General features: G+C 47.5%; 1 long non-coding RNA gene and 1 pseudogene across 3 annotated transcripts; both read left to right on the top strand.

Annotated features, from left to right (window-relative positions):
- The first annotated feature begins 18,131 nt into the window (after positions 1-18,131).
- LOC103669595 lies at positions 18,132-23,518 on the top strand. 3 transcript variants are annotated; one of them, XR_570345.2, is made up of 4 exons: positions 18,132-18,503; positions 18,764-19,082; positions 22,505-22,641; positions 22,822-23,518. It is a non-coding gene; the product is annotated as an uncharacterized LOC103669595 (long non-coding RNA). The 3 variants fall into 3 exon arrangements; XR_005834527.1 differs by having other exon boundaries at positions 18,132-19,188; XR_570344.2 differs by having other exon boundaries at positions 18,133-19,082.
- Positions 23,519-38,468: 14,950 nt separating this feature from the next.
- On the top strand, positions 38,469-61,375 carry LOC103669653 (annotated as a pseudogene).
- The last annotated feature ends 10,342 nt before the right edge of the window (positions 61,376-71,717 follow it).

The raw sequence follows: 71,717 nt of genomic DNA, 5'->3' as shown, positions 1-71,717 counted from the left end.
CAAAGAGACAGAATGTGTCGAGTTCCCAAGTGCTCTCATATAACGACTACGTGTTAACAGGACCGGCGTGTTCTCCTGAGACCCAGAATTCCCAGAGGTGCCACGTGGCATGGAGGGCGGGGAGGCTCTGGGCTTCTCACTGCCTTTTCAGCTGAGGCAGCTTCCTTTTTCCTTTTTCTCTGTCTTATGTGGTGTAATGATTTGTTTGAACAAGAGTTCTACTGCTAAAAACATCCCACACATGTTTGGAAGGCACTGGAACGATAGCCCCTTCCTCAGGCATGGCCTTCACATCCCCTGCCTCTTTCTCTAGGATCCCGAGGGAGGCTGAGGCCACTCAAAGCCACCTCCACCCCCCAACCCAGCACCACCCCCCTGTTTATCCCAAGCCATCTGTTTGGCCCGACTACCACAGCGGAACATGAGCCGGGCGAAGCCTCTCCCATTGGCTATGGAAGCCACTGACACGCTTGTCTCGCGGCTGGGCCATCCAGTCTTGTGATGGGGCTGGATTGGGGCCCAGAAGGTTTCTTCTGCTATAGATGGGACCCTCCCTTCCCGGAGCAATCTTAGTAAAGACATTGAGGTGGGAGATCAGGGAATGAATCACCAGGCTGCTAGGTAGTGGGGTCAGCCCCAGGCTGAGACCAAAGTGATGGGGACAGCCAGGCTCCGTTCCTCCAAAGTCCCAGCCCTGCTCATCTTTGAGAAGGAGAAAGGGAAGAAATGTGCTTATTTATTTGTTTGAAGGGCAAATGCTTTTTTTGAAATCGCATTATGAATGGCATATGGAGATTGGGATTATGCAAGGGTCTCTGGGGAAATCAAGTGGGGGGGGTGAGAGGAGGAGGGAAAAGTACTCTCTCTCCAGAAAATTAAAAAAAAAAAAAGTAAGTGTTCCTTGAAGTTTTAAATACAGAAATACAATATCTAATATTTTTATATCTTTTTTCTTACTATGGAGAATTTAAAACATATATAAAAGTAGACAGAAACAACAAAAAGAAAAATGACCCAATTTAAAAATAGGCAGAGGACGCGAATAGACATTCCTCTAAAGAAGATATACAAATGGCCAAGAAGCACATGAAAAGATGCTCAACATCATTAGTCATCAGGGAAATGCAAATCAAAACCACAGTGAGATATCACTTCACACCCACTAGGACGGCTGTAATGAAGAAAAAACAAAACGGAAAATAACAAGTGTTGTCGAGGACGTGGAGAAATTGGAAACTTCATCCATTGCCAGTGGGAATGTAGAATGGTCCGGCTGCTTGGGAACATTGAAGTGGCTCCTCAAAAAGTTAAATATAGAATCACCATAGAACCCTGCAATCCCACATCTAGGTATATGCCCCAAAGAGCTGAAAGCAGGTACTCCAGCAAGTATACGTGCATGCATGTTTACAACAGCTAAACGATGGAAACCGCTCGAGTGTTCATCAGTGGACGAGTAGATACATAAAATGTGCTGTTTGTAGATATACACACACACATATATATTAGATTAAAAAGCGATGAAGTGTTGATGTATCTTCCAATATGGATGACCCTCAAAAACGTTACACTCCGTAAATAAGCCGGACACAAAAAGTTCCGTACTGTGTGATTCCATTTATATGAAATATTGAGAATAGATAAATGCACGCTGACCGAACACAGATTGGTGGTCTCCAGGGACTGGAGGCAGGAAGAAATGGGGGGAAAGTACTTGATGGGTACTGTGCTTTCAGTTTGAAGTGATGGAACTATTTTGCAGCCAGATACAGGTGGAAGCTGCGTAAGTTTATCAACGTGCTCAGTGCCACTGAATTGTTCACTTTAAATGGTTAATTTTGAGGGACACCTGGGTGGCTCAGTCAGTTAAGCATCTGCCTTAGTGATCCCGGGATCCTGAGATCGAGTCCCGGGTCTGGCTCCTTGCTCGGTGGGGAATCTGCTTGTCCCTCCGCCTGCCACTTGCCCTGCTTGTGCTCTCTCTCTCTGATAAATAGATACATAAAATCTTTCATAAATAAATAAATCAGTTAATTTGGGGGTGCCTGGGTGGCTCAGTTTGTCAAGCATCTGCCTTTGGCTCAGGTCATGATCCCAGGGTCCTGGGATATTGAGACCCCCATAGGGCTCCCTGCTCAGTGGGGAGCCTGCTTCTCCCTCTTTCTCTCTATTGTCTCCCCCCCCCACCCCCACGCCACCACTTGTGCTCTCTGGCTCTCTCTCTGTCAAATACGTAAACAAAACCTTAAAAAATAAAATAAAATGGTTAATTTGGGGGCTCCAGGGTGGCTTAATCGGTTAAACATCTGACTCTCCGTCTTGGCTCAAGTCTTTTTTTTTTTTTTTTTTTTAACAGAGGGAGAATGAGAGGGAGAAGCAGACTCCCCGTTGAGCAGAGAGCCGGATGCTGGGCTCAATCCCACAACCGTGAGATCATAATCCTGAGCCAAAGGCAGACACTTAACTGACCGAGCCACGCAGGTGCCCTCAGCTCAGGTTTTGATCTCAACGTTGTGAGTTCAAGCCCTGCGTTGCTTTAAAAAAAAAAAAAAAAAAAAGTTAATTTTATGTGAATCTCACCTCGATAAATTAAAAAAAAAATACATAACATAGGATAATGAACCCTCTTTGTGCCAATCACGGGTTTAACAATCATCAATTCATGCTCAGTTTCATCTGTAATATCTATACTGATCTGCTTCCCCTGCTCATATATCATTTAGAAGCAAATCTGGACATCATATAATTTCATTTATAGATATCTTAATATATATCTCTAAAAGGTAAGGAATCTTTAAAAATTACAATAACATTATCACACCTAAAACAATCTAACAATACTGGAAGACAATTTTCATTTATTTTTATTTTTTTATAAAATTCTATTAAAAAAATAGTGTTTCAAACTGTACAGTCACCAGAAGTACACAGTTACCAAAAATGCACACATTTCGCTTGCCGTCTCCTGGAACGCAACTTTTAAAGACTAATTTCCTGAGTACAAGCACAGAATGGTTTTAAAATCTAAAAGCATGAAAAACGATCAGTGAAAAAAATTTTTCTCCTCTCCTGATTCATCCTCTTTCATCCAGTCCCTCTCCTCAGCAAAGTCACCTACAAGTAGGGGGCGAGGCCCTATTTTCATTTATTTAGGGCTTATTTATATTTATGTGTGGGAAGAGGAATGTTCACTATCATTTGTAGTCTTTTCTCATACAAAAATAACATACTATTTCCACCATTCTGCACTTACTTTTCACTTACCGTATCTTGGCAGCTATTCCCATGAATACATAGAAAGGCTTTTAATTCTTTTTCACAACTCTCTAGTATATTATTACATATACTATCATTTATTTGACCAGTTCCTTATAATGGACATTTGGGTTATTTCTGATCTTTTGCAATTATCAACTGCAGTGGCTGATTTTACACATGCACCATCTTGCATGTGCACAACAATACTTTTGGGGTAAACCCCCAGAAGTGGTATTGCTGGGTCTGTAACACGAGTGTCTCTCATTACGATGGGTATTACCAAAGCTGTCTTCCATGGGGCTGTGACAGTTCATATTCCTTTAGCAACCAGCAGAGTTGCCTGTCTGGGAAGTAGTTTGCAAGAGCTATTGGAAGCCTTGGATGTGTACATCTTCAGACCAAGAGATTCTACTTTTAGGAGTTATTCTAAGGGAGTTGTGAATCAGTTTTCAAAGATTTAGCTACAAGGATGAACATCTCTGTGTCATAGTAAAAAAAAAAAATAAGAAGAAAAATGACCTACAGAAGACTGGTTGAGTAACTGAGTAATTTATGGGATGTGTAAATGTTGGAATACTACATAGTCATGAAAAAGTATGTGGGGGAAAGTATACTTATTATTATTTATTTCTTATTAAGGGGGTAAAAGTAGGTCACAGAATGATCCCGTTTTTAAAATAAAGAATAGCATCTATATTTTTAAATGTTCTTTTTCTCTTTCTCGATTTCCACTCTTATAAAATGAGGGCAATAATAATCTGCTCACTGAGTTGCTGTAAGGATTAAATCAGTTAAAATGTCTAAGATGGGGATGCCTGGGTGGCTCAGTTGGTTAAGCCTCTGCCTTCGTCTCAGGTCATGATCCCAGGGTCCCAGGATTGACCCCCACGTCGGGCTCCTTGCTCAGCAGAGAGCCTGCTTATCCCTCTGCCTGCCTCTCTCTCTGTCTCTCTCTCTGACAAATAAAGAAAGAAAGTCTTTTTTAAAAAATAATAAAGCATCTTCCCCTTTAAAAAACTTTTTAAAAAATTAAATGTCTAAGATGCTTAGAACAGTATCTGGCACAGAGGAAGTTCTGTGTTGGGGTTAGTGAAAATTAGTGAAAATCACCATTATTTTTATCATTATTAATTGTATTATAATTGCATAAGAGGAAGGTCTGGCAGATAATATAACAAAATGTTAACCATTTGGCAGGACTTAGAGTGATTATTACTTTAAGAATTTTGCTTTTCTGTATTTTCTTTTTTTTTTAATAACGAACGTGTGTCATTTCTGTAATACTTATCATGAAGTGCAAAAGAAAAAAAAAAGAGAGAGAGAGAGGACAAGAATGGAATTCTTCTGAGATAGTCTAGCCCCAGAATGATGTGGAAAGAAAAGGCAGGAGGTTTTTTTGGTTTGTCAGCTCAGCCCTGGGCAGGGCCCGTTCTGCACAGTAAGAAGAAGGCAACTCCCTCTGACGGTCAATTGGGAGGAAGGGGAAGGCTCTCTCTGCCCACATGCACAAGTTCTGAATGGGACTTTAACCATCAGAGCGATGACAAGAGGTACAAATACACACAGTGGCCCATCAGAGTCTTAAGATAGGGGTCCCACTCCTTCACTACTGTGTCCCTCGTACCTCTCCTGAAAGGGAGCAAAAATTCAGCCAATGTTTCCTGAATGAGCAAGTGAACCCAGGCTCTGCTGTGGGACTTTGGGAACATTCTTTCACCTTCGTGAGACTCAGTCTCCTCCACCACCAAATGGGGATATTAGCGATCTTGTAGAAACCATTGTGAGGAGGAAAGAAAAATCTGTACATAGACTAAGTAGCACCTGGCTCAGATCAGGTACATGGCAGGTGCACAAGCGTTTGTTGGATAAATGAATGAAAAGAACAATGGCACTGATAGGAGTTTATTCACACTAAAGTGCAAATGGCTGATAACATTCTTTCCTGAGAGAGCTTTGTAGGGGATCAAGGGAGAAGCTGGGAGACATCTAGCCTGTACCCCAGACTCTGTGCTAAGTACTGTACCAGGCGCTACGCATGCACCACCTTGTGTAATTTCCACTTTGCATGTACAGAAATTGAGACTCAGTGAGATCAAATGACTTACACAAGGTCACATGGCAGGCAGATGGCACAGCCAGGATTTAAGCCAACATATGACTCAAAAGTCCTTGCCAAAGAGCCTTGGATGGCAACATGGATGATGTCCTGAGGAGTGAAGAGGTTCTGGGGCACCCACCAGAGACAAGCTGCACTCTGTGCATGACGCCGAATTACCCAAAAGGCAGGTGCACTAAGGGCCCTGGGAAAGCAGCCCCCAGCTCCTGTCCATGGCCCCCAATACTGGAAAATAATTTCTTTTTGATATTTCTGAAGAAACCATTGAGATAATCTCATGAAGCAAATCAAGACCTTATTGGGTTTTTCTACATTTATCTTGTTCAGTGTTGTTTTCTGTTTGAATTTTCTATGGGGAGGGAGCACCATGACATTTATGCCTCAGGATATTAGGGCTTAATTCCCCCTGAGGTCTTAGGACCTCTCCAGACCTTTCCCAGCACGTGCTATGCTCCCCCTCCAAGAGTTCGCGGGGGTCAGAGGGACCCCGCCACCCTGCTTCCCCTGGGGATCCTGAGACCCTGTTCGGGTGTTTCTCAGGGCAGTGGCCTGGGCTCCCCTGACCCGTGGCTTTTCATGGACCAGCCCTTCAGACAAGGCGCTCACTGTCCAGGCATGTTCCAAGCCACCGGCTCGAGTCTGAGCCAGCCCGGGCCTGTTGCAATGAGTCAGCCTTTCACTGGGGAAAAACGTGGTGACGGGCCGGCAAGTCACTTTTTCCAGCTTGGCCCTGGTTCTGGGCTGGGTTTTGGGAGGGCTTCTTTTTTCCCTTTGGGATTCTACTGCGTATGGCATGCTCCCGGGGGGTCCTGGGAAGCATGGGGGCTGGAATGCTGGCGCTGGGGTAGGTCAAGTTGCTTCGATTGAGCAGGATGAAGGTGTCCCTCCCCTACAAGAGAGAACGTAGAGGCCACAAAGATTGTATCTGCATCTCCTACGCAGGGGAGCCCAGAATGGCCGCCGGGGAAGGGGTGTACACAGCCAAGTCCACCTTGCCACCCTTTGCAGGCCATGGTGGCACAGCAACCCCAGGGACCCAGAGCTGGGGGCATACCTCGCCCCTTACCAACTAGAATGCTTTCCGGAAAGATGCCGCTGCCTAGGGCCCCTGGAGTCTTAAAGCAAGCACCGTTACCTTCCATGAACCTGCCCCCACCCCCAGCTCAATGCCAGGGGTTGGGTTTCAGAGCTGTTCACTTTACCATCCCTTCTGACTCACCTCCAGCTTCCCTGAGGTTTGCACAGCTCTGCTGACACGGATTCTCCCAGTGTAACTGGGGGAGGGAGAGGCGATGACCATTAGTCAAAGGTGGGAAGGGTGTGTGCGGGTGGGGTTTTCTCCCTCAGTGGCTCGTGGAGCAAATTCTTTCTCTCTGGAGGAAAGATTACCCTCTCTGCCTCTGAGGCTCTGGCTTACACCTCCTCATAGGTTTTGCGATTAGCAAAGACTAACCTCTCTCGCTAGATCGTTCATTCAGGCTACAGATATTTACTGATACCCTTTACTGATAGCCCAGATTCTGGGCTTTCAGGGTGTAGCAGTGCACAGACAGTCGTGCTCCTGTCTTTGTGAAGTGGAGAGTCTGAGGGGGGACACAGGTACTCGCCAGACAATCACATAAGCAAATACCAAAACTCCATGACAAGTATGAAGGAAGAGTATGCAAGAGAAGGCATCAGGGCCTGGTGTCAGAGAAGGCTCGCCTGAGATAGATACGGAGGAGCTGTCTGGTTGGAGTGGGGAAGAAAGAGGGTGAGAATGGTGCTTGCTATGGGTTGAACTATGTCCCCCCCAAAAAAGATGTTGGAGTTCTAACACCCCAATATCTCAGAGCGTGACCTTACTTGAAAACAAGGTCTTTACAGAGGTAAGCAAGTCAACCTTGCTTGAGGTCATTAGGGTGGGCCTTCATCCAACAAGGTGTCCTTATACAAAGGGGCAATTTGGACCCTGAGACAGACAGGATACGGGGAGGAGGCCGTGTGAGGATGCAGGCAGAGATAGAGTGAAGCGTCTATTAGCCAAGGGACGCCAAAGATGGCCAGCAATTCACCAGAAGCTGGGGAGAGACCAGGAACAGATTCTCCCTCAAAGCCCACCCCTGCCAACGACACCTTGATTCTGGACTTTCTGGCCCCCACGACTTGAGCACAACAATTTCTGCTGTTGAAGCCACCTAATCTGGGGTCCTCTGTCACAGCAGCCCCCGCAAACCAATACAGCGTTCCACGCAGAGGAAGCCACAAGTGCGAAAATCTCGAAGGGGAGGGGGGTGAGGCCAACTGCAGAAAGCAAGCCACCCTGGCTGGAATGCAGAGTCACAAATCCCTTTATCTCTAATGAGAGGAAAATGGGTCGGCGAGGGTGCCTCAGGCAACTATAAAAATAAGAAAAATAATAACCACCTTGAAGATGGATAAAGTGTACGAGATAAGCCCGGGGAGGCAGGAAGTGACTGGGCTAGGTGGCGGTTTCCTTGTGGGAATGAGGACTGGCGCCTTAACCCTGGTAGAGAGAGAAATCTATCAGAAATCACAGGGCAGGAGACCTGGAGGCTAGTTGGAGCTGTGTGACCTTGGGCAAATTGCTGTCTCTGTGTCTTAGTTCTTCAATCTCTTTCCTTATCTGGGACATTCCATGACCATGTGACTAGCAGTGTGCTTGATGTTGCCACCCTGTGTGTGACGAGCAGAGTGAGAGGGAAGAGAGAAGAATGAAAATAGGATCCAACATCATTTTTGTTCTTATGGAGCTTATAGTCTACATGGGGAAATGAGATTTGCTCTGGCCAGTACTCAATAAAAGTGTGAAGTGTGACAAGAAGACAGCATCAGATATTCTCAGGGGCTGAAGCAGGGGTTTCCTCCATGGGGGAGGGGGAGGGGGAGGGTCCTGATACCTGGGTAAAGGCCCCCTGGTGGCTAGATCTGTGCTGTGCAACTCCATCTCTCCCTCCTCCTGCCTCCATAGTTGATTGATCCAAGGACTAAACACATGACCTAAGGTGGACCAATCGGAGTCTTTCCCTGGGATTTTGGGAGGAGAGGGGGAAGGCCTTGGATCTAGGGAAGAAAATTCAGTTTCTCTTTAAGGAAATAGGGTGCTTTGGTGGCAGCCATGTTTCCTGCCACAGAGAAGGGGCTGGTTTGAGGGAATGAAGCTGACAGGCGAAGACAAGATGGGAGAGACAGAAAGACAGAGAGAGACAGAGAGAGAGAGAGAGCAAGAGAAAGCCCTTCTGTTGTCCCAAAGGCTGGCTGCACTTCTGTTTTTCCTGCGCTTACATGGGTTACTCCCAGATTCATCGTCACACATTTCTCCTTTTAGCCTCGGCTTTTAGAGAATAAGAACAGTATGTATCTTATTTATTGAGAGCTTACTATATGCCAGGTGCTCTTCTAATGTTTTGTGGGTATTCATTTAGCTGACTGTCACCCATGAGGTTGGTAGTATTATGCCCATTTTAGAGATGAGAGGGCTGAGGCTGAGAGAGTAAGTGGGTAAGTTAAGTTACCACTTACCTGGAAGTGGGTAGGCTAGCAACTGTCACAGCGACCTCCAGCCCTCTGGCTCCCAGGTGCACTCCTAACCATTGGACCTTACTGCCTATTTTTGAACGAATGAGTGAAAGCACACCAGCTAGCTACAGACACACACACTCCCCTGTGTTTCAGGGGAGCTTGCAGTGGAGAGGAGCAGATGGGGAGGAAAGCTGCCAAGAAGTAGTGAGCCCTGAGAAACTTAATCTCCAGAAAGATCCCCAAAAAGTGAGGTGTGAGTGAGCCTCCAATGTGGGTCGGACTTCTGAATGTCACAAGGATAGGGACACTTAGGTCCGGAATCTCCTTCTTTTTTGGAAGATTTTATTTATTTATTTGAGAGTGAGAGAGAGCGCAAGTGGGGGCACGGAGAGGGACAAGCAAACTCTGCACTGAGTGTAGCGCCCAATGTGGGGCTCATCTCAGGACCCCGAGATCCTGACCTGAGCCAAAAGCAAGAGTCAGACGCTTAACCAACTGAGCCACCCAGGTGCCCCTGGAATCCCCTTCTTCTTAAATCAACAGAATAATTGTTTTCATGAATTGAGAGCGTTCTCTGTGGCCTGCACCCTTCCTTCCCACCTTATCTTCTGAATCGTCTCATCCTCTGGTGTCAGAGGCCTGTCTAATCACCCTTCGGACGCTCCCCCCACCTTGCAGTCGACAGCAAGGTCAGCCTCATTGGCTATTCTTTGCAAAGCCATGCCATCTTCCTTGATAATGACCAGTGTTTCTAAGGCAAAAATGGACAAATATTTATGACACCCACAGGCTTCCCAAGCCACGGCCAAGAAGCCCAGAACTCCGACCTGTGAGCTGGACTAAACTCATCCATGAAGGTGGATGAGCTGCGGTGGGAAAGGCAGAGCCCAGGGCGGTCACTTTACCTGCTGGCCGCCTTCGCTGGGCACTAGATTTCACTCCCTATCTCCACTGGTGATCTCTCGAGCACCCACTTCACCCTGGTGTGGGAACGCGCTGCTTGTTAGCTTTGAGGCCAGGCCAACCAGACAAGAAAAGGCACATCCCAATTTCAAAGGGCTGCTGCAGACCGGGGCGCTGGGCAGAGGCTGGCGCCCCCACGGTGAATCCGGCTGCATCGGGTTGGAGCTGGTGCGAGACAGGACGGGGTGCTGCCCTGTGCGCTCAAGGGGTTTCTAAGCTGCCAACAGGAGATTTGATGGAAATTCATTTTCCAGGCAGCCTCATCTTTCAGGAGAGCAACCTCTGGAGTCTTTTTGGGGAGTGTCAGGGATGAAAGTCCTTTTGGAGAAAAATGGCCCTTAAAAAAATGCACCCTTCCTCTTAGACGCATGAACTCTTAAATAACTTTGGAGCATTTTCTTTGTTCCTGGTCCTATGCTAAGCACTCTATACTCAGGACCTCTCTTAACCCTCAGGACACCTCATGCAGAGAAGATGACTCCCTTCATCACGTGTCCTGGGGAAAACTGAGGTTCAGATTTTGGGAGGTCATATAGCTAATAAATGACAGAGCCAGGGGTCAAACTCAGGTCTGACTCCAAATTCCTTGCTCTTAACCATAGGGCTATGCTGGGACCTATTAGGCACACATTCACTGAAACCTAGATGTTTCCCTCTTGTCCCTTCACCCAACGCGTAGTTCTTAAGGACCTACTGTGCGATGGATACTGTTTTAGATGCTGGGGACAGAGCAGTACTTAAATAAAACAGACACAAACCCCCACCCTCATGCAGCATAAAATACATCAACAAAATTGAAAAGCAGCATTAAAAGTCAGGGATCATGGTCTCCACTTGGTAGATGAAGTAACTGAGACAGCAGGTGTCCATTATTGTCTGTGTAACCCCCAAATCCATTCCTTTATGCTTTGTTGTCCAACAGATATCCCTTGACAACCTACTAGGGGTCAGGCGCTGTGCTAGGCACTGGGGCCCCCCAGGGTCACCGAAGCGGATGTGGTCCCTGCTCTCATGGCATCTACATTCTTGTCAGATTGCTCACATCTTCCTCACCAGGATCTCTACTGGCTTCTGCCCCGAGGCTGTTTCTCAGAAAAACCTGAAGCAGAAGGGGCAAGGCCAGCCCTGTATGAACTAACCAAGTCACTACAAGTGCTGGGGATCACAGTTGCCCTTTGTGCTCCCTCTCTGAATGGTGACCCCTGACCCAAGGTTTGTTGGAAGAAACTCTAGGGGAGAAGTCATAGCCCTGGGTCTTAACCAGTCATCTAAGCTCTCCAAGGCTCATCCCTCATCTATAAAAAGGAAAGAAGTCCTTGACCTATCAGCAGATTTGCAAGATTGTGATGAATTCAAATGAAATAATGGCTCCAAGAGCATTTTTTAAAAATATTTTATTTATTTATTTATTTATTTATTTATTTATTTATTTGAGAGAAAGAGCAGGAGTGGGCAAGTGGAGGGGGGTGGGGAGCAGAAGGAGTAGCAGGCTCCCTACAGAGCAGGACCCTGAGATCATGACCTGAGCTGAAGGCAGACACTTCACCAACTGAGCCACCCAGGCTCCCCTCCATGAGCATTTTTTGGATTTTTCCTCTGAGTCCTACATTCTACGCTAGTGTCTTCCAGTTCTTCACTTCCTGTTACCACAACGCTTCAGAAAGGATCTTAGGATCTCTATCCCCAGCATGTAAATCCTTAAAAAGGATTCACATGAAGCCTCTCATGGTTCATTCCAGGGGACTGGGGTAGGCCGGTGATGGGTAGTAAGGAGGGCACATATTGCGTGGAGCACTGGGTGTTATATGCAAGTAATGAATCATGGAACACTACATCAAAAACTAAGCATGTACTGTATGGAGACTAACATAACATAATAAAAAAATTTAAAAAAAAAAGAAAAAGAAATTAAAAAAAAAAAAAGAAAGGATTCACATGAAGGTATAAATAACTAATGGGCTTTCAAGTCTTACCTCTCCCAGGCCTAGAGTCTTTCTCGTTAAAGAAAAACATCAGGACAAAACAGAGTAACAGGAGCCAGATTTACTCTCCCACCTGAAACAATTAAAAAGTGCCTTCACCGTGTCCTGACAAAACTCGGTAATATCTATAAGAGTGAAAAAGTACCCAGCACCCAACAAGGTAGAATTCCCAACTGTCCTGCATTCAACAGAATTTCCAGTGGCAATATCTTGGACAAGAAGATAAGCCCCCTGAGAGCAGGGGTTTTTGCCTCTTTTATTCCCCAGGTCCTAGGAAAGTGTCTGGCGCATCGTAGGCACGCCATAAGTCCGTGCTGAATAGTGAATGACCGACAGGGGATGTCAGGCATCAGGGAGCATAGCGCCAAGTCTGGGCAGGGGTCTCCTCCGGAGTCCTAGAACCCCCCGCAGCTTACAGCCTGCCTGGCTGATACAGTCCTCAGACCAGCCCACGCGTGGGAGGGGAGACCCTCGGAACGGTGACAGCCTTTAGAGGGAGGGAACCTCTGCCCCAGGAGCCCCGTCGTCACGTCATCACGTAGGGAGGAAAAGGAAAGCTTTTACTCAGTGATAACCATCGCGGTGAACGCCTCCCCACGGCACCCCCTCCCTGCAAGCCCCCGCCTGTTTACTGGAAGACTCGACCCTGTGTTCTACATTCTGAGCACTGAGAGGTTTCATCACTGGCTCAAGGCAAGACAGAGAAGCTGGGTGTCGAGGTGATAAACCGTGTCAGACTTGGGATGGTTGGGGTGCTGTGGGGGGTGGCGCATATGTCCAATGAATCTGCTCATTCGTGTGTTAAAACTCTCGTGCTGCACAAAGTGATTTGGGTCGTGCCTCACGTGTGCATGGGGGCTCCAGAGACAAAAATGAACACGGTGGCGGTGAAAATAATTATAAAAGTCGTATTTTCTAAATGATTACTTCAAAAGGCAATGTGCTGGCGTGGCCAGGAGCGTGGCCCTAAGCCAGTCTACTTGGGTTCCTAATTTCTGCCCTGTGTCTTGCCAGCACTGTGACTCTGGGCAAGTTACTTAACCTCTCTGAGACTCCATCTCCTTGTCTCTAAAATGGGGTTGTTGTCACTACATGAGTTAATACATTTAAAGCTCTTCGAACTGTATTTGCTATTTCTTTGCCTGGCATCCTGTTACGCACTTTTCAGCCGTATGCTGGGGCGGTGGTGTGGTGGTGGGCGGGCGGCCGGGGAGGGGGGGTGTTGGTATTGTGGTCACGAGCTCTGAGTTGCAAGCTGGGCACCCTCTTTCTCTCTGTGTGACCTTGGGCAGGCACTTACCTTCTCTGAACCTCCGTTCTCTCATCTGGCAGGTGATGCAAAGTAAATTCCACGAGGGTGGAGAATTCTGTTTGTTCACTCCTATCTCCTCAGGGCCTTCAACCATGCCTGACTTAATAAACACCTCTTGAATATTGGGATGAATATATCATAATCAGGTTCAGCTGCATCATTTGTAGAGCCCAGGGTAAAATGAAAATGTGGGGCCCCTCATTGAAAAATTAAGACTTTCAGGATGGCAATGGCTGAGTATAAAACCAAGCTCAGGGCCCTTTGAAGTGTGGGGTGGCCCTGTGTGACTGCACGGGCCACACTCCCACGAAGCTGGCTCTGACAACAGCTCTCCCATGTTGTTGCTACGAGGATAAATTGGGTTAAAGCCCCTAAACAATGAGCATATGCTTGACCCAGGGCAGCTCTCCATATGCGCCGCGATATTCCTCCTATCCTGATTTGTGTTCAGCCACATCCCTACGAGAGCACACAGCTATTATCCCACTTCACAGGGGAGGGAAGGGGGGCTTGGAGAGGAGCACTTGCCCACTGTCCCACTGGTGGGGAGGGTAGGATTTGAATCCAGGTCAAGCCAATGCTGACTCTATTGTGAGGGAATGGAGAGTGGAGGCAGGAGAAGACCCAGAAGTCTGTGGGGAGCCAGGAAGGCAAAGTCTTGGGTTGGAATGGCTTCCTTAGGCCTGATTGTCTGAGAGCCCGAGTTTGTTCCTGTTGTTCAGTGGGGAACCCACAGGCCTGAGAGGCTCCTGAGCTGGGCAAACGAGAGTGGCTCTGCCTCGCCCATGACACTCTGCGAGTGGAGGGGGTCGTGGCCAGCAGGGACCCAGGGGAGTCAGGACTGAGGCCTGGGCCAAAGGGGCAGAGCCTGGGTTGGCCGTGGAGGCCTGAATTTATGCATGAAGATCCAGCCTCTGCTACTGACAGCCCCTGACAAAACTGTCCCTTTGCCATGGTCTGGAAGGCCACTGTGACTCAGGCCTTGCTGCCCCACCTCCCCTCTTCCCATGCTTCTCCTTGCTCACCTCAGTCCCTCCTTGGATCTCCTAGAAACCCACCAGATTCTTTCCCACCCCAGGGCCTTGGCTCTTACTGTTAGTCCTGCTAAGAACAACCTTGCCCATGTTTCTTCCCACCCATCCAACCGTAGCTCATATGGCACCTCTGAAAAAAAGTCTTCCTGACCATTTTTGCTAAAACACCACCATACTCACAATCTATATTTGCTCGCCTCGCTTGCTCCCTATCCCCATCTACAACTGCTTTCCTTGCTGATTTGCTTCTTTGTTCGCCCTTCACTGGAACATGCACAAATAAACTTGACAACAGGAGCTGTGCTCTAGTCCTCTCATCTAGGACAGTGGCCACCTCATGGGAGGGACCGATACACGTTTGTTGAGTCCGCGGACAAATGAATAGCTGTAGGATGGTGGGGAAATGATTTATGCTCTTTGAGCCTTAGTTATCCCATCTATAAAATGGGATTGATACCTTCTTCTTAGGTGGACATGTGGATGAAAACAAGGCTGCCGTTTATCGAGGGCTCCCTGTGTGTCAGGCACTGTAGTAGGTACACAAAGCCTGGCATCTAGAAAGTGTTTGATTGACGACAACTATTACTCACATCACTCCCATGCCACTACAGCCAGGGCCCATAGGTCGGGCTCCCTGAATTGAGAAGCTGCACCCTGGAACCTGAGATGTCCCTCAAGAGCTTCCATGGAGTCCCAAGGTAGGGAGACAAACCCGGGACCCAGAAGTGAAGGAAAACCAGTCTGAAATTCTCTAGGGTTCCTTCTTTTTGGATTTCTCTTTTCTCTCCTGACTATCCCATCCCACTCCACCCCTGCTCAGCCCCGCCCTTCCCAACCACACACCAAGAATAAACCTCACACCCTGCGTGCCTCCGTGTCACAGTTTCCTGCCTTTATGGTCACGGGCTGCTCGGGCTCTGAGGGATTTTCCAGCTCAGGGCAACGTTAGTGGGACCCGAGGCAACGTGACATAAGAGGAGCTGTGATACAGACCCAGAACCAGGAAAACCCCAAGCAGGCACCGACAGAGAACTGGAGCGGGGCCCCTCGGAGAGCGCCTGTGGCCGAGGCCCCCAGGAAGGGGAACCAGGCCTTCTCTCCGCCTTCACCCTCTGCCCTCACAGCAGGCCGTCGGAGGCTTGCTGGCAGCGAAGGCTGTCCTGGCGCGCGGCCAAGGGTCTCCAGACGGACCAGGCCCAGAACCAGAAATTGCGCTTCGTGTCTGAAAACTTCATGGCAGGGCTGGATCCAGATGGATTCCAGTTTAGAGACCCACCCATTCCTTGAGGAAGTCCTGTTTTTTCTGCCTTCTCTTCCCCTTTAGATAGTCTCCAAGGACTCTCCCGTGTCGGTGTCCTGCGCTAACCCCGGGCAGCCTGGCAGATAACCATCGCGGTCAGATACCATCTCGAGAGAGCTATTTCCCCCCTTGGTCTTTCTCTTCTAATCTCCACTGCTGATATCTGTCTACTTCTTCCAAACCTGTCAAGGGACCTGGTTTCTAGTCCTGCTCTGTCTCTGACTTACTCAGCAACTTCGAGCAATTTCCAGCCTTCTCTGGGCCTCGGCGGCCCATCTGTAAAATGAGGCCTCCCATGGTCTATTTCAGCTCTGACATTCTAGGGTTCAAAGTTTAGAGATTCAACCACAAGGTATGCTGCTCCCTACCCCCTCTCCACGCCCTTAGGACTTGAGAGATTCACACACAGTATGACCTGCTGCCTGCCCACCTTCTTGGCTATGTGACCATGGCCACGGTCACTGTCAAATGGATAGAGGACAAGATATTTGGAAGACTTAAAAGGCAAAATGTCTCACACAGTGCTTCCTAACACCTAACAGGTGTACATTAAAAGGAAGCCATTATGAATTAAGTAGAAAAGAACAAGAGGACAGAAAGTCTAAAGGGGAAAAAAGTGGCCAAAGAATAATTCATTCAGCAACCATTTGGAGCATGTGTTATGTGCACTAGGGTTACAAAAATGAATATGGAACTCAAGAACTCAGAATTCAAGGTACTGAAAGTGGAAGAGGCAGATTTGTCAACAGACGTTCTATAGCATTCTGATTTCTCTATTTCCCAGGATCCAAGTGCACTGTGTACAGTTGTACCCGTTGTTCACTGCACAAGGGTATGGGCTCAGAGTTAATGGGTGCTGAAGTTCAGGCAAGGTTCCATTTCCTAAGCATGGGTCTAGAGGACTGTCTTCCTAGAAGGGTGCTTTCTCCTATTTCTCATAAATGTGCCATATGAGCTAGCTAGCCCAGGTCCCGCAGTATCCACACTTGCCCTGTTCGGAGCCATTCAAGCTCCCATAACCAGAGTGATCATTTTAGGTTTAAAAGAACAATGTTAACACACACACACACGTCACACACAACCTCATGAGTACCTCATCATCCTTAACTTGGCCTTCAAGCTCCTTTGCTATCTGCCGCTAGCTCCTTCTCACCCAGCTCTACAATCTCCTTCCCACTCATACTCCTTAAGACTCCGTAATCTTTCACCTCCTTCCACTAAGCCAGAAGGCCTCTGCACGTGCTGTTTCCTCCGTCAGGAATTACCTCTTTTCACCGTTTGACCAGTGAATGCCTCAAATCTCCAGATCCCAGTTTAGACACTATCCTGTCCAAGAAGCCTACTTTGAACCCTCTGCACGGCCCACCCCATCAGACCTCATTCTTCCTTATGTGCCCTCAAGGTTCCCACGCTCCTCTAATGCCCTTGTCAGACTCGTAATTCAATGATTAATAGTATTAATAGCTGATTGTTGCCTTTCTCCCCTAAGAAATTAGAAGCCCTTGGAGCGTAGGTACCATGTCCGTTCCATGCTGTGTATGTCATCTAGGCCCCCATCATCTGTCTATCTATCTGTTTGCTATGTGCTATAACCCCAGTGCATACAGCTGGTGCTCAATACATAATCATTGAATAAGTGCCCGACTACAGCTTAATAGAATGAAGGCCAGTAGAGAGCTGAGTTTCACTTGTCTGCGGAAGGAGCAGTTGCAGACAAGGAAGGTTGCAGACAGGAGGTGTCCTTGTTTTGGGGACGTCTGGAGGGACCCGTGGAGCTGCCGGGGCACACTGAGTGAAGGCACGGGCAGAGGGCACTAGGCCTTTGGGGGCCGGTGGAGAGGGGCCGCTCCGGACAACTTAGCCATCGTGTGGAAGTCAGAGATCTCGTCTCCCCCCAATTTTCTGGGTGCCCCAGGATATGTACTGCCGCTGTGCCTTTGCTGGCACATTGGGTAGAGACTCCCCAGATGTCCCGACTGGGTGAACATGAATCCTGTATAACTCCAAACTCCGTCACAAAACCACAGTGTGGCTTAGGTTAGGAACCCTAACACGCATCGCCACTTGGCTGGCAGTTTGGGGGCAGACTGTTCTCTTGGATGCAGAGAGGGCCCTTGTGGTCCAGGGAGAGCAGAACCCAGAGGCCATAATGAATGCCTTCTCGAGGTGCCCTTCGAGGGCTTTCAGCTGCGGGGCGGGGTGACGCCCCCCCACCATCCCCGGGACAGGGCCTTTCCCGGGGCCACTTCGTTTCTCCTGAATTAATTACTTTTTACATGCTAAATGTAAATTACGGTTTTAAATGATCAGGGACACTTTCAAACATGTTCGCAATGGGAGAGAACGGTATAAAGAACCTCACACCCAATACCCAGCTTCAAGAAATACCCATTCCTGCACAGTTTTGCTTTGTTTATATTTCCCTCCAAACTGGATTCTTTTAAATCAAATTCCAGACAACACATCATGCTATCTGGAAAAGCTTCGATTGGTCTCTCCCTATTATTTATTTATTTATTTTAAAAAGATTTTATTTATTTATGTGACAGAGAGACAGCCAGCGAGAGAGGGAACACAGCAGGGGGAGTGGGAGAGGAAGAAGCAGGCTCCCAGCGGAGGAGCCCGATGTGGGACTCGATCCCTGGAACGCTGGGATCACGCCCTGAGCCAAAGGCGGACGCTCAACGACTGTGCCACGCAGGCGCCCCGGTTTCTCCCTTTTAAAATGCAAGTAATCCGTGTTCTTGACAAGGGGGGAAATGTTTTTAATTAAAAGAGGAAGAAGATGACACATATCCCAATCACCTGGTGTTGATTTACATGGGGTGGCTCCGGCAGAGGGAGTCACTCAGGTTGGGTTCGAACCTCTGCTTTGTCGCCTGCAGTTACGTGACCTGGGCAAGGTGCCCCTGAGGGCCTCGGCTTCCATGGGTATAAAATGCACACGGAAAGTGTGCGTGTCCCACCTAGGGTTGTTGTGAGCAGGAAAGACATGGTTGCCATCGGCTCGCGCTCGGTAAGTGCTCGGGACAGACGGAGCATCCTGCCTGGTCTAAGACCTATGACGTGCTTGGCATCAGAGCTCCACAGAAGGCGCAGCTGCTTCACCCACAGAATGGGAGCAGAACTGCTCAGGAAGGGAGGTGGCCCAGTGTGGGAGGGAACACTTCTGCTTGCCTGTGGGGTTTGGAATCTCAGATCCCTGGGCCATCTTAAATTGCTTCCAGAGGCTGACCTCAGTGCTGGGTTATTAACTAATCCACACCATCTGATCAGGGTGACTTTTGCCTTGGAATTCCACACCCTCTGGAGGGAAAGGAAGAGGAAGGCCTGAAAGGAAGATGTGGTCTAAACACGTCCGCTTTGCAGATGGGAAAACTGAGGCCCGACAAATGAAGCCACCAGGACCCCAGAGCTGGCTAATGGCAGAGCGAGGACCAGAGAGGCCCGGTTCCAGCCTCGGTCTTCACCTGTGAAATGGATAGGCTGAAAGCCTGGGAAATGTCAACTCTCCTGAGAGACTGAAGGTGCCGCAGGCGGAAGGCCCACCCCTTGGAGCCGGTCAAAGAGCTGCGGAGACGTTTATGAAGCTGGGGTGAGGGCAGCTTCTAAGAATCGGGGCCATGTGTTTTTTCCCAAGAGACTTTTGAAAGCAAAGCTTGCAGGGACCCTTCTCTTCGAGACAGGAGGTCATAGCCGAGGTATCTGGCCAGATGCAAACAACTTCCCTCTCTGTTCTTGTTAACGCTGATAAAAGGGCTTCCTTCCGCATTCTCAGGATCGGCTTTTCACCCCTTGCCGCTGGCCGACTCAGCCACCAGTCTCCTTCTTGTCACACTATCCTCCCACTGCCCCCACCCTCTCGCCGCCCTCCGCTTGACCTTGTCCTAGACCGTCCTTTTGGCAGGATTTGGGGTCCACTCGACTCTCCGCACCTCAGCTGGTTCCTTCTCTTCTTTCTGACACTGGTGGGTTTGTGTTTCACTTCTCCACCGGGGCGAGGGGTGGAGGCAGGCAGGGTGATACACCGCCTTATTTCTGGCAGCTGTGGTGGGCCTTGGGGGCAGAAGATGTCTAGTTCTGGTTCTGCCGGCAGACACGCCTCTCCACCTGGCCAGCTCTGGTTTCCTCTTTCGCACCCTGGGGACGGTCTTGTCTGCCTCGTAGGGTTTGGCGGTGGAAACCGGTGCTAGTGACTAACACAAACTGAGCGTCTACTATGTGCCAGGGAGAGCGCGGGATGGCTCTCCGGCAAGCCTCACGGCAGCGCTGTTGCACATATAGACTTGCCCAGAATCACAGGGAGTGAGGGGTGGAGGCGGGATTTGGAGCCAGGTTCGGGCCTCCAGAGCATGAGCTCTTAACCACATCACCACACTGTCTTCCTAAAAAGTAGCATCTGTATGACACACCTGGAGCTAACTAGCAACAGAAGCTGCAGATCTCCTCCATTTGCACGCCTGCCATATTTGAGCAGCAACTACAGACGGGGTGCCCCCGCCACTTATTTCACTAAGCTGGGGGGGAGTGAGGCATCTAGTCTATACCTTCACGGGCATTATCCCGTCGTATTGATGAGGGAAGTGGCAGCTCAGAGGTCAAGGGACTGAGCAGGGTCATATAGCTAGTCAGGGGGCGGGGGGAGCAGCAGGGAGATTTGACGGCATCCTGAGTCATTCATTCCATTACTGAGCTCCAACTGTATACCAGCCTGCATGTCAAGCGTGGTTTTAAAGGGGGGTCTGCAACAGGGTTCCCGCCCTCTCAGGGCTTACACTCGAAGAGGTGGGTGGGTAATAATTTGGTGACAGATTTTTGCAGCTAGGCTCATACCACTCTGCAGGGCGGTTTCCCTTGCACTGTCCACATTGAAATCACAAACAGCAGCCAGCTCACCATTAATTGCCAGAATGGATGGAGCTACCCAAGCAACAGAGCTCTGGAGCTAGACCCTGTGGCCACAGGTCATTTGGAGTGAACTCGAATGGCCTGCCATGCCCCTGCTGCCTCTCGCTCTCCTGGTAACATCCAGCAGCTGCCAGGCCTGCAGGCGAGGGGCCCCCTGGGGCTGGCAGCGGGCTGGGTGGGGCCTTGACTCAGAGCCACCAACCGAGCTCTGTCTGAACACTTCCCCTCCTGCACGCCAGAACACCCATTTGGAAACCAAGGTGAAAAGAGGGTGGAGCCCAGTCTGGGATTTGAGCCTGGGCATTGACAGCTGTGTGGTCTTTCTCTGTCCCCCGTCTCCTCCTCCTTCCTTCCTCAGTAAATGCGCGTTCATTCGAGCAGAGCCAACCTGGCCGCTGAGGCACTGAAGGGTCACCTTGAATTTTTAAAAATCTCTGTCAACCCCTCTCCCTTCTTCCCCCTCTCTCAACCTCTCCTCAACCAACTGACTCTTGTTTAAGTTCCCTTCTCTTCTCTCTTTTCCCTCTGCTGGGCCTTCCCCTTCATTTTGGGCACACGTTGCTGGCAAGGAGAACCATTTTCTCCCACCCCATACCTTTTCTCCTTGTTTGTTTGTTAAGAAAAAGTTGTCTTTACCCCCTGCCTTCAAAATAAATATTCTAAGATTGTCTTCTCCCTTCAAAAGACATTCGTTTCATATACTTTGATCACAGTCACTGGCGGGATTGCCTTTGTGACAAATGTCCTTTAGTCATCCTGCTCTTGGTGAAAGACACACCATTAATCCTACTTGCCTGTCAGTGTGTTGGAAAGAAGACCTGAACCCAGTCCAGCTTCCCTTTCTGCAGACTGTCTGCTGAGAGGCTTGACCACCACAGGGCTTTCCTGACTAGGACAGAGGCACAGGCCGAGAGTGGGGAGGGAGTGGAGCGTCGAGTGGAGTCAGAGTCTTCCAGCTCTAGGCCCTGGGACCTCTGTTGTCTGTCCTCAGCAAAGTGCGCAGAAGGCACGGTGCCTGGCTTGTCGGATTCCTGCAAGCCATGACCAACGGGGAGTTACTGAAAACATATTCCTCAACCACAAAAGTGTTTGTTCAGTCACGGTTGGTCAGAATGCATGAGAGCAAGAGGGAGACGAAGAGCAGGAGGAAGAGAGAAAGGGAGAGCAGAGACATGGGAAGAGAGATGGTGAGGAAGTCCAGCCAGAGAAGGGGCGTGAGAGACACGGACACAGGACACAGCAAGCGACAGAGGCAAAAAGAAGGAGAAAAGACACAAAAGGAGAGAATGGGAGAGCCAAGGGAGTAGCAGAGTCAGAGAAGGGACAGGACAAAAGGAGGGAGAGCCTTGGGGGAGAAAGGAGAAACTAACAGGAAAAAAACGCACAAAGAACCACAGATTTTTAGAGCTGAGAGGGACCTTGAGAGTTGCTTCTTGATTTGGCCAACACAGAATCTTCCAGGCCCAGACTGCCTTGGTTGCCTACTTCCTAGCTGTGCAATTGAGAAGGGCTACTAACTGATCATGCCTCGGTGTCCTCAACTGCGAAATGCAGACAATAGTCCCTACCTCACAGGGTGCTTGGGAGGACTGCCCGAGTTAACAAATGGTCAAGAATGCCACTTCTGGCTGTTACCATTTATTGAGCATTGATGTAGCAGGAAGTGTGTGGTGTGGGACCCAAAGATGCCCCAGACCCTGACCTATCGTTGGAGGTGGGGGGGGGGGTGTATGCTCTGGTTTTTCCTGGGCTGTCCAGTTTATTTGTGGTCATTAGTCACATCCCCCTTTCACTCCCCAAAGTGCCCAGATGAAGAGGATAGGCTTATCTCACTGGATTTCTGGGGCAGAGGGTGTGAGCTAATTGGGCTGGGTTGGGCCTGCCGCAAACAACATCGCAAGCCTGCCGAAGGTGACATTGTGCCGGTGCGGCTGATGATGGCAGCTTGGGTTAGCACAGTTTCTAATTTTCCAAGAAAAGCTGGAAATCTAGGTTTTTATATAAAATCATCCTATTGTTTTTTAACAAACTTTATTTTTTTAAAATTTTTTTTCATAGACTTTATTTAAGACTTGCCTCCCATTAAAACGTTTCCAAATTTCTTTACAGTCCAGTAAAGCACACGTGTGGTTTGGGCCAGCAAGTAGTCCGTTTCCAACCTCTGCTAAAGGAAGTGACAGTCTACTGAGGGGAGCAAGACAAGTAAATAGGCCGTTACCACAGAGGCGATAAGGGTGGTGACCAAGGTGAGTTCAGGGTGAGTCAGAACCCAGAGCAGGGGCAGCTACTTTTCAGCTGGCAGGTGGGAGTCAGGGAAGGCTTCCTGAAAGAGGTGACCACTGAGCTGATTCCTGAGAGTTGAGTGGGAACAATTCCCAGAATTGATCATAATGATGACTAGAGCTTTTTGCCCTGTTGCTTTCTAGGTGTCTGGCACTGTTGTTAACAACTGTACGGGCATCACCTCACCTAACTAGCACAATAACCCTATAAATCGGGCACCTTCGTTACTCTCACGTCTCAGAAGAGACAGGCACAGAGAGAGTGAAGTAACTTGCTGCAGGGCACACCATCAACACGTGCCATGTGATTCCCCCGTGCAGGCTGTGAAGCCAGACTCCAGAAGATTCCGTGGAATAGCAGAAGGACATGTCCAAAGACGGCTGGGCACGTTAATGGACCTGAAGGGCCACTGCAGCTGCAGCTTGAGATGTATTTATAACGCAAGGCAAGGAAGTGCATTGCGGGCCGGCACCCAGGAGGCTGCCGGGGGTAAAACTCGCCCCTGCCCAGGAGCCTGGACTCTTTCTTGAAGACTAGAGTGAAATGCGAAATGCGAGAAGATTTAAAGATCAGCACAACACCCCCCCCCACACACACTTCCCTCCCTCCGTTTTATGGAAGAGAAAACTGAGGCCTAGAGTACTTCCCTCACTTACCTGAGCCCCTCCCCCCCACCCCGTGCCCCCTGCACAGCCCAGCTCTGGGGCCAAAGCTGGGCTCCCGACTCCCAAGGGACAGGGCCCCGCCTTAGGGAGTGTCGGGTGGGAAAGGAGAGGGCCCAGAACCGTGGGTTTCAAGACTTTCCACCGAAGATTAAAGAGTTATCTGAACAAGAGAAGTTAATCTGCTCGGGTTCTGTTCCCTCGCACGCCCTGGGTGGACCCGAGTTGTTCTTTTGGCCTCACCCTCCCCACCCACCGGCCTCTTGTGAAGGGAGAGCCTTTACAAGAAGATGACTCTTCCTTAGAAATCCTAGGTCTGGGCTTCCTCCGGGCCCAGCAACTAAAGAAGGGCGGCGGATCAGATGGGCTGAAGCCAGCCCTTTGAAACCACCCCTGGGTGGTAAGTAAAATCCCTGGAAACCCAAGCAGCCTGATCTGTGACAGGCCTGCCAGGGTGTAGCTGGGCAGGCGGGCAGAAGACTGACGGCCCTTCAGAGACAATTCCTATCTCTGCTCCCTGGGTTCATGCCCGCCGCTGATAGATTGATTCGTGTGCAACTGGGAGGGCCGTCCAGCCCAGACGTTTAGAGTGTGTCTTGTCCCGGCTTGATTGCAGGGCGGAGCGGTCTCACTGGGCTCAGAGCTCGGGGCTGGTGCGTCTGCGCTAATTTGCATGGATGGATTCAAAGTACCTGGTTGGCTCAGGGGGGTAGGGAGATCCTCCATGTGTATTACAGAGTGCCCCGCGTGACTCACAGCGGGCACTGTTCTAGAGCCCACGCGCAGCCGGTATCCCTGGTCTCATGGGACTCGTATTCTAGTAGAGGGGACAAAAACAATGAATGGACGGGGAATAAAACAAAGAATTTCAGAGACAGTGGAGGAGGTGACTCTAGACCAGAATTTCGCAACGTTGGCACTATTGCCATTTTAGGCTGGATAATTCTTGGTTGTGAGGGGCTGTCCTACGCATTGTAGGATACGTAGCATCTCTGGCCTCTGCCCGTTGGACGCGAGCCACAACACCCTGAGATATGACACCTAAAGATGTCTCCAGACATTGCCAAATATCCCCTGGGGGTAACGTCGCCCCTGCCTGATGGACAACCCCTGCTCTAGACCAGCGCTCTTCAGTGAAAATATAATGCAGGTCACATGCACAATTTAAAATTTTCTAGTACTCACATGAAAAAAGTAAAAAAGACACAGGTGAAATAAATTTTACAATATATTTAATTGTACCCAGTACATCTAAAATATTATCATTTTATCGTAATTAATATAAAAAGCTTTTAGAGAGATATTTCACATCACTTTTTTCTCACTAAATCTTCAAATTCTGGTGTATATTTTATACTCACAACACATCTCAGTTCTTTTGTTTTTAAAGATTTATTTATTTGAGAGAGAGAGCGAGCGTGCATGGGGGGAGGAGCAGAGGGAGAGGGAGACAATCTCAAGCAGACTCCCCGCTGAGGGAGCCCGATTTGGGGGAGGGGGGACTCAATCTCAGGGCTCTGATCCCTGTGACCTAAGCTGAAACCAATAGTCTGACGCTTAACCTACCCAGCCACCCAGGCGCCCCCTCACAGCACATCTCAATTCCGAGAGCACAATGCTAGACCTCCCATTGCTACTGCTTGAGTGACTCTCCTCCAGGCTCATCGGAAAGGCGGCTAGAAAGAGCCTTGCTACTCAGAGTGTCGCCCCAGACCAGCAGCAGTGGAGTCACCTGTCTGGTCAGAAATGCAGGATCTCAGGCCCCTCCCAGAATGGGCTGAATCAGAACCTGCATTTGCACGAGCTCCCCAGGTCACGTGTGTGTACATTAAAGCATGAGAAGCACTGGTGAGGAGATAGTAGTGCCCGGCGTCAGGCATCCTGGGGGGGACTGAAGTCCATGAAACAAAATAGTCGGGTAGCAGACACTGCATATTCCTATTAGCTAACCCGGGAGTCTCAAGTTTCCTCCATGCTCTGTCTCCAGTTGAGGTGGTGCTAAGTGGGAGCTGCGCCAGACCCCCTTTCCTCAGCCCACAGCTCCCCTGCCCAAGGGCCTTCCCCTAGGTTGGAGAGGGGTGGATAAGGAGGCAATTTCTGCTGCCAGTGATGGTGCCCCAAGAGGGGAGAACCTGAACCCCACTGCAGGGCCCGCCTGGGTGAGGAACCCATGTGGAGGCACCTAAGGGGCTTGGGCATGGGAGGAGGCTCTCATTCCAAACAGGGCTTGTGGGCACATGCAGAACGACTTACACACTCTCAGACACACTCTGTGAGCTGTCATGGGGTCATGGGGGAGTCTGGGAATGGTGGAGATTTTGAGGGAGTTGGGGGCAGACTCTGCCACGTACATGAACTTCCTGTCCCCAAGGCCAGAACTCTATAAAATGGTTATTAAGGAGCTAGGGGCTTATTGTTTTCCAAGTCCCCTCCCCTCACCTACCACCTGTCCTTCCTCAGGAAGGCCATATTCTAGGGGTAACCCCTGCATCTACCTGGGAGACCCAGCCCCCACTCCCAGCAGTCCAGGACCTGGGTATAACCCAGCTCTCCCTGCTGAATGTCAACTCCCCTTGATTTCTAGTTACAACACGTCCAAGTGAAAGGTGCTTATCTCAAAGCCCCGAGGCAGTCTTCGCTTGGTGCTCACTTCCTTTCTCTTTCATTGGGCCTCTGGGGGGACTCGAGAGGTCAGGCAAGGGCCGAAGCCAAAACCAGTGAGAGAGGGTGTTCCTGCAAGTGCCCGACCTCAGTCGCAGTGGAGTTCAGATTAAACAAATTAGCAGTTTTCAAGCAGAGATCAGCCAGCACGGAGGCATGAGGTGGGCATCAAAGGAGTGCCATTTGCCTTGGTTTTCGCCCTTCCCAGTGACCTACAACTTGATCTTGGGCAAGCCAGAGTGCTGCACTGGCGTTCATGGCTGTGGGTTCCTCTAGGGGTGCCATATGTGTGAGGATGAGTGCTGTAAACAATGAATAAAGCCCCAGTGTTTATCCCGCCTCCATTGTGATTCATAAATAGCTCCCTGCACTAGGCCAGGACTTTAAAAAGAGGCTAGAGAGGGCCGCCTGGGTGGCTCAGTCAGTTAAGCGTCTGCCTTCGGCTCAGGTCATGATCCCAGGGTCCTGGAATCGAGTCCGACATCGGGCTCCTTGCTCAGTGGGGAGTCTGCTCCTCCCTCTGACTGCTGCTCTCCCTGCTTGTGCTCTCTCTCTGACAAACAAGAATCTGAAGAAAAATAAAAAGAGGGTAGAGAAAGAAAAAAAGTGGGAGGGAAGGGGAGAAGGAAGGGAGGAAGGAGGGTGGGAGAGAGGAGAGAGAAGAAGGAAGGGAGGGAGGAAAGAAGGAAAAACTCAGGACTATATGAGGTAACCAAAAAAAGAAAGACGGAGAAAGGAAGCAAGGGAAAATGAGAGTGGAAGAAACAAAGACAACTAGATTAATGCGTACTTAACATCGTTATGGACATTTTACTGTTGTCTCTCCTTTTCCTCTTCATCTTCCTCCACCCTTTTCTTCTCCTCCATCTCATACCCATTTTGCAGGCAAGGAGAGGGAGACCCAGAGAGCTCACTTTGAGTGAGAATGCCTCGGGCTGGAGTGACTTTTACTAGCTTGATGACCTTGGATGGGTCACTTAATCCCCCTGGACCTCAGCTTCCTCATCTGTAAAATGGAACAATAATAACTACCTTGCAGGGCTGTTGAGTAAACAAGATAATACACACAATGCCTAGCAACTGTCTCATGTTCAAAACATGGTATGGATTATTGGCCTGATTACTTTTAAGTGAATTGTTGGAGGCCAGAGAGCTAGTGAAAAGCCAGAGTTTCGACTCAGGGCTGCTGAGTCCAGAACACAAACATTTCACCCCACCAGACTGACTCACTGACAAACTAGGAAAGTGGCGCCGAAATTGTAAACCCTCTCTCCCGCAGGTATACATTTATGCCAGGGGAGTAGACACCTATTATTTTTGCCTGCCCAGCAACCATTACCGTTTATTACGGAAGCAGCATCTATCTCTTTCTCAGGCTGTAAGGTTCTTAGTCTGTGAGATAATTTGGTTGGGAAGGAAGATGTCTTTCTAATGAGGTCTTAGGCCTGTAGAATGTAAGCCCAGAGCTACTGGAAGATTTTTGGCCAACTTGTGGGCTTACGAAGGCAGAGTTCAGAGGTCTAGATCAACAGGTCCCTGACATTATCATTTGGGCACCGGGATACAGCTGTGCCTAAAGCCATCATTTGGATTTTTCTCCCCCTAGCTAATTTGAATCCATTTTATGTCCCTTGCAACCTAGTGTCCCTGTCTGACTAATGCAACCTAGTGTCCCTGTCTGACTAATGCTAAGGCTCATGTACGTTAAACCATATCAGATTGACTCAACAATATAGAGACCAAAGAGGAAAAAGGCAAAACAAATAAATCAAAAACTTTCTCTTTCTCACCCTCTTTCATTTTATATGCATGGTACCTCTACTAATGGTTGCTAGATGAGTGTACAAACATGTCCAAGAAAGTCCCTTCACATTACCACTCATTAAAAACCTAATTACCTGCATAATAAACATCATGGTTCTTGTATGCATACCCGAACTGTCCACATGAAGCCTGTGTCCATTCCACAAAAATATATCAAGCTCTAATGCCGGTGCCTCTTTGAGAAAACCAGAGTTGGTAAAACCTAAAAATATATAAGTTTTACTAGTAGTTTGGAATTGTCCTTGTGGTTGAACTCCTCCAAAGAAAGAATCACTGAGCAAATATTTACTGTCCTCTTCCGTGTGCCACTCTCTCAGTTTGTCTTAATCAGGATAATCAAGATAAGTAGAACAATTCCATCATTTCTTAGATATTTAGCATTCCAACAGAGAACAAGCTGTCTCCTCTCCCTTCCCAAAGTTGTATGTCTCCCCTCTTTTGCTTATGGACTATGACTTGGCAGTCCAGGGTTTCGACCTCAGAGTTGGCTTTGGTTACCAGAGCCTTCATGAACCCATCTGCTGGGGTGTTGAGTCACGGAGTCAGGAAGAGGAATGTTTCCCACTGAACATCACACCAGAGCAGCTAGACTTGCAGCTAAGCTGGCTGTTGACTTAGCTGCCCCCGAGGGGAGAAGATGGGAGATGTGGGAGGTGGGGAGCCTGCTCGATGCAGACGGTCACCCCATGATGACCTCACCTGCCAAACCAGTGACTCACCCCCAATCCTCCCCCCTCCCTGCCAGATCTTGCTCATTTGGAATACCTGAGGGGAATACCAGGCTCCTGTATTTATCGAAAAGGCACGATTGTGAGCTATTTTTAAAGGTGTGACGTTTTCTTACTTTCAGGTGGCGGCAGCAGCCCCTGCAAAGTCAAGAAATGGGTCTTAGGTTAAAGCTGCTCCTGTTTTAATAAATGCAGGAGAATCTCCTTTTAAAAGACAAGTAGAATAAGAATGGAGAGGACTGAGGTGGTCGGTTTTCTTTGCCTTTTTTTCCCACTGTGGCAAAATAATATGTAACAAAATTTATCATTGTAACCATCTTTAAGTATACACGTGAGTGGCCTTCAGTACATTCACAGTGTTGGGCAATTATCACCACCATCCGTTTCTAGAACTAGTTCACCCTCCCAAACAGAAACTGCAGAGGCATTAAACAATAATCCCATTCCCTCCTCCCCCCCCTCCCGCCAGCCCTTGATAACTTCTATTTATTTTACTTTCTGTCTCTATAAATCTGTCTATGCTAGGTATCTCATAAAAGTGGAATCCTACAAAATGTGTCCTTTTGGGACTGGTTTATTTCACTTAGCGTAATGTCTTCAAGTTATCCATGTTGTAGTGTGTGTCAGAATTTGGGTTTTTTTTTTCAAGGCTTACTAATATTCCATTGTGTATATCTACCATATTTTATTTATTCATTCATCAGTCGATGGACATTTGGGTTGCTTCTACTTTTTGGCTGTTGTGTGTGGTTTAGATTTTGTCCTTGAAGACCACCTTTTAAAAAGTGGTTAAAAGGGGGTGCCTGGGTGGCGCAGTCGTTAAGAGTCTGCCTTCGGCTCAGGGCGTGATCCCAGCATTCTGCGATGGAGCCCCACATCAGGCTCCTCTGCTGGGAGCCTGCTTCTTCCTCTCCCACTCCCCCTGCTTGTGTTCCCTCTCTCGCTGGCTGTCTCTATCTCTGTCAAATAAATTAAAAAAAAAAAAAAGAAGAAGAAGAAGAAGAAGATTGAGCCCAGTGCCTGACATTGGGTGGGCTCTCAGTCAATGGTAGCTGCATTTAAATTATTACTGTGGATTTCTTATTCCTTCTTTAGAACTCTTTTTGCCCTGATCCTCTCAATCATTACTAACACATAAAGACTAAATGCCTGGTCTCAGTGCAGCAAAAAAAAAAATGCTTCAATTCAATGCACACGCTAGGAGCTCCCCATGAAGCTCCCCGAAGTGACTAAAAACAAACACTGCACCGAAGGTGAATGAAGCCAGTGAGCATTTTAAAGAGAATCGTAAGAAATTGCTCCAAAAAGATTAAAAAAAAAAAAAAACCCAAGAATTCAGAGTATTGAAAAGTCTGTTTTGCCAGGCACGTCCTGTCTTAGGGCTGTTCTTTGTGTTTCGATGGGGGGGGGTGGGAGTTGTTTCTTAGCCTGTTGGGTGAGAGTGCTTTGAGTCTTGATAATCCTGCATAATAAGGAAGGTGGCCCAGCAGGACGTCCCCCGGGGAGAAGCCAGGACCTGCAGTCCCATCCCACCGGGCGGGCACCGGCACCCGCACCGTAGAGCCCGTGGTTTCCCGAGTAGGTCCGGGTCACTCCTCGGGCAGGTTGGCCTCATCAGGGCTGCCAGGATGCTGTCGTCTCCATGACAACAGAGTGCGAACCGGAGACGCAGCTTGCGAGTGGTGTCATCCTCCGAAACCAAAAGCCCCCGCCCCCACACCGCCAGGGCCCCTGGCCGCAGGCAGTGGAATTCTTCTGGGAAGGCGGCTGACGTCGCTGGCGGCCGCTGCCCCAGCCCTGGCAGCGCTGATGCAAGCACAGCCCCGCGCCTGCAGGCAGGCAGCCCCCTGGGAGAGCTGGCGCAGCGCTCCGTCTTGTTCCCTTCCGGCCACCCCGCCCGGTTTTCCCTGTGAGGAGTCAACAGCTCCTGGGTGGTTCCTCACCGAAAGGTCCAGTGCGGGTGGGGGTGGAGGTGGGAATGTGTCTTTGCCTAAACCAGTTCTTCCCCTCTATTCTTCCCAGACTTCCTTGGAGAATCAGAGCATCCCAGCCCGACCACGTGTGTGTCAATAGGAAGGGCTCTCTGGCTCCCAGCCGCTACCGGGAGATGACCTGGGTTGCCTGAGATACCTGGTGCCCGCTGGTGCCAAAGAAACCGCCCCGATCGCGGGGGGATCTGGGTGGGGAGGTGGTGAAGGGCCGCCCAAGTGCAAGGTGTCCAGCCAGGGCTAGTCTCCATCGCCCTCTGCTGGGCAAACGAGAGAGTTACTCTAAAGTTCCCGCTGGGACCTCCCACAAACTTGGGGTGGGGGTGGGGGTGGGGAGCGGGGATGGGGCTGGCATATTAGAGCTCCCGCTCCTCATAAAGCAGACCAGGAAACTGAGGCTCAGAGAGGGCAAGGGACCTATCCATCGTCCGGCAACTACTCACATTGACACCCTCTCTGCACAACCTCTATGTCGGACCAAGTGAGAAGTCTTCCCACAGAGGACTCATCCTTGAGAACGTGTTGTACATGCCACTCTCCTGTGAGGCCTTTCTCCACCCCCGCCTCGCCGCACCGGTCCTAGCCGCCTGGGGCCTGCGACCCATCCAGGGGTATGCAAAGCTAAAACCCGTTTCCTGACAATAGTAAGGGGATATTTGCCATTGTCACTGTTTCTCTCCCAAGTGTGCACTAGAGTTTTCCAAAGACCGCAAGACACGTGGTGCAGCGACAGACTGCGGTAAATAGGAGAATCCAGCTGTCTTCTATTAAAGCAACATTCAAAGGATCCGCACAAATGTGCCATTCTGCTCTTAATTCTTTTTGTTTTAGAAAATACAGCTCCTCTCACAAAACGTGTGTTAATATGTAATATGTACTATTTTTCAATGAATTGACAATATTTAAAACATTGCTTTGTCTTAACTTCTAGAATGGCAAGTACTGATAGATAGAGCTTCCACACAAAAAAAGCTCATTAGGGTCCACCACAATCTTGAAGAGTGTAAATAGCTCCCCAGACCAAAAACTTTGAGAACAGCTGCTCTCTGGGAAGTGGCCTCTTCGCATAGATGTCCATTGACAGATGAATGGATAAAAATGTGGCATACACACACACACACACACACACACACACACACACACACACACAGGAGTATTATGCAGCCATCAAAAATGAAATCTTGCTATTTGCAATGATGTGGATAGAACTCAAGGGTATAATGCTGAGCAAAATAAGTCACTCAGAGAAAGGCAATTATATGATCTCACTGATATGTGGAATTTAAGAAACAAAACAGAGGATCATAGCGGAAGAAAGGAAAAAATGAAACAAGACAAAACCAGAGAGGGAGACAAACCATAAGAGACTCTTAATCTCAGGAAACAAATTGAGGGTTGCTGGAGTGGAGGGGGGTAGAGGGATGGGGTGGCTGGATGATGGACATTGGGGAGGGTATGTGCTATGGTGAGTGCTGTGAATTGTGTAAGACTGATGAATCGCAGACCTGTACCCCTGAAGCAAATAATACATTATATGTTAATAAAACATCTCCATATATGTAGATCTGGACAGAATGTGTATGAAGCATGATCTGAAGTATTTACCTTGGCAATCATGTGGCTGTTCAATGACAGCATGCCAAGTTTACCTACATAGAAATGTTTAGTAACATGTAATTACATTTGAAAAAATAAAGTAAAATAAATTTATTTTTTAAAAAAAGAAAGTAGAGGCACCTGGGTGGCACAGCGGTTAAGCGTCTGCCTTCGGCTCAGGGCATGATCCCGGCGTTATGGGATCGAGCCCCACATCAGGCTCCTCCGCTATGAGCCTGCTTCTTCCTCTCCCACTCCCCCTGCTTGTGTTTCCTCTCTCGCTGGCTGTCTCTATCTCTGTCGAATAAATAAATAAAATCTTTAAAAAAAAATAAAAATAAAAAATAAAAAATAAATAAAAAAAGAAAGTGGCCTCTTCCGAGTCACTGTCACATCCCCCTCTCTATTATTTCCTTCACTGTCCCCTTTACTGGAGAAATGACTTTGTTTATTATTTATTTATTTACTTATTTATGAATCACCAGGGGGTCTCGTCAAAATTCAAATTTGGATTCAGTAGGTCTGGGCTGGGGTGAGGGTCTGCATTTCCAGCCGGTTCCCAGGTGCTGCCGATGCTGCTGGTCCAGGGACCGCACTTTGAGGACTGCTGCGTTAGCGTTTGCTCTGCCCTTTCTGACGGTGTTTGCGGGCCCCTCCTCAAGTGAAACAAATCAGACAGATATTCAATGTCAGCAGTGAGAACACAGTTAGGACCAGTTTGTCTCCGCTCCAGGGTAAGGACCAGTGGAAGAAATTGAAGGTCAGCTGATCTGCAAATTGGGAGAGGGAGCAAAAATGGAGTCAGGCCACAGAGGAATTGGAGCTACCTTTGAAAATACGCGTTGAGCTTTGAACGGTAAACTAAAGAGCAATTCAATTAGTGAGCGTTCAATCAAATATGCTAGGGGCTACGTTGCTGCAAGCTACTCATAAGACAGAAATTATGCTTCTTCAGCTATAATTCTGGAATCAGCTAGAATCGTCCCCAAATCTCAAAGCACATGGCAGACAGTTGAATAATGGGAATTTTAGTTGTCATGAAAAAAAACCTTTACTGCGAGAGGGGGAAAGAATCTAAATATGCTGTATAACATTTTTGCATTGGGGTGGAAAATGTATTTAAAACCAAACTGCATGTAACTGTTTCTGCTATCTAATTTGGGGTGGTAGTATAATTTACATCAGTGGAAAATTGAATATCTCTATACTGGGTCTTTCCACTTACAGAAGGGAAGGAAGAGGACTGACGTAAAACTTCTGCCAGTTGGGTTATATCACCAGAGAAGGGATTACAACTCAAATGCTTCCAGAGGCCAGACTTTTGAGTCACACAAACCCAGGATCCTGGTGGATTCTAGGGAAAAGGAACCGTCTCGCCTGGTGGAGGGGCAGCTTGCTGCTGCCACGTTTGATCGCGCCCCCACCCCGTGTTGTCACGTCTTCTCCAGAGTTTTGAAAGAAGCCCCAAACCAGGGTTTTAGGTGAGATGTGTCCATTTTTTTCATATCAGGAAAAAAAGTAAAATTGAATACACCATCGAACAGGTTTTTGTGCTGAGCCAAAGAAAGCAAATCTTCCAAACTCTGAGGCAAACGCAGTGGGAACCAGGTCAGGTGGGCCTTTCTTGGGCTGAGCGCTGAGGTTCAAGGCAGATGATATCTGAGGGGCGAGTGTGTGTGTGTGTGTGTGTGTGTGTGTGAGAGAGAGAGAGAGAGAGAGATGGTAAAGTGTCTTGCCTAATCGGATGGGGAGATTTCAGTATTTCTGTGGGAAAGGAGCAGCTCAGGGGGAAGGCAGTCTTGGGGAGCAAGTGTGAGGAAGAAGGGGGTGGGGGGAGATGGTGCACATGCAGGGACGGGGCGGGGGTGGTGTTGGGGATGTACCTCAGTTAGGTCAGGGAGTTTTTGGAGGGCTTGGGGAGAGGACCGAGGAAAGGAGCCTGTGTGGCACCTGCTGTCGGAGCTGAGCAGACAGAGGTTATCAGCGCCTGAGGTGAGATGCAGCTGAGATAAAATAGTCGGAAAGGGATTCGGCCTGGTGGCTGAGAGAACACGGCGTCCCAGGAGCTACCAGAAAAACCTGGGCTTGCCTCCGGAGGTCGATAGGGGCCTTGAGTCATGTGTATGTGTAAAGAGCAGGCAGGACCCAGCAGGTAGCCTCTGTAGGGTACTGAACTCCTGAAGCATGGGCCCTTGGTGCCACTGTTTGTCTTATTGGTAATTTGGGTAAAGTCATTTAGCTTCTCTGGGTTTGAGCTTGCCTTTAAAATGAGTAATAATAGCATCCATGTCACCTCCCAATAAGGTTCCCCTAGGGGCAGGTAAGGCACTATATGAGAAACGTCTGGTAAAAGAAGAGAACTAGAATAAACGTGAGGTGTTGGCTGACAGAGGCTACTCAGCTGGTCTGAGTGACGACACTAGTAAACAGTAACGACACCTAGGTGTGGGCTCGCTGCGCCAAGCGCCTGCCCTGCGGCGTCTGATTGAGTCTCCCTCACACGGGCAGAGTATCCCTGTCCCGGTTACACGGAGAGGAAAGCAGAGGTTCAGAGAGATAAACTAACTTGCCCAGGGTTACTTAGCTGACAACTGGTAGAACCAGGTCTGATTGACTCTGCTTATGATATTCAGAACTGCTCTGTGACGGGCCGTTTTGACGTGCACGCCTAGCACTACGCTGGCCCGCGTATCGGAGAGTATCGATCATATGTGCTTTTAAACACTACTGTGTTAGCATATAGACGTTCTTATTCACTAGGAGTTTAAATTGTCATTTTGGTCATTCATTCAATCTCACACCGAGGGAATATCTAGATGGTGCTACTGTTAAGAAGACAGTCTCTTGCCTTCACGAAACTTACAGGGTAACTACAGAGAACAGAATTCAATGATTACGACACCAGGTGGGAAAGGCAAGTGCTTTGGTCTGAGGGAGGAGAGGACATCCTAGCTGAGGCCTGAAGAATCAAGGGCAGTAAACCAAGGAAAGGCAAGGAGTAGAGACAGTGTCCCAGACAGAGGGAATCAAAACAAGCGGAGGGATGCCTGGGGGGCTCAGCTGTTAAGCATCTGCCTTGGGCTCAGGTTATGATCCCAGGGTCCTGGGATGGAGCCCCACATCGAGCCCCGCTTCAGGCTCCCTGCTTGGCGGGAAGCCTGCTTCTCCCTCTCACACTTCCCCTGCTTGTGTTCCCTCTCTCACTGCCTCTCTCTCTGTCAAATAAATAAATAAAATCTTAAAAACAACAACAACAACAACAACCCACAAACAAACAAGAAAGCCAGGAGGTGAGCAAGTGCCTGGGGTGAAGGAGGGAAGGAAGGTCAGACTCTGCGCCCAGCATGGAGGGTTCAGGGGCCAGTGGTGAGCAATGATGCTGGGGAGGTGGTCAGGGAACTTCAGATCACGCAGGGCCTTGTGAGTCACGTGAAGTCATATATAAATATATCTACATACGTACGCATTGTATATGTTTTCATTTTTCCCCCTTAAAAACCGAATCAGAATCATGCCTAATACAGTACTTTTATTTTATTTTATTTTTTAAAGATTTTATTTATTTATTCGACAGAGATAGAGATAGCCAGCGAGAGAGGGAACACAAGCAGGGGGAGTGGGAGAGGAAGAAGCAGGCTCATAGCGGAGGAGCCTGATGTGGGGCTCGATCCCACAACGCTGGGATCACGCCCTGAGCCGAAGGCAGACGCCTAACCGCTGTGCCACCCAGGCGCCCCTGATACAGTACTTTTAAATACAGATTTTATTTATTTATTTGACAGAGAGAGAGCGCACACGAGCAGGGTGACGGGCAGAGGGGGAGGGAGAAGCAGAATCCTTGTTGAACAGGGAGCCCAATGCAGTGCTCTATCCCAGGACCCTGAGATCATGACCTGAGCCGAAGGCAGACGCTTAACCAATGAACCACTCAGGTGCCCCTAGATTTTATTTTGAAGTAATCTCTCTACCCAGTGTGGGACTCAAACTTACAACCCCGAGAGCAAGAGTCACACACCCCACCAACTGAGCCAGCCAGGCGCCCCAAGTTTTGACACTTCTATACACCTGGGAAGCCATCACCACAATCCAGAGAATCAAGAGAATGACTTCTGTCACTCTCCAAGGTTACTTCTGCCTTGAAAATCTCTCCCTCCTGCCCCTTGCAGCCAAAGTAACTGCTGATTTGCTTTGTTACTATCAGTCTGCGTTTTCTAGAATTTTATCAATCGAATGTTTCAAGTCAATGGAATCATACACTGTGTACATTTTTATCTAGCTTCTTTCACTCCCATAATGTGAGACTCATCCCTGCTGTTGTATGTAACATGCTTTGTTCCTTTTCATTGCTGAATAAAGTCCTCTGCTATTTTGAAACCTGCTTCTCCCACTTAATATATCAAGATCGCTGGCTCTAGGTCAACTATCAGAATTCAAATATCAGCCATGCCTTTAACAAACAGACAAGCTTGGGCAAGAGACCTCAATATGTTACCCCATTTCCCCTGACCTCAGTGACCATGTCTGTTTTAAAATTGGATCATAGCAGTACCAGCCTGGTAGGCATGTTGAATGTTAAGTGAGAGGATGTGTATGCCTGTGCCTAGTAATTGCTCAATAAAGTCATCAGGAGTAGTATTGCTACTATTACTGCTAGGGTTCATACCTGGTACTTTTGTTTTTAATTTTGGGGTTTTTTTGGTTTGTTTTTTTAACTTTTGAGCTTCGATTTTTTTTTTTAAGTTTCTTTAAATAATCTCTATACCCAATGTGGGGCTTGAACTCACAACCCCGAGATCAAGAGTCCTGTGCTCTACCAGGCACTGAGCCAGCCAGGCTTCCCTAAGGCACATTTTAAGAGAACATCAGACATAGCCGTGGAATGCTGATGTGACCTGAAGCTGGAAAGCTGGGAGCAGAGACCGAGTTCCCTTTCTGGTGAAACCAGGAGCTCCAGGGTGGGGGACAAAGCCGGTTCCTTCACCACTCTGCTCCCCAGATTCTCTTCCTCAAGCCTGGTGGCATCCAAAGTGGGGTTCGTGATGCGAAAGAACTTAAAGGTTCTCTATGGGCAAGAAAAAAGGGGAAGCTGGGTTAACTGCAATCAATTTGGTCACGCAGACTGTCGTGCCTTATCATTCCAACCCCAAAGCCCCACATCTTCTTTGATTGCTTGCTCAAATAACAGATTAAATCATCTCTAACATGCAATAACTATGTTATGTTTAAACAGAAGTGTCTCCAAAAGACAAATACTGTATGATTTCATTCATATGTGGAAGCTAAAAAAAATAACAAATGAGCAAACAAAACACAACAGAAAGAGACTCATAGATACAGAGAACAAACTGGTGGTTACCAGAGGGGAGGGGCGGTGTGGAACAGGAGAAATAGGTGAAGGGGATTAAGAGATACAAACTTCTAGTTATAAAATAAACAAGTCACTGGGTTCACTGGGATGTAATGTACAGCATGGGGAATCTCGTCCATAATATTGTAATAACTTGATATGATGACAGATGGTGGCTAGACTTATCATGGGGATCATTTCATTATGTATAAAAATATCAAATCATGATGATGCACACCCAAAACTAATAGGATATTGTATGTCAGTTATGCTTCAATTAAAAACACAAATTAAAAAAGAGAATTTTCTCCAAGGTTTACCTGCAAAGGAGGTGTCTGCCTTGAGTCCTGACCACAGTGATATAAAGCCTGCAAAACTTTATCTGCACTATGCTATCCTTTCAGTGCTCCATTCTATCATCTTCCGGGGCTGGATGGCCAACAGCAAAGAGAGCCATGTTTTCTAATAGGAATACACCTAAAACCCCTGGCTTTGGAGTCAGGTGAGACCTGAGTTCAAATCCCAGTCTTACCAAATATTAGCTGTTGAACTTGAGCTAGGTACTTTAATTCCTCTGGGCCTCATCTTTTAAGATAAAAGTCCTCCCCAAATTCATGGATGTGTTTTGAGGGCTGAAGGAGAAAGAGGAGGTGTGCAAGCCCTGTGCGGTACCTGGCACAGGGAGAATGCCCCACATGGCAAGTGAGGGGGGTGCCATAAACCTGTGTGTGCGTGCGTGTGTTTCAATAAACACTTTCTCTAAGCCTTCTGTTTCTCTGTCCCTCCTTAATCACACCTTGTACAGCAGTCTGCCTATTTTAGGCATCTCACCAGCTGGACATGAGGTCCCATGAGGAACAGTCAGAAGGAACTAAGGCTGTATAAGCCAGGAACTAAGTGGGACATGAAAATTGTCTTTTAGGAAGGGCTGCCATAGGAAAGGTGTATTTAATTAGCCTGTTTCACCCCAAAGGCCTCAGACCCATGGGTGAATGTTACCAGGAGGCCGATGAGGAACCATGCTGCTATCAGAGAAGTCTGCAAAAGGAAGTGGACCGCCTCGGGGCTTCCTCAGCTGCTGCTGTGGACGTGTTCAGTGGGAGGCTTGAGGACCAGGTGTCAAAGATGCGGTCAAGGTGATTCCTGACGTAGGAAGTTGGACCAGATGATTGTTTTCAGCTGGATGCAGGGGAGGTGGACAGAATCAGGAGATGGAAGGCAGGGCTGAGGGTCCCCTACATTCTTGCAGCTACACGAGTACTTCCTCTTTCAACTGTGTTATATATTTGGGTTCCTGAAGATTGAAAAGAAGATTTGCTACTGAAAACCAGGGTTATTTTGTTTTGAAGCTGCTGTCCTGGATGACCTTTTGAGGTCTCTTTGAACACATCTAAGTCGATGATTCAGAATTGCCTGTGACCCTGGCAAATAGACGATTTGTCAGAACTCTTTTGGTTGCAAGTGTCAAAACTCCTCTCAACTTTGCTAAAGCAAGATGGGGATTTAGTGACTTGAGAAACTTGCAGGGCTGTTGAGGTAGTTCACAGAATTGATTAAAAAAAAAAAGAAAAGCTGCGACAACCATGACTTCAGGGGCTAGACCCAGCAACTCCATGCGGCCCAAACTCCGTCTCTGTTCATCTGCCTCTCGGATCTGCTTTTTTAATTTCTCCCTGGGTGTTGGCCTCTGGTTAACAGCTGCCAGCATCCTCAACTGTGAGAAAGGGACAACGTTGTGCTCACAGCATCTGTATATGGATCCCAGGCCATGATTATCATTAGTCCTCTGTGAATCAATAACCCAGCCCTTAGGGGGGTTGGAGCGCTACTATTGGCCAGGCCTGGGTTAGTTCCCATGGCCAGGGAAGGATGAGCCTTAAGAAGACTAAAGAAGGCTCTCTGAGAAAACAAAACATAGTGGTGCCTTTCATCTTGGAAGACCGTCAAAGAACATGTACAGAAAACTTTGGGAAAAATTGTTAACTCCTCCTCAGAGAAGGGAGTTCCAATTAGAAGAGTTCCTACTTATTGAGTACTGATTTTAGGTCAGACACATGATACATTATCACTTTAAATGGTCATAATGGGGATCTGAAGTGGATTTTTAGTTTCATTTTACAGAAGAGAAACCGAGGCCCAAAGAGTCAATTAACTTTCCTAAGACCACACAGCTTAGAAGGCAGCTGGGGTTTCGCTCAGGCCATCCATGTGGGCCTGCATTTCGAGCTCTCCGTCCCTCTGACAGTGCAGAAGACGCAGACGTTCGCTAAGGGTTTGGACATACGTGGGACGAGGCTCCTCAAACACACGTGCTGAGACCAGGGCTCCCCAGCTGGGCTGTTGAGACAGAATACGGGACAGGGAGACCAGACACTTGAATTCAAGGCCCAGCTCCGCCTCTGCTACTGATTAGCCGTAGGTCAAAAGAGTTTTTAAAAATGCAGATCTCACCGGGTCACTGTGCCCTTTGGAATGCTGCTGTGCCCTCCGGAGAAGGGCCATGTGGCTCAGGAAGGCCGGCAAGTTGCAGCACGCCGGCCATCCTCTGTAGCTCCCTGCGCCCTTTCACAGCTTTCAGGCTTTTTGGCAAACACAGAGCCTTGTGTTCGGAATATCTGCTCCCTCCCCTCATTCTGAGCCGGCACCCGCTTTTTTCCTCCCGGTCGCACTCTCATGGATCACCTTTAGGTGAAGGCCTCCCAGATTGCCAATAGGTCCCACTCCTCCGGCAAAGACCCTCAAGTCACACTTCCTTTTCCTTCAGAACACCTCTCTCGATGAAAATGAACAGCCCTATTTCGGTGGGCACTGGACTGCGAACTCCGTGAGGGGCAGAGGCCGTTGCCGCCTCGCTCCTCCGTATCCACAAACCCAGCCTGAGGCTTGGTGCCCGGGGAGAGCCCACTAAGTACTTATTGAGAGGCTCAATGAACGTCTGAGCACCCACTTGGGCCTCCTCTTCCCAATCGTGAATGTCATCTTGTGTAGGTGTCAAATTTTATGACTTGAAGAGCACCTGGGTAAAGCGGGAGCTAGTGTCAGTGGGTGGAATTTGGTTAAATCCCTGAGGGTGTTGCATTTTTATTTGAAGCCTGTAAAAGAAAAGGCTAGCGGGGGGCCATCTGGTCTGGTAACAGGTGGACTCCAAAACGAAGAGGAGAAGTTCACTGAAAAAAGCAGCCCTGCCTGTAAAAAACTCACACTCCTTCCCAGAAGAAGGCTGTCACTTGGTTCCTCTCTCTGGCTCTGACATATGCTTCAATCCCTCGCTCCTAAATATGGTTGATACTCAGAGTTTGCTGCCATGTGAGGAGAGCCTCTGTGAGGACTGAAAACAGCTCCTCCAGCAGCAATTATCAGAAGGAAGAATTCAGGGCTGCCTTCGGGCCCCGAGCCTTTGCACGGTGTCTCCCTGGCTCATGTCTAGACCCTGGGGGCTCAGAACAAGACAGTGGCTCCAGCTGTGTCACTGAGGGATGGAACCTTCTGAGGCTTTGGCTGTAACCAAGAACTTGGATCTGCCATATGGGAGCGTGTGTCTTGGCTTGCTTGCTGGACAGACTCTGGAGCCAAGCTGTATTCAAATCCTGTTCTGCCTCAGTCAGTGACTGCATCTGTAAAATGGGGATAGTAACAGTCTCTCTTTAGTATTGTAGTGAGGACTAAATGACCTAATTTGTGTTGTGTTCTTAGGGTTCCTGGCCTACTCAGCATCGTATAAATGTTTCCAGCATTACATTAAAAAAAAAAAATCTTCTCAATGCCTACTCTGGCATCAGGCAATTGGACTAATAGTTCTCATAGAGTGGTCTGCAGGCCTCTTGCATCAGAAGCACTTGGGCCAGAGGTGATATTCAAATTATTTAACAACAGAAAAGGCAAGGACCTCCTCTCATCAGAACTGACAGCTCTTATGATCAGAGAGGCCCATCCTATGCAGGGTTTTAACCCAGTAATCTCTGAACCATGGCAGATCTGGGAAAGATCAGTGTGAACTGGAGTGGCAGGGGACACTCAGATGTGGTAAACAACTGTTCTGCTTTCCCCCAGATGTCAGACTTTCATTGCTGAAACTGGAACATTCCCAGGCAAACCCAGGACAGTTGGTCACCCACATGCAGGGCATCTGGGAGCCATGTATGTTTACCAACTGGTTTGGAAATAACGTCCATATTTTAACATTCAGTTGGGCCATGCCCGTGCCTACTGGCTGAATGTCAGTGCTGCCCGGGACCTTGTATAAATACAGATTCCTGGGCTCTACCCCAGGTACCTTGCATCAGAATCGTCAGAGCTAGGGAATTTGCACTTTCAACATGCACTCTAGGTGATTCTGATGCTCTCACATTTGAGTTGATTCATTAGATTGTCAGTTTCTGGAAGACAAGGACTGTATGTATGTCTTGCTCTATGTCCAGGGCCAGCTTATGGCAGGTGCTCAGTCAATATTTGTTCAAAGAACAGATACAGGTCATAGTGTTGCAGGAAGCTTCGTGTATGATGATTAAGGGCATGGGTTTTGCGCTTGGACTGTACTCAAATCCTAGTTCTTTTATTTATTAGTTGGGTGATCTTGGAGAAGTTCATTGACCTCTCAAAGATTCAGTTTTCTCATCCAGGAAAGGAGACAATAAGAATACTGCTTTATATAGATGTGTGTTAACTAAAATAACCCACGTAAGGCAATTAGCCATAGTGCCTAGAGCAGAGTAAATGCTGGATAGAAAACAGCTATCACCACTGCTGTGGCTGCTATTGTCCATAATTCATTTCCCTATTTTTAAATGTAAATTCAGTTAATTAACGTAATATGTATTGGTTTCAGAGGTAGCAGTCAGTGATTCAGCAGTCTTATATAATACCCAGTGCTCGTTACATCACGGCCCTCCTTAATGCCCATCACTCAGTTACCCCTCCGCCCTCCAGCAACCCTCAGTTTGTTTCCTATGAGTAAGAGTCTCTTATGGTTTGTCTCCTTCTCTGATTTCATTTTGTTTTCCCTCTCTTCCCTTACGATCCTCTGTTTTGTTTCTTAAATTCCACCTATGAGTGAGATCATGATAGTTGTTTTTCTCTGATTGACTTATTTTGCTTAGCGTAATGCCCTCTAATTCCATCCTAATTCAGTTTCCTTTAATTCAGCAGGCAATTGCTGACCTGTGTGCCAGGCACACTGGTAGGCATCAAGGTTTCCGAGACGAGGAAGAAATGCCTTGCACTCTAGGAACACATCCGAGAATGATGAGAGTATAATACATTACACACGGTAGTGGCGTGCCCTTTCTTTATTTATCTTGCAGGTGAACCAAGAGGCTCGCTTGGGTGATAAAGCACCAGGCCGGGAATCAGGAAATGGGACAGGTGACATCTGAAGGTTGGGAATCCCTAGCAGAAGAATAGAAGAAGCACTTTGTTTAAAGATGTAGCCATGTGAAAGGTCATGCCTTATCAGGGAAGGGCCAAAGGATCAGGGTGGCTAGAAGATAGAGCTCTTGGTGTAGGGACGGTGAGTGGCAGATTGCGAAGTGCTGTGTAAATGACGCTTACGGAAACCAGCAGGCCTATCCTGGACTATGGGCACCACAGTGGCGGAAAAAGGAGAACCAGCCTAAAGTCCACATTAACGTTTGGTTTGAGTGCCTTGAAGTTCACCTGTTTTAGAATACACTGCAGTGTTTAAAAATGAAATAATAGGTTTATTACATGGCAATATCTTTGAGATATGTTTTTGAGCAAAGAAAGCAAGATACAGAAGACTTTGACCCTATTTTTTGTATTCAAATGATAAAAGACTATTTTATTTAACAAAACACCACCACGTACTAGCTGTGTGATCCAGGACAAGTTCCTTAATTTTGCCGTGTCTCAGTTTCTCAAACTATAAAATCAGGAATGAAAGTCACTCTCCATTCAATTAACATGAGGATAAAGGAAATAATGATCCACAGAAAGCTCTGAGCCTAATGCTTAGCATGGTTGAGATGCGTAATCAATAATAATTGTTATTATCTGTACGGAGAAAAAAGTCTGGGTCAGTATACACCAAAATAGTAATAGTAACTCTTTGGCTGATTGAATTATACGTAATTTTAGTTTACTACCTTTGTGTCTGTATTTTCTTTTTTTTTTTTTAAAGATTTTATTTATTTATGTGACAGAGATACAGCCAGCAAGAGAGGGAACACAAGCAGGGGGAGTGGGAGAGGAAGAAGCAGGCTCCCAGCGGAGGAGCCTGATGTGGGACTCGATCCCGGAACGCCGGGATCACGCCCCGAGCCAAAGGCAGACGCTCAACGACTGCGCTACCCAGGCGCCCCTGTGTCTGTATTTTCTAACTTACTACAGTGAACATAAATTACTCATGTAAAAAGAAGGAGAATGAACCTTGATTGCCTCGCTGGTCCTAGAAGTACTGGCATACAGTAAGTGCACAGTAAATATCTTTAGAATAACTGAATGCACACTCATATTCCCAGCTTTTATCATTTAGGAGGCTTTAGTCACAACAAAACGTAGTTCTTTAATTTGCCAAGGATTACCACACTTAAAGTTTTAAAAATAAATGGCTCTCTAAATTCCTTTGGTATTATTTCATAAATCACTTGCTAAGAACTGAAACTTTCCAATTTTTAAGTCATTTTCCATTAAAGATTAAATTTTAAAATAAGGCTTTATATTGATAACAGATGTATTAGTGAGGGAGGGGGTGAGGGTTAGGTAAAATAGGTGAAGGGTATTAAGAAATACAAACTTCCAGTTACAAAATAAATAAGTACAGTATAGGTAAGATAGTCAATAATAATGTGATAATTTGTCTGGTGACAGATGGGGAATACACTTCTTGTAGTGAGCATTTTGTAATATATTTAATTGTCAAATCACTATGTTGTATACCTGAAACTGATATAATATTACATGTCAACTATACTTCAATTAGAAATTTAAAGGGGCACCCGGGCAGTTCAATTAGTTAAGCATCCTACTCTTGATTTCGGCTCAGGTTATGATCTCAGGGTTGTGAGATGGAGCTCTGCCCGTCAGGCTCTGTGCTGGGCATGGAGCCTGTTTAAGATTCTCTCTCTCTTCCTCTCCCCCTACCCCTCTGCTTCCCACTCTCTTTTTTTCTTAAAAAAAATTAAGAAGTGAGGACTCTTTTAAATACAAGTTCCAGATATTCAGATGAAATTGGTTTAAATAAAAAAAAAGAAAAAGATTTATTTTGGCTCTTATGAATAAGTGTCTCTAGGCTTTTGGCTTTTTGAGGGGCCCAGATGATCTCATTATGCTCCTGTCTTTTTTTTTTTTTTTAAGATTTTATTTATTTGAGAGAAAGAGAGCATGAGTGGGAGGAGGGGCAGAGGGAGAGGGACAAGCAGACTCCCCACTGAGTGGGGAGCCCGACGCAGGGCCCCATCCCAGGACCCTGAGATCATGACCCGAGCTGAAATCAAGAGTCGGATGCTTAACTGACTGAGCCACCCAGGTGCCCCTATGCTTCTCTTTTTTTTAGGTAATAAATGAGACAACTGCTTGTGACCCCAGGGTTGGGCTCTGAAAGCCATCTTTTCTAATGGCTCTTACAAAAATCCCAGGGAAGCCTCTGACTGGTCAAGCCTGGGTCATGTGGCCATCCTTGAGAAGAGGTTGGAGACAATGGACTGAGTGTTTACCATGGAAGGGGATTGGAGAATGGAATCCAAAGGAAATACCGCCCATCATGCCAAAAAACAAATAGTCACTATCCATGAACAACCGGGGCCTTATTTCTAGGGGAAGGTTCTGTGTAAGGTTTTTTTTACTTCACTAGGAGAGCAATGCCATATAAATGCAAGAAATTATGATTTTACTGACAGATCTAGACTGCCATCCAGATTCTAGTGTTTCTGGATCATGAAGAGAAAAGTAGTAAAAATAACTATTAAAATATTGCCTCCTGATTGCACATTAAACGTTTGTGTCATACTCAAAATCTAGCTTTTAGTCCTTGTTCTGCCACTTAGAGACATCTTCAGGCCTCAGTAAGCTCTTTGGTAAAATTAGAGAGTTGGCTTTGATGATTTATAGCCTTTTCTTTTTTCTTTTCTTTTTTTTTTTTCTCAAAGATGCTGTGATCCCAGACATCACTATACCAAAACAAATTCTGCCTAAATTTCAAAGTAACTCATTTGTACCAGCCCATGTTTTCCTAAATGGTAATGACCTTCAATGAGTAATTTCACCAAATGAGGTCTTAAAAAGCAGAGAACATCATTTATTGATTACTCACTGTGCCAACCAGGGCCCTAAACACTTTACATGTATTATTTCATTTGGCCTTCATAACAATTCTGAGGAGCAACACAGTGGGGAAAGAATGACCCCCACAATTTTGTCCACGTCCTACTCCTTAGAACCTGTGATATGTTGTTATATGGCAAAGAGGTGTGAAGGTTGCAGATGAAATTAAGGTTACTAATCAGCTGGCACTGAAATGGCAGTTAATCCTGGGTAATCCTACTGTCGTCACAAGGGTCCTTGTACGTGACAGAGGGAGGCAGGGAGTCAGAGAAGGAGATGCCATGCCAAGAGCAGAGGCCGGGGTGATGCAGTTGCTGGAGTTAAAGATGGAAAGGTGTCATGAGCCAAGGAATGCCGGTGGCCTCTCCAAGTAAGAAAACAGATTCTCCCTTAGAGCCCCCAGAAGGAACACAGCCCTGCAGACACCTTGATTTTATCCCTGAGAGACTAATTTTGGACTTCCGACCTCTACAACTGAAAGGTAATGAATTTGTGTTGTTTACGCCACTAAGCTTGTCGTAACCGGTTGCAGCAGCCAGAGGAAACTAATGCAGACAGGCACAGTGAGCCTACTCCACCGAGGACACCGTCATAGACGATTTCGGTGCCTTGCCAGGTAACCCAGCCACTAAACGACAAAGTTAGAATCTGAGCTTGATTCGGCTCTACAGCCCATGTGCTAGGGGCACCTGGGTGGCTCGGTCAGTTAAGCGTCTCCCTTTGGCTCAGGTCATGATCCTGGAGTGCCGGGATCGGGCTCCCTGCTCAGTGGAGAGCCTGCTTCTCCCCCTGCCCCTCACCCCAACTCATGCTCTCTCTCTCTCTAATAAATAAACAAATTTTTTAAAGCCCGTTCTCTTAACCACTGCACTGTATTTTTTGAGTGCCATGTGTATGATACATTGGACTTCATAGGTCACAAAGGAGCACAAGAACATAGTGCCTGGCCTCAGGGACTTTATGAGCTTGCAGCGGATCGAACAACCCAACAGTACTAAAAATTACCTTTTACTGAAATGACCAAGTGCCAGGCACCTTGCATATAATCTTTGCATTATTACTGTTACTGTGGAAAGGAAAGATGTTACCATCTCTTATGGGCTGACTTGTGTCCACCCACCCCCAGCCCCCGAATTCCTATGGCGAAGTCCCAACCCCTAGTAACTCAGAATGTGACTGTGTGTGGAGACAGAGCCTTGAAAGAGGTGATTAAGGTAAAATGAGGTTGTGTGGGTGGGCCATCATCCAACATGACTGATGGTCTTATAAGAAGAGGATATTAGGACACAGATAGACAAACATAGAGGGGAGACTGTGTCACCCACAGACAGAAGGTGGCCAACTACAATCCAGGAAGAGAGGTCTCCCAAGAAGCCAACCCTGCTGGCACATTGAACTTGAACTTCCACCCTTCAGGACTCTGAGAAAACAAAATTGCGTTGTTTAAGGCACCCAGACTGTCACATTTTTTATGGCGGCCCTAGCAACCTGATATGTCATTTATAAGTGAAGGGACTTAATCTTGGCCAAACTTTATACATCATAACTAGAAGAGTTGTCTGCTTTGGGTTTGGGTGGCTAATTCTTTTTTTTTTTTTTTTAAGATTTATTTATTTATTTATTTATTTATTTATTTATTTATTTGACAGAGACAGCAAGTGAGAGAGAGAGCACCAGCAGGCAGGAGGGGCAGAGGGAGCAGCAGGGAGCCTTATGAGGGACCCAATCCCAGCAGCCTGGGATCATGACCTGAGCTGAAGGCAGACATAACTGACTGAGTCACCCAGACTATAGCATTTTAATTCTAAGTGAGGACAGAGGAATTAGGAGCAGGCTCTCTACTCTAGTTCATCCATGTCCAGCCACTTAAGTAGGCCTTGCATCTCAACACTCTAGGAGCCCAACGGGACCTCTCTGAAAGTTTCCTTTCCTTTTCTTTTTTTTTAAGATTTTATTTATTTATTTGACAGAGAGGTAGCCAGCGAGAGAGGGAACACAAGCAGGGGGAGTGGGAGAGGAAGAAGCAGGCTCCCAGCAGAGCAGCCTGATGCGGGGCTTGATCCCAGAACTCTGGGATCACGCCCTGAGCCGAAGGCAGACGCTTAATGACTGAGCCACCTAGGCGCCCCTGAAAGTTTCCTTTTCTTGTCTCCATCTTCCAGGCTTCCTGCGTCCATTCAGGTCATGGCTCCCATGCTTCCATCCAGGGTCTAGCCCTTTGTTTCATTTAATTCCTAGTGTGGCTTCTCTGTCTAGTTCCACTGAGGGATGAGGCATGATTCTTAAAGGCAGTGTGGGCAGGGGATAAGAATTCTGTACAATAGTCTGGTCTTAGAATGAATTATTTAGAAATAATCGGACTTCTCACAGCATGAAGGCTAACCTTTTGTTGGTAAATCTCTATACCTTCTATCACCTTCTCTGTCAGAGTCTCTATTCTTTCATTTGGATGTATCAGTTTATATCAGTTAGGAAAGCCTGGATTGGGCTACAGCAACAAATACCCCCCAACTCCCATTGTTTAACACAATCAAGTCTATTTCTTGCTCATGCTATGGTATAATCTTCGCTGCAGGAGCCTCTGCTCAGCGTAGTCACTGGGGAACCCAAATTGGTGGAGGTTCCATCTATATTTCATTGATGGCCCAAGCGGGCAGGAGAGTGTGGAAAACCATACTGGCACGTACAAACCTTTGCCTGGAAATGATACACAGCACTTCCCCTCGCATTTCATTGACCAAAGCAAGCCAAATACGAATACCTTATGTCAAAGGAGGTAGGAAGTGCAATCCTATCATGTGCCTCGAAAGCGAGAATGCAAATAACTGTAAACAGCCCTGACAACCACCATGGAGGACACCTTTGATTACCAATAACTGTCCACAAGTAGCTCAAACAAAGAGATTTATTATTTTATTTAACAAGGATCCCAAATATCAGGGAGTTGCTAGCTTAATTCATTCACCGGCCAGACATAGCATCCAACACCCATGTTCCTCTTATATTCTGCCCTGCCGTTCTCAGTTTGTTGACTTAACCTTGTAGGATGGCTCTCCTCATGGTCTAAAGATGGCTGCCTTTGGGGCGCCTGGGTGGCTCAGTCGGTTAAGCATCTGCCTTCCGCGTGGGTCATGACCTCAGGGTCCTGGGATCGAATTCTGCATCAGACTCCTTGCTAGGTCGGGAGCCTGCTTCTCCCCCTGCCTGCCACTGCTCCCTTGCTTGTGGGCGCACTCTCTCTTTCTCTCTCACTCTGACAAATAGATAAATAAAACCTTTACAAAAAATAAAGATGTCTGCCTTCTTTCAGTTATTGCATACAGACGACAATGCTCAGAGATAGAAAGGGACTCATACCTGTCTCGTATCCCTTTTTTAAGGCAACAAAAAACTTCCCGGAGGCTCCTAAGCAGATTTTCTTTTTTTTTTTTTTTAAAGATTTTATCTTTTTATTTATTCGACAGAGATGGAGACAGCCAGCGAGAGAGGGAACACAAGCAGGGGGAGTAGGAGAGGAAGAAGCAGGCTCATAGCAGAGGAGCCTGATGTGGGGCTCGATCCCATAACGCCGGGATCACGCCCTGAGCCGAAGGCAGACACTTAACCACTGTGCCACCCAGGCGCCCCTAAACAGATTTTCCCCCATTTCATTGACCAGAACTATATCGTGTGCTCTAGTCTAAACTACCCGCTTGCTGGGGAATTTGAGGACTGCCAGGACTGGCTTAAATGAAACAAGACTCCTTCCCTAAGACTGCCTAGGGGGCCAGTCCTCCTGTACCCCAAACAAAGAACATGGCCACTTAAAGGAGAGTGAACAAAACTGGGCTCTTGTTTCTGAGATACAAGGAGTACAGAATCACAGCTGAGTAGAAAACTAACAGTGTGGGCTGCCCCCGGCTCCAGGAAGGGAGAGCTGAGCGTGAGGAGGTGCAGGGGGAGAACCATTCTGAATCTTCCCATGAAACGTACGAGGCAGGTTTTCTTGTCCTGTTTCGCAGATAAGAAATGTGGCATTAGGTATACATCAGACTCCAAAGTCCTACTGACTACACTTGGCCCACCTGTTTATCCAGCAAGTTCAGTTACAGAGTGGAATGTCACAATAAGTGTTTTTAAAAGTCCTTTGGGGAAGGCAGAAGAAGTTCATCAACTGTCAGCCCTGCTACAATTAGGATTTCCATGATCCAATTGGCTACTCACTGAATTCCTTACTGACGTCAACCAAAGATCCCTTTTTAACTAGGAAGAGTGCCCATTTTGTGGCAAGGAAAAAAGAGCAGGTGTGCTGATCTGCAACTATATCTAGGACTAAATTTACCTAGAAAAGGAGTGTGGCCAAGCTGTCTTTGAAGCAACTCTCCATTATCGTCGGGTTGAGGCAAAATGTCGTACGACTCTCACGCCACCAGATTTTCTATTAGCCTCATCTCCATAAGAAATATTGGCATCAATTTAAAATTCAGCCCTTCCCTCAGCCTTTGTTGATAGCCATACTGATAAATGTCCGAAGAGCCCAAACTTAAGAATCCAGTTGGTGGGGTGGAAATATGGGGCAAGCAGGTCTTAGGAGAGCTCCGGGTAGAGCAGAGAAGGGTCCACTGACATGCGATTCTTTCTTCCACGTTAGACCTCATAGCCTGTTCTCAGTTGCTGCCCGACTCCTGCCTGGGGAATTCACTTCAGACCGCTGGCCAGATCATAGAGAAGCCCAGGGTCTGGTCCTGCCCATATCTAATAGGTGGCACTACCTTTTTGGAGACCCTCCTCAAGTGCCAGCACTGAGTTAAGGACATTGCTGATACCATCACACACAATTCTTACACAACCCTTGGAAGTAGGTGGCTTTCCCATGGATGAAGCTCAAGGAAGCCAAGCCACCCATCCAAAGTCTCAGGATGGGGTTGAACTGGGATTTTATTTCAGGTCTGGTTGCAGACTTAATGGCCTTCACCGCTATACCCTACTTCCTCTGTTCGCTTGAAGTACTTGAGGTTTTTTTTTAACCCCCATAAGAAGTCTACCAGGTGGATATGGACATGACTATCTTACATCAGCTCAGAGAAATCACAAAAAGCTTGCCTCAAGTTTTTCAGCTAATAAGTAGGAGAGCCAGAATTTGAACCGAGGTCTGAATGGCCCCCACCCCAGAGTCCCCCCCCCCCATGCACGAATTGCCTCCCCTCGTACATGAGCTGCTGAGCTACCGCCTGGATGACCAGCTTCTTTATAATAGAGAATTGTCATAGTTAGAAAATCATGAAAGAAAGGATTATGTTTGCCATTACAAGCTGGTTTTGAGATAGATGATAGATAGATAGATAGATAGATAGATATAAATTTTTTCTCTCTTTGAAGTCACTCCAGGTTTTCTAAAGGAGTCTTCTGCTATTAAACATGCCCCATCCGCATTCCCCAGGTCTCTTCAGGTCAGCATATTTAAAAAAAGAAAGACTTGAACTTGTCATTCAGCTCTCACTCCGTATGAATCATAACAGGACTGTACGTGGGGAAACAGCCTAGTTCTAGGAACTGGTAATAGAAGCTGGGGTTTGTCACCTTTATGGGTGCATCTCAAATCCTGCTTGGGTGCTTCTGGGGCCCATGTGATGGTACACCCTTGACCGAGGGGGAACTGAGCAACTGGGTCGTGGCCACCTCAACTGACAGATGGCCTGGTCACACACACACCTGCCTCTGTGACCAGAGCTCGGGCAGAGGCCAAAGAGAGAAGAGTCTTCAGAGAGATGGCCTCTCCCTCCCTTTAAGGTGATATTTTTAAATCAGGGCTAAAAATATAACGACAACAATAACAACAGCAGGTAACATTCATTGAACACGGAGCTACAATTATTCTCATTGCTATTGTTGCTACTGCTAGTCCATTAACAAACTAATCTGTCAAAGTATTCCATAAATAGCATTTATTTTTTTTATTTTTTTTTAAGATTTTATTTATTTATTTGACAGAGATAGACACAGCCAGCGAGAGAGGGAACACAAGCAGGGGGAGTGGGAGAGGAAGAAGCAGGCTCATAGCAGAGGAGCCTGATGTGGGGCTCGATCCCATAACACCGGCATCACGCCCTGAGCCGAAGGCAGACCCTTAACCGCTATGCCACCCAGGCGCCCCCGTAAGTAGCATTTATAAGTAGCAATTATTCTTGCAATAAAGTGTGGCACTTAAGAGATCAGGCTGCCAGGGCAAAGAGACCTGAGTTGACACCTACTATCACCTCTTGCTGGTCACGTGGGTCTGGGAAGTTACTTCAACTTGCTTCAGTTGTCCTCATCTGTGAAATGGAGACAAGAAAAATATCTGTTCCAGGGGCGCCTGGGTGGCACAGCGGTTAAGCGTCTGCCTTTGGCTCAGGGCGTGATCCCAGCGTTATGGGATCCAGCCGCACATCAGTCTCCTCTGCTATGAGCCTGCTTCTTCCTCTCCCACTCCCCCTGCTTGTGTTCCCTCTCTCGCTGGCTGTCTCTATCTCTGTCGAATAAATAATAAAAAATAAAATCTTAAAAAAAAAAAAAAAGAAAAATATCTGTTCCCATAGAGCTGTTGGGAGGATTAGATAAGATTATGTAGGCAAAGCGCACGCTAGCACAGTTGCCGGCTCAGAACGGGGAGTTCAGGGACCAGAGGGGATAATTAGCTATCAGAAGCCAAATGCTGGGGAAGTGCCATTGCTGTGCCTTCAACAAGAGCTGGACTTCCAGGGCTACGTATTCTCTGCCTGAACCCCGTGAGCCCCTACAAGGATCTGAGCTTCCCAACAGGGATGATGCAGGAGGAAAAACAAACACCGAAAACTATCTCTGGAAATAAACTGATGTCTTGCCCATGAGCCAGAAAATGGTGCTCAGGTGTCTTGCTTGGCGGGTTTTAGCTTGGCAGGGGTTTGTTTGTGTGGTGGTGGCGGGAAAGTGGAGGATTTAAGGAGGTGGAGAGAAATCTATTTTTCAGCTTTCATTTCTGCCTGGATTTTGTACCAAATATATTTTTTCACCAGCAAGATCAAAGGGATGGTGCACCTGACATCACTCATGGCATCTTGCTGGACAGCAGGGAGGAGAGGGAAATAAATCAAGGTATTTGCCACCACGGTCATTTGCGTCTGAGAGGAGAGGGTGACATAAATCTTCACCGTGAGCTAGGCCTTGAAATAGGGTGAGAAGTTGCTGCAAAATGAATATTCAATCAGGAATGTTGGTGGCCTGGTTTTCCTAAGAGTGGAGTTAGTCTATGGATCTGGTTATCTTTGAGGACAAACCCAGTAACCCCACTCTGAATTTTGGGGCTCCTTCCCTCTTCCCATCCAACTTCTTTTCCACCGACATCTCCAGAGGGCTCACCATGTCCCAGGCACTGGGCTGCCTAGCAGAGGATACGGGGTAATGGACTCCAGGTAGCGTCTGCCCTCCGGAGTGTCCAGTCCAGCAGGAGAGACAGACACCAAGCAGAATCCTTCACCAACACTGATTGCAACTGCGTGAGATGTGAAGAGGCAAAAGGTGAGAACTGACAAGGATGAGACTAAGTGGGAGAGCCCCGCACCTAGCCTGGGAGTTCAGGGACAGCCTTTCTGAGGAAGTGATGTTTGAACCGAGACCTGAAGGGTGAGCAGCAATTAGCCAGGCGAAGAGTGGGTGGTGGGGATGTGGGTGGGGGAGCTTCGCATTTTCGAGAAACAAGGAAATGGCCAGTGTGGCTGGAGCTCAGAACACAAAGGGAAGAGTGACGTGATATGGAGCTGGTAAGGGGGAAGGAGCCAGGGCTGGCCTACTTTCCTTTTACTTTATATGGCTCCCGTTTAGTTTTGCCTTGTCCAGTTCCTAGGGGGGAGAAGGCAGGCCCGCCCTTCCTGTTGTGGGGCCACAGGTCTGCAAACCAGCAGAGTCCTCCCCTGGGTCTGGCCGAGGCCTCCTCCCAGTGCGCCATGGTGCCCACTGGCTGTCCGGCCCCCAGTTCTCTTCCTGCCATGGTGGGCTGGCGCGACTTTCTCCTAGGACCTCAATGGCCCCTGGGCACTGAGACCATTGCCTTCCTCGCTCAGAGGTTTCAGGAGCCTTGGTTCAGCTACTAGGCTGACCTGGTTTTCTCTTGTGAACGGCACTGCCTGCGATCTTGTGTGCCAGTGTAGAAACCAAGTCCCCACTTCCTACCCCGGCTCCAGCATCTTCCTTTTCTCTGTATCATCCTTGATAGCGAGAATGGTACCTTTTCCAAGACCTTCCCGGTCAGTTCATCAGGTCAGGTTGATCTGTACCTGCTTAGCATCAAGTACTCCAGAGAAAGGGGAACAGAACTACAGTCCCGCGCTGGACCAGCTCACAGGCCCCTCGGGTACCATGCTAAGCATATTACCTATGATCTCATCTCACGCCCAGAACAACTCCACGTAATAGCGACTATCATTAGTGCCCATTTTATAGATGAAGAAACTGAATCAAAGGGAAATAATACAACCGGCCCGAAGTCACACTTATCACTGGAGGGGCTGGGATTTGAACCTGTGTAATCCTAAAGCCCAAATTCTTTTTTTTTTTACTTAATTTTTTAAAAGATTTTATGTATTTATTTAACAGAGATAGAGACAGCCAGCGAGAGAGGGAACACAAGCAGAGGGAGTGGGAGAGGAAGAAGCAGGCTCATAGCAGAGGAGCCTGATGTGGGGCTCGATCCCATAACGCAGGGATCACGCCCTGAGCTGAAGGCAGACGCTTAACGACTGCGCCACCCAGGCGCCCCCTAAAGCCCAAATTCTTAACCAATACCCTCTATCCTCTCTACTCATCTCCCTCTCTCCCTCCTTTCTCCCTCTTTCTCTCTCTCTCCCTCTGAATTTCTGGAAGTGTCCTTACACTGTGATTCTTCAACAACTGAGGCCTTGTCTTGCGGGTGGAATCCTGACGCACACCCCTGTGTTTTCCTGTGGCTACAGCTCACCTTCCTGTTCTCGCATGCCCTATTGTGTCTTACAGGGCCTCTCTGTCCGTGTCATCTGTTGGCCTAGTTTCCTGCTGTCACTATGTATTTCCCCAGTACTGTGTGCTCTTTGGAGCTGGAGTTTCACCAACTGCCTGAGGTTAAGCCTATCACTCAGAGGGGCAGGATTGTTCTTTTCTGGAGCTAATGTCATTTCTTCTGCTGCTACCCCTTGGATTCCCAGCTGGGTGGTAGAGTACAGACTGGGCATTGCAGTAACCCCCCAAAATGTCTGAGAGACCTGAAGTTCTCCTAAGGAGCTGTGACTTTAAGGAAGTTCTTCTCAAAAGGGACAGTACCGTCCTTAGGGGATGTTTTCTTAAGAGGGCACTTTTGGTTTTCATAAGGATTGCAGGGGTGTGGAGGTGGAGGTGGAAATCTCATGTCCTACTGGTTTGGGGGACCCCTGTGAGGCAGGCCTGTGGGGCAAGAGTTGTGTTGTATCCCCTGAAGATTTGAAATGTCCCACCGTGGGGCGCCTGGGTGACTCAGTCTGTGAAGCACTGGCCTTTGACTCAAGTCATGATCCCAGCGTCCTAGGACAGAGAGGAGCCTTGCTTCAGGCTCCCTGCTCAGTTGGGAGTCTGCTTCTCCCTCTCCCTTTCCCTCTGCCCCTCCCTCCACTTGTGCTCTCTCTCTCTCTTTCAAATGAATAATAAACTCTTCTAAAAAAGTCCTAAAATACATTTACTATAGGTGAGAACTTATTTTTCATCACCTTACCATAGATCCTCACTCTTTTTCTCTCACATAAACACAAATACCAGTATGGTTTTAATAGCCATCAAGCTTCCCAGGAATGGTACTACTGCATAAATGAAAGCAAGCCTCTATCACTTTACTAAGAGTTGTCTGCCATTTTGGAAAATGACGTCATCAATGGCAGTACCGTGCTTGGGATCTGAATCATTAGTGCCGCACAATTGCATCAGCCTTTACTTATAGCTGTTTTCATTTGCAGAAATTTTACGTATGCCTTTTTAGCCCTTTTTTTGGAAATAGCACATATAAAACAAAATGGTCAACAACTTTCTGTTGAGCATTGTCTCACACTTCTGAAACCCAGACGTATTCGTTAAAAGCAGGGGCATGTATTTGACTTCTCACTGTCTTCTTTAATCATCTGAGCACTTTCGTATTGAAATGCATATTGTACTATAAATCATATCTTTTATTTCTTCCTTACAAGACGTTCAGAGCAATGTACTGATTTTTAGAAATGTTTTATAGGTATTATACTCTCTCTGAATTTCAGTTCAGTATAGTTAAGGCAACAAAAATATTTGTTTTAAGAAAAAGGAGTTGTGATAGAACTAAAAACTCCAGTTTTAAGGAAATGAGAATGACTGATTTTTTTTGTGTGGTGCAGAATTTATACACCAGATAAAAGATAGTCCTATCCAAGCCTTTTTGGCAACCAAGGACTTATTTTATTGGCTATTTTTTCTCCGAAGACTTTTGGTATTCTGTTGGAACTATCTTCAGAGGCAAGCAGGCATTTATTCCCCTCCCCCCCCCCCCCCCCCCGCCACAAAGAGAATTTTCTATGGTTTTGCTTGTTGAAAAAGATTCTGTTTTTTGAGAAGAGCCAACAGTTTTTCAGAGCAAATTGTTGAAACCAAGGGCAGTGATCAAGCTGGGTGATGATATCCTCGGTTGCAGACCATGAGGTTTGGGGGCAGGAATGATGTCCCATCTCTCTCTGCCCCTAGGCAGGACTTAGTACACAGTAGATGCTCAGTACTGGGTTGAACCAGATTTTGTCAAGTATGCAATGTAAGCCTGGGGTAAAAGAATTGAATCACTGTTTGTGTATTGTACTGAATTTAAATGATATAGAAGTGTGTAGTATAATGAAGTAAAACCTTCTCTGGGCGTCAGCGAAAACATGTAAAAGATGGTGTGGCATGAGCGCAGTCCAGTATGAGAGAACGCTGGCTGTGACCAGTGCGTGAGCCCACATGGGTGCATTCCAGTTGAAAATTAGCCCTGCTGCTCCCTCTCCCTGCCCTCGGACATCCCACCTCCCAGAAGTAACTATTAGGAGTAATGGCGGGTTTTGAAAGTTCTCTTCTCCTCGCAGCCAACACTACTAACAATTTAGTGAATCTCCTTCCAGACTTAAAATATATCCGTGGAAGGTGTATGTGTGTGTAAGGGGGCTATGTTCATGCAGAGTGAGAGATATTTTTACATAAGCCTTTAATTTGAAGAAATGGGATTTTATCAGTACTATTCTAAAATGTGGTCTTTTCCATTTCCTGTATCACAGCCCATTTTGAACCATGTCATGATCAAGTGTTTGAATAGCTTTGTTCTGAAGGAAATTCAGAGCAAGGATGCCAAAGGGGTTTTGAAGATAGGAAGACAAGAGGGCAATTTTAATGGAAAATATGCTTTCATGTATTTGAGTTCTTATGGATGTATTTTTCCTTCTCTTTTGGAACTGGAACTTTGGAATTAGATTTGAGTTCAAATTCCAGTAGGGAAGGGGCGCCTGGGTGGCACAGCGGTTAAGCGTCTGCCTTCGGCGCAGGGCGTGATCCCGGCATTATGGGATCAAGCCCCACATCAGGCTCCTCTGCTGGGAGCCTGCTTCTTCCTCTCCCACTCCGCCTGCTTGTGTTCCCTCTCTTGTTGGCTGTCTCTGTCGAATAAATAAATAAAATCTTTAAAAAAAAAAATTCCAGTAGGGAAGAAGAGCTTATGGTGTAGTGTGGGAGACCAACACCAAACCAGGAAACAAGTAAGGAAACAGCATCCGTGTCATTTACAATTGGGCTGCATGTTCTGAGGAGTAGAAATAGTGTGATGGCTTAGAGACCGGAAGGAAAAGGCCACTTGAGATAGAGTCATCAGAGAAGGCCTCTCCGTGCTGATAACCCCTGAATCAAGACCAGAGATCATGCAAAGGCCATGAGGTAGGAATGGGCTTGGGGTGCTTGAGAAGCCCCATGAGGAATGACAGGTGAGTGACCAGCCAGGAGAGTCCTAGAAGGTGAGATCAGACAGGCAAGCAGGGGCCAGATCTTATAGGGTCTTGTAGGCCTACAAGAACTCTAGGAGTTTGAGTTTTATTCTAAAGGGAGTGACTTGGGACACCTGGGTGGGCTCAGTCAGTTAAGTGGCTGCCTTCAGCTCAGGTCATGATCCCAGGGTCCTGGGATGGAGTCCCGCATCAGGCTCCTTGCTCCGGGAGGAGCTTTCCTTCTCTGTCTGCCTGCCTCTCCCCCTGCTTGTGAGCTCTCTCTCTCTGACAAATAAATAAATAAAATCTAAAAAAAAAAAAGAAGAAGTTCTAAGAATTTCCTTTATAAAAATAAATAAATAAAGGGAGTGACTTGTTCTGATTTGATTTTAGAGAAGGACAAAGGTCAAAGCACAGAGACCAGGCAGAAGAGGACGACAGCTTGGATGACGGAAGTGCCAGGGAGATGGAGAGAAGTAAATGGAATCGCGATCTCTTTCTGAGGTAGAACCACCACGATTTGCTGACAGAGTGATGTGGTGTGCGTGTGTGTGTGCATGCGTGCGTGTGAGAAAGGGATCAGTAAAGAAGCAACGCCTAGGGTTTGGGCCTGAATAACTGTGTGGGTGATGGTGCTATTTATAGAAATAAGGAAGGAGGCGAAGAACAAGTTTGGGAGGCAGCAGGGTCAGGAAATGAGAATTTCTTTTCAGTCAAATTCATTTTGAAATGCCTGTCTGATGCTCGAGTGTGGCATCAAGTCGACAGATGAATACAGAGGTTCAGGGTGGGTCTGCCTGGAGAGGTACGTTTCAGAGTTATCCACATCCAGATATGTTTAAAGCCAAGGGAGTTGACATTGGAAGGTGGCTGTTTTCCAGTTTGTTAACATCCAGTTTGTTGCCAAGTGTCTAAGTGATAAGAAAAAGAATGTAAAGAGAAGTAGGGAGGGGGAAAAGAGGAAAAGTGCACCATTCCAATGGTATCTATAGGCTACGTCTTGCAGCAGAATAAGTGTATGGTCACACACGCGTGTGCGTGCACACACACACACACACACACACACGCCACAGCCGCAGACTGCAAGCTGCACACACAAGCCTCATGGAAGGCACACTCACTCTCAGTGCCAACCCCAGACAGACCCTGCCTCCTCCTCGGCTGTTGCTAAGTCCTAGACGGGCGACTGTGACCACTTCTCCACAACCCGCCAGTGCCTGGAAGGAGAAGACCCAGGGGCTCCGCCCACTAAGGCAGAGGCGCCCTGGATCCACCTCCAGAGACTCCTGTCTCCTGGCTGCTCAGAGAGCAGGACTGGGGCCGGCGTCTGGACAAGGCTCGGATGCTGCAACCGAAGAGGCGTCAAGAGTCTCCATGGCTTCAGGCAGCCAAGGAAAATGACCTGTTTCCTGAAGAAACTTCTACTGGCATGAACCTGCAACTGTACACAGGAGGAGCCCTGGGGGAGATGGCATTGCATGTGGCAGTCCTCTGGGACGGTCTCGAGGCAGCCATGGTGCTGGTCAAGGAGCCTGACCCGGGTGAGCCGTCTGTAGGTCGGACTGCTCGGCACACAGCCGTCGTGAACCAGAACGTGAACTCGATGGGAGCCCTGCTTGCCCCCAGGGCCAGCATCTCTACAGAAGCCACAGGCACAGCTTTCCACCACAGCCCCTGCAACCTCATCTACTTTGGAGAGCCCCCATCGTCCTTGGCTGCCTGCGAGGGCAGTGAGGAGATCGTGAGGCTGCCCATGGGGCATGGAGCCAGAGTCTGGGCCAGGACTCCCCGGGAAGCACCACCTTGCCCATCCTCATCCTCCAGTCCAACAAACCTTTGCCTGCCGGATGTGCACCATACCGCTGTCCTCCGATGGGCGCGCCGACCACCTGCAGTCCCGGGACCTCACGCACGCCCGGTCACCAGGGTCTCACCCCCTTCAAGCTGGCTGGAGTGGAGGGCAGCACTGTGATGTCCCAGCACCTGGCGCAGAAGCCGAAGCACATCCAGTGGAATTGTGGGCCACTGACCTCCGCTCTCTATGACCTCACAGAGATCAACTGCTGGGGAGAGGACGTGTCCTTTCCAGAGCTCATGGTCTCCCCCAAGAAGCAGGAGGCTCACCAGATCCTGGAACAGACCCCGGGGAAGCAGCTAGTGAGCTTCAAGTGGAAGACATGTGGGCAGTGGTACTTCTGTGTTCTGGGTGCCTAGTACCCCCTCTGTATGATCGGCTACGTCCACCGTCCCCTCAAGTTCCGTACTGGCAACTGCACAGATTCCTGCGATAATACCATTTTCCAGCAGAAACCACCAAGGAGGCCCACGTGACTCACCAGGATAAGGTCTGGCTGGTGAGGGAGTTGGTCCCCATCCTTGGAAGTGTGGTCATCCTGCTTCTAGAGATCCCAGGCAACTTCGGCGTTGGTGCCTCTTGCTATTTGGGACAGACTGTCCCCTGGGGGCCGTTCCATGTCGTTATCATCACCTATGCCTGCATGGTGCTGGGGAACACGAGGATGTGGCTTTCCAACGTTGAATGGGGAGAGGGTGCCCACGTCCGTCGCCCTGGAGCTGGGCTGGTGCGGTGTTACTTACCTTGCTGGAGGATTCCAGATGCTCTGTCCTTTCACCATCATGATCCAGAAGATTTTTGGTTTTATTTTATTTTTTATTTTATTTTTTAAATTAATCTCTACATCCAACATGGGGCTCGAACTCATAACCCAGAGGTCAAGAGTTGCATGTTCTACCAACTGAACCAGTCGGGCACTCCTAGAAGATGATTTTCTGAGACCTGAAGCATTTCTGCCAGCTGATGCCTTGTTATTCTGGGATTTGCCTCAGCATTCTATGTCATTTTCCAGAAAGAGGACCCAGCCAATCAGGGACAACTCCACCACTACCCCATGGCACTGTTCAACCCCTTTCAGCTTTTCCTCACCATCACTGATGGGCCTGCCAACTATGATGTGAACTTGCCCTTCCCGTGTGGCACCATCTACTGTCTTTGCCACCATCACCACACTGCTTATGCCCAACCTGTTTATCGCCATGAAGGATGACACACATGGGCAGGTGGCCATGAGTGGGACGAGCTCTGGAAGGCCCCGGTCTGGCCACCATGGTAATGCTGGAGAGGAAGCTTCCTTGCTTCCTGTGGTCTTGTCTGGGGTCTGTGGATGCCAGGATGGGCTGGGGGACCACTGGTTCCTACGAGCCAAGAACCACCACGATCAAAATCCTCTGCAGTGCTTCACTCTGTGGAAGCTTTCAAGAGCTCGGATAAGGAACAGGGGCAAGAGCAGCTTTCTGAGAAACAGCCTCTGTTTCTGTGATTGAAAGTAGGACACTAGCCGGAGCCTCCCTGGCCCTCCCAACCCCTCCCTGTCCTGGACCACATCTCACAGCAACAATGATTACCAGGGTGGGAGATCCTTTGTCACAATACCCTGGGACACGTGACTATTGGACTGGATCTTGGCAAGGGGGATGGAGAGGAAAATATCTCTGATTTATGATGAGGACCCCTGTTACTGTGGACCTGACAATCAGGTAGGCCTGGGTGGAGAGCAGGACTAAATTTCATGCCTGTTAATCATGGGAGGGGGTAGACAGAATAATTCTTTTTTTTTTTTTTTAAGATTTTATTTATTTGAGAGAGAAAGAGCTTAAAAGTGGGGGGAGGAGCAAGGGGAGAGGGAGAAGCAAACTCCCCACTGAGCTGGGAGCCCAGTGCAGGGCTCCATCCCAGGACCCTGGGATCATGACCTGAGCCAAAGGCAGATGTTTAACTGACTAAGCCACCCAGGTGTCCCATCCTTGTTTTATTTTTTTAAAAATTTTATTATGGGTAGATACATGTAATATAAAATTTACCATTTTGACCATTTCCAGGTGTACAACTCAGTGGTATTAAGTACACTCACATGCTGCTATTTGTCTACAAGCATTTTTCGTCTTTCCAAACTGAAACTCTTGTACCCGTTAAACATTAACTCTTCACTGTCCCTTCCCCACAGCCCCTGATAACTGATATTCTACTTTCTATGAATTCGACTACTCTAAGTACCTCATATAAATGGAATCATATAATATGAATCCTATTGTATCTAGTTTATTTCACTTAGCATGTTTTCAAGACTTACCCATATTGTAGCAAGTATCCCTTATTCCTTTTAAAGGCCAAATGATTTTTTTTTTTGAGAGAGAGAGAGAGAGTACATGCATGCACACACACACACCCATACCCACACACAGGTGGGACAGAGGGAGAGAGAGAGAGAGAGAATCTCAAGCAGACTCCCCTCTTAGCACAGAGCCCTACATGGGGCTCCGTCTCGCAACCCTGAGATCACGACCTGAGCCAAAATCAAGTTGGATGCTCAACCGACTGAGCCACCCAGGTGCCCCCAAATAATATTTCATTGTATGAATATATCACATTTTATTTATCCATTCATTCACTGATTCATATTTGGGTTGTTTCTACTTTTTGGCTATTGTGAGAAATACTGCTATGAGCATTGGTGTACAATTATCTCTCCAAGTCCCTGCTTTCAATTCCTTTGCATATATCCCTACACGTGGAATCTGGATCTTATGGGCAATTCTTGTTTAATTTTTTGAGGAACTTTCCACAGTGGCTGTACTATTTTACATTTCCTCAAACGGGGCACAAGGATTCCAATTTCTTCACTTCCTTACCAATGCTTATTTTTTTTTCTGCTTGTTGTTTTTTTTCCTCTTTTTCTCTTTCTTTCTATGGTCATCCTAATGAGTATGAAGTGGTACCTCACTGTGATTTTGATTTGCAATTTCCCCAAAGACTAATGACATTGAACATCGTTTCATATGGCTTATTGGCCATTTGTATATCTGTTTTTGGGGAAATATCTATACAAGCCCTTTGTCAAAACAAACAAGGTTTTGGCTTTTGCAAGCACCTCTTTTAGCAGGGCCTTGAGATGGTTCAAGTTATGAGACATGGGACACGCACACCACCTGCTGGCCATTTCTTTGCATTTTCCAACACACACTTCGAGGCCGAAAAAAGTTTTTACCAAAGTTCAAGGGATTACCAAAGAAATGAAGGTCAATGTTGCTGCCCCTGGGGAGCTAATGGCCTCCCTTCTGGGAAGATAATAGATGCTGCGGGTGTGTTGCAATAGTGGAAAGAAACTGGACTTGGAGTAGAGAGAGCCGGATTTGAATCTTGCCTTTGATTAAGCAAATGGCAGGTCTCTTGGCCTCTAAATCCTAGGGGGGTGTGTCCAGTAAAATGTTCTGTGGTGTTGAAAGTGTTCTGGATCTGTGCTGTGCAGTGGGATAGCCACTAGCCGCATATACCTGTCGAGCACTTGAAATGTGGCTGTTGTAAATACAGAAGTGACTTTTAAAACTTTAATTACTTTATGGGGCGCTTGGGTGACTCAGTTGGTTAGGCGTCTGCCTCTTGGTTTCGGCCCAGGTCATGATCTCAGGGTTGTGCCATCGAGCCCCACGTCGGGCTCCATGCTGGGTGGGAGAGTCTGCTTGAGATTCTGTCCCTCCCTCTCCCTCTGCCCCCCCAACCCCACTCTCTCTCTCTCAAATAAATAATTAAATCTTTAAAAAAGAAACTTTAATTACTTTAAATGTAAGTTTCAATAACCATCTGTGGCTAGTGACTACCATATTGGACAATGCAATTTTAAAGACTCAGTTTCCTCATCTGTACAATGGGGATGACAACACCTCCCTGTGAGGTTTTATGCAAGCAAAAGGAGATAATCTGGGACAATATCTAGCACAGTGCATGGCTTATAACAGGCAATTATAATGTGTGTTTGGATAAACACTCGATGGAATCAGAACATTCCACCAGCACCTCTCTACCCTTCACTAAATTTTTCATTAATCTCCTGCTGTGAATTCAAAAGGAAAAACAGGGAATATTCATTAGTACCACAGGTCTGTCTCTCTTTAAAAACATTCTGTTTGACATGAATCAGTAAATGTGGTGTTTTGTATTTTTCCCCCCTTTTCTGAGACGGGAGACTGTATCAGCTTATGGTAAGAAAGCCGTCCCAGTCAATGAATAATCAAAGGCAAAGCCAAGCAGATGAGAAATCTTGGCCTCCGTCCTGTGAAGCCACCCACTAAGCAACGTTGAGTAAGTCTGTTCAGGCCGAGCATATTCTTCAGGGTAATTGGTTGCAGTTTTCACAGACTCTTTGATTTTTAACCTTATCTTGGGCCTGTTCCAAGCTAATGAAACAGAGAATGAAGTAAGTTCTGATTTTGGTTTAAGTCTTAGGGAGGGGACCAAAGCATTAGCCTTGACAAGGCTGGGAGCAAAAAAGCTGTTTGTTCATGCCTCTCTCCCCCGAAAGCGGGCAACATCTGGGCTTCTGGTTTTTTTCCCCAGATGATTCCCTTCTCCTTGGAGAGGGCTACAGGTGACTTAGCAAGACCATCACAAAACACAGTGTAATTAAGCTGATTATAGCTCTGTGGATGCAGGATGTTAGCAAATCAAATCATGGGGTTAGGAGGCTGTGAGGACAAGCCACAGGTATTCTCTAGAAATGGCTGACTGCGTAGGCACAGGGTCAGCGGGTCTAGGTTCAAGTTCCAGCTTCGCCATTTGCCCACTGTGTGACCTTGGGCAAGTACTTCAGATCTCGGAGGCCCTGTCTTCTTGTCAGGAGAATGGAGAGAGTCCTACCCACTTAGCAGATGGTTGTGGGGAGAAATAAGGTAATGCCCACGAAGGACCAGCACAGTGCCTGGTGTGTCATAAGGACTCAAAGCTCACCCCTTCTTCAGTGGGATATAGCTGTGCTTCTCAGAGAGAAAACCCATATCATGGCCTTTTTGTGTCCCCCACTGTTATGGGTTGTGTCAGACACCCCTCTGGGACTCGATCCCAGGACCCTGAGATTGTGATCCGAGCCGAAGGCAGATGCTTAACCGACTGAGCCACTCAGGCGCCCCTGGTGTCCTAAGATGAGGAAATCTGGACACACACAGACACAGAGGAAAGACCATGTGAAGACAGAGGGAGGAGACAGCAATTTGCAAACCCAGGAGAGAGACAGGCCTCGGAAGAAGCTAACCCTCCTGACACTTTGATCTCAGACTTCCAGCCAGCAGAGCTGAGAGGACACACTTCTGCAGTTTAAGCCACGTGGTCGGTGCTGCTTTGTTACGGCGGCCTCGGCAAACCCATACCCCCGCTCTGCCTGGGCCTCACTTATTGATTTTTTTTCCAAGATTTTACTTATTTGAGGGGGGCAGGAGGGGGCAAAGAATCTCCACTCCATCCCCCGACCCTGAGAATGACCTGAGCCGACATCAGGATTTGGACACTTAACCCACTGAGCCACCGAGGCATCCCCTCAGTTACTGATTTTTTCAGCAAATATTTTTGTGCCTACTGTGTTCCAGGCTCCGAGGACACAAAGATGAACAACACAAAGTCCCTCCACTCATGGAGCATATATCTCAGTGTAGCACACAGACAAGATATTTCCTATCAACAGTGCAAAGGGCCCAAAGTAGCCCAGAGCTCAGAGGGCTGCGAGGAGAGAATGGGGACCTGCACTGAAAGTGGGTTGGTGACAGAGAAAGGCTAGGGGATAAAGCGGGGAGACAAGCAGAGTGGATCCGGGTCAGCAACTACACAAGTTTGTGTGTGTGATCGATTTATGGAAAGCCAGCCCTAGAACTCAGTCCTTCTGACTTCCCGGCCACTGTTGTCCTCCTAAACACCATCATGTTCCTTGTTGAGCGGGTCCACAAGCGTGGTGGGCTCTGTGATGCACAACTCAGAGCTTCCTTCAGGAAAGAAGGATTCTTCCCTCCAGAGTGGGGAATGGGGCTGGAAGACAGCCTTCTGTCATCAGCCCACATTGGGGACTGCGTTAACCGAGGAAAACAGCCTTGTCTTGCCATGCTTCTCCCCTAGGTCATGCTTCCTTCTGGAGTGGTTGCAACTTAGGACAGTTCAGAAGGACCAGTGCATCTTCAGAGCTGACCATGAGATCGGCTGAGACCTTTGCTGAGACTGCCTTGCAGGTCAGCTCTCCCTCCATCCACTCCTACTTCTGTCGTTCCTTTGCCGGGTGTTGTCTCCAAGAGCACTACCTAATAAACCTCCTGCTGCTGATGTCCGTCTCAGAATCTGCCCCTTCAGGGCTCCACCTGTGACAGTGGCCCTCCTGAAAATCAAGCAGGGATGAGCTAGCAAATGCAGAGGATCTTCAAGGCTTCCAGACTGCAGGTTGGGTGTGCGTCAGGCAACCATGAAGCAATGAGACGTGGAATATGATTTTCCGAGGGGACTGTGACTCTACTTGGAGTGCTCGCCATACTTGCACGGTCCCTTCTGAGTGGTCCCTTAGGCATGGGCTACCGCCCTGCGTCTGTAGCTCCAGGTGACTGGACCAGCGACAGGTGCCTGACTCAAAGGCGGTGCTCTATAGGTCGGCCCGCAGTGGAGAAGACGGTCTTTTGCAAGTGCTCTAACAGATGGCGTCTGTCTACCTCCCCAGACTCTTGCTGCAATGTGTTCTTCTTTCTGCACCTTCCCTTTCCAGTCACACTGGCTTCCTGCAGCTTCTCCTTCCCTAAGACATTTCCCATGTTATTTCCTCTACCTGAAGCACACCCCCCATGCCCATGCCTCTACTCCACTTTTCCAGCAAATGACTACATGTCCTTTTTATCTCCTAAAACACACTTCATTAAGGAACCAATCCCATAACACTCTCTGACTTGATGCCCTTGGTGGCTTCCTTCACGATGCCGAGGCCAGAACTGCAAACCGGGTTTACAAGATGGCTATATTACCCCGATACCGTGTGATTAATGTCTGTGTGCCGCACTAGGCTGTTAGCAACGTGCGAGGAGGCTCCAGGTCTGTATTGCCTCCCTCTGTACTCCCAGCTCCTGGCATGGTGTCTGGAGCACAGGGAGCACCCAGAAATATTTGCTGAATGACTAACAGGGCTCTTCTTATTGAATGGTGGCTGAATAAGCCAAAGCAGTCCCCGTTTCTTTAGAAGTTTAAATTAGAAAAATACAGAGTCAGAGTTGGTGAGGATTAGGATGGAGCAGCGATTCTCAAAGTATGGTTTCAGAAAGTTCACAAAATCAAAGCTATTTTCCTCGTAATTCTAAGGTATTATTTTGCCTTTTATCACTCCCATTCTCTCGTGAGTACTCACTATGAAAATTTCATTTTTATAGTTTCAGATTCCACATCGTTAACTTACCTTTAAGAAAGTACCCTTTGTCGGGGTGCCTGGGTGGCTCAGTTGGTTAAGCATTCGATTCTTGGTTTGGGCTCAGGTCCTGATCTCATGGGCTGTGAGACTGAGCCCGACCTGGGGCTCTACACTCAGCGGGAGCCTGCTTGGATATTTGGATATATTCTCCCTCTGCCCCTTCTCTCTCTCTCAAACAAACAAACAAACAAGCAAATAAATAAATCTTTTTTTTTAAAGAAAGTACCCCATGTTAAGTTTGAGGGTGATATAAAAACGAATATCCACAACTCCATGAAAAGTTTACTAAAATATTCCTCTCTTTTCCAATGATACCTATCTCTGTGAGGTGGGTTTTCTTTATACACTTGAACCGAGACAACATGTGGCAATATATTAATGCAGAAGCATGTAGGGGAATTCAGCTCTCTCCCAGTAAGCCAGACACTGCATGAGTATTGAAAAAATGTAAAGCATGCCACATTTCTCACGAAAGATATTGTTTTGGAAAATACAGTTATTTTTCATAAAAATATGTTATTTCTATTAACATATAATGGGTTTGTTATTAGTTTTTAATTTAAAATTTCCCAATTTTAGTTTCTAGTATGATAAATAGCAATATAAATAATCGGCATAAGTGAAAGTTCTTTGGGATCATTAATAAACTTCAAAAGTGCAAAGGGGTTTTGAGACCCCCAAATTTGAGACTTATTGGGGTCAAGTATTTCTCAGCATTCTTTTGGATACAAGAGAGATACTCAACTCGAATAGCCATAAGGTAAAACTTGTCTCTCTTCATCCCTGTTCCTTCTCTTCGTGTTGACTTCCTGCTCAGCCGGCTTTCCTCAGGAGGGGGTGACAATGACCATCATTGGCTCCCATCATGTTTCCACACCAAAGCCAATCACTATGACTCTGGTTGATCAGATCGTGGTCTTCAGTTCATCTCTGGGATGGTGAGCTGTGTGTGATCAGTCTTGAATGAACCATGTGGACTGGGAAGGATGGCTCGTCAGAGGGAACTCAGAAAGCTTTTACCATGAGAAAGGAAAATGGAGGGGTGACAGATCAGCAAACAGTATTTGTCATTTTAGGAAGATAGGAGTAGAAGGCTAAGGAAATCAGGAGAGTAAGTTCTAGAGAGGAAAATTAACAATGAGCAAGCTTTAAGGAGTTTAAGATCCTGAATAAATACATATACTCTCTTTTCTCCTCTCTCAAATCTTTTATCTCCACTAGCATCTGCAACAGTTGTTGGAAGGGACATTCTAGAAAAAGAAGACAATAGACAGAGGTGAGACGATCAAGGAAGGCTGAGCTCAGTGATGCTTGTTGGAACAGGATGGGTGGAGGGAGGTGTTCCTGGCTTCCTGGTCCTCTCCCAGCTGGGCGGCCTTGGTGATGATGGAGTAGCTGTGCCCCTTGCTGATTCAATATACACATCTCCAGTATTTTGGGGGCTCTCTTTCCACACTCCAAAACAAACTGAGTCACCTCTCATACCCTCACCTCCAAACCTAGCTATCTTGAGTCCTGATCCCTCCAGACTACTCTCCACATAAGGGGACACTAAGGACAATAGAAGAGGCCAATCTTGGAGTTTAGAAGGAAGACATGGAGCTGAGAGTCCTTTAGTATCCCTCAAATAAAAGCACGGATAAAGTTGCTTGTTATTGCTCCAAAGAAGAAAACTGCCCATGGAGAACTAACCCTTCACGAAGGCTACCCTTTCCCTGTGTCCCTGCATGGAGAGGACTTCACTGTGGATTTTTACATATGAAAGCAAATTAGACTTGTTCTGGGTGGATCCAAGACGGGAGAGGACCGGGGTAGAAAACAGAGGCAGATAGTTTTGTCTCAGCATAAAGGAAAATGTTCAACAGAGTGGTCCAGAGCTGGAATGGGCTGCCTTAGGTGTGTATTTTCGGGGGAAGGGTGACTTATGTGCTAATTCATGGCCTCATTTTCTTCAAGGTCATCAGTCTTGCAGGTGTTGAAAACCAGAATATAAGATTAACACAAGATAAATTATTTACTCTGAACATTTCCTCCTCTCTCACTCCCTTCCTTTCTCCCTCCGTCCCTCCCTCCTTCTCTCTTTTCCTTCCTTCCTTCCTTCCTTCCTTCCTTCCTTCCTTCCTTCCTTCCTTCCTTCTTCGAGGGTCAATATTTTGGTGTTAAGACAGGAATCTGGAAAATACATTGTTCTGAAATTCTCTTGGTTCTCCTTCACATTATGGAGACCCCCCCCCCCACCGCCTCAGCACCACCAGAGCTAATGGTTCAAATTCCAGTACTTATAAATTACAACAACAATACAAAAACAGGAGAAAAAGAAAACCAGATGGAGAAGTTAGCCTGGGCCAGCCGTGTCACTTGCTGCGCAAGCCTGAGGTGCTGAACAGGAGCTTCTGTTTCTGTTTTTTCCTTTCTTTCCCCCTTTTTTTCTTTTTCAGGGAGTGGGTCTGAAGCAGCTGGTAGGTGCAGGTTCCTGACATCTCTTCAATAGCTTGGCCCAAGGGATCTTGGAATTGGACAGAGACACAGTCTGAATTATCACTCTCCCCATCATCACTCCTGGGGCGGGGAACAGGAACCAGGCTGTTCTCATCTATCTTTATAGTAGTTTTGGGCCAAACATCTGCTTTTGCTTTTTCCAACCCTTGGCATCTAGGCAAAGGAAGGGAAGGCAGAGTCTTCTTTCAGACTCCTGATGCCAAACAAGGACTGTCCGGAGGCCAGGGGGGCCATGGGGTGAGCAGAACGTCTTGCTCTAGACTTCTGCTAAAAGGACAGAGAGGGCCTCAGGGCTCAGAGCAGAGCTGAAGAAGCAGGCATAGGAACTGAAGATTAGGGAGTGTGGGCTTCAGGGAGTGTGGACTTCGGACGACTCGCCCTGTCCTTTGTTCTCCTCCATGTTACTCCCATCCACTTGGCAGAATTCCTTCCAAGCCTTCTCCTGGTACTGGTGCTTCCTCTTCTCAGTGTCACCCAAGAACATCTCTGGGGTTTCCATGAGTCCTTAGGAGAGGGCCCCATTTCCTGTGGCTCCGTTGGAGAACAGCCCTGTGCTTAGAGACTCCCACGTCCTCACATTCCACACGACATCACCTGTACATCTTGGAAACAACAGCTCCCATCTCCTCTGTGCTGAAGGACCCTGGGCATTGCTAAAATGTACTAGTGCCCAGAGACCTTGATGTCTATTGTCTCTGAGTTCCTGGTGCCTGAGGCTGCTAGGACCAGTGTTTTCAATTCCACTACCCACAACTGGTTTTCTAAGGTCCTAGTATCTAATTAGGGAAGCCACCTGTATCCCTAAGTTCCTCTGGCCCTCTGAAAAGTGACTGATGACAACAATTTGCAAATTGATCTCTTTAATATTACCACCAGCACAGGTAGGATGATCACTTGCAGGATGATGCCAATAAGAATAGAAGCCTTCATTTCTTGAATACTTCATGTCTTACAAGAATGAACTCCTTTACTTCTCTCAACAACATTATGCCCATTTTACAAATTAGATAAGCAGGGGGGCGCCTAGGTGGCACAGTCGTTAAGTGTCTGCCTTCGGCTCAGGGCGTGATCCCGGCGTTCTGGGATCGAGCCCCACATCAGGCTCTTCCGCTATGAGCCTGCTTCTTCCTCTCCCACTCCCGCTGCTTGTGTTCCCTCTCTCGCTGGCTACCTCTATCTCTGTCAAATAAATAAATAAAATCTTAAAAAAAAAAAAAAAGATAAGCAGGGCCCTGAGAAGTGACTTGAACATCCCACATAATGTAGCATTAAAAATAGAATTCAAGCCCTAGTCTGCCTGATACCAATGCCCATCATCTTGACGTTATACATACTCCTTCTGGGGATTCCTACTCATCTCCCTATGAGTTGTAAAGAGAATTAAAACGTTAGGGAGATGGAAGTTGGCCTCTGTATTAGGGAAATGTTAGCTACTAAAATGAGCAAACCCCCAATTTCAGTGGTTTAATACAGTAAAAATGTCTTTGTTACTCATTTAAAGATTTGATGAAAGTGTTCCTTCATGGCTTTCCTCCATGTGGTGATTTATGGACCCAGGTTTATCTCACCTCATGGCTCTGACATTTCTTAGAGACTTGGAGACCTCTGCATCCAGAAGGAAAGGGAAAGAAATGGCATACCATCTTCTTAACTGCCTTGCCCAGAAGCGACGCACGTCATTCTATTGGCCAGTACTAGTCACATGGCCTTCTACAAACAAAAGGGTTTTGGGAAATGTATTGCCTTCCTAGGTAGCCACTTCTTAGCAGCAACTCTGCACCATGGAAGAGGGAGCATAAAATGTTTGGTCAAAAGTTAATTATTTCTGCCCCCGCCTCAATGCCCATAAGTCCCTTCTATCCCATAGGTCTATGGTTTCATAGTTCAATTGGTCTGCGATACATGGAAATTTGATGAAGACTTGAAGGTCTTATCCATATGACAGTATTTGTCTGAGAAATGGTCAAGACAGACAATGTCTGTGGTAAATACACTCCGTGGCCTGATGTTTTCAGCATCTGAAAATGAGTGTCTGGATCTTTTTCCCATGCTGCAGTCAATGTGGTACATTACAGGAGGGCAAAATGGACTCCAGAGGCAGCAGCCCCGCTTAGGCTCCATGACTCATTGGAGAGAGGTACTTAAAGACATGATTTTTATATAATGTTTAGAAATAAGCATCTGAGAAGTGTGGAAACATGCCGTCCTGATTTACTCAGCTCTGTCGT

Source organism: Ursus maritimus, unplaced genomic scaffold (genome assembly GCF_017311325.1).
Source record: "Ursus maritimus isolate PB19 unplaced genomic scaffold, ASM1731132v1 scaffold_14, whole genome shotgun sequence".
Taxonomy (NCBI): Eukaryota; Metazoa; Chordata; class Mammalia; order Carnivora; family Ursidae; genus Ursus; species Ursus maritimus.
Note: the sequence above shows the minus strand (reverse complement) of the source record. Positions and strands in the feature narration are given on the sequence as shown.